Here is a 72,089-nt window from a genome sequence, read left to right as displayed (position 1 = left end):
GACCCTGAGTTTGCGGCCTCAAGTGGAATGGACACTGCGATGCCCTGACGCGAAATAAGGCTGGATATCCCTGCAGTGACTTGAATGCAGGCTCGTCTTCCATCTCCCAAGATGAAAGGATGTCTGAATCCCCTGTGGAGACCACAGAAAAAGACCTAGTTCCCCACCTCATCGCGACCGGAGGCCTCACATCCTTTGAAAACTCGAGAGGTACGCGGAGATCAGTGCCTCCAAAGGAGACGATGGATGCCTGACTCCTCGTGAAACTTGATAGGAGTCCCAGGATTCCTGTGGCACGTGGAAAGGGACCCTTGGTCTCCCGCCTCAGCTGGAGAGGCGTTCCAATTGCCCTGCCAAGCCTCGAGGAGAATCCCGAGTTGTCCCTCGCAACTACGCAAGAGTCCTGACGTGGCTGAACAAACAGGTGGGTGGAAGGGCCATCCCCGTCGTAACTCGAGAATATACCCCAGGTTCCCGCCGCAACTCGAGAAAAACCATGAGACTTCCCCCTCGATGCGAGATGAGGCCCAATTCCCCTGTACTGCGTGCAGAGCAATTCCGTCTTGCACATCACACATGAAAGGAGCCTTGATTTCCTTGATGGCACTCCAGAGAAACCCCAAGAACACTGTTTCAAGGATAGAGGGATCCTGAGGTCACTGTAGCAACACGAAAGAACTCTGTGGACCAAAAATCAACTCGAAAAGAGAGGTTAGTCCCTGGATTCGTCTCCAGAGGAATACCACCTTACCACAAGCACCTCAAGAGGAGGCTTCTCTCAGCTCTAGGTATGTGAGAGGGATCCTGAGTTTGCGGCCTCAAGTGGAATGGACACCGCGATGCCCTGACTCGAAATAAGGCCGGATATCCCTGCAGTGACTTGAATGCAGGCTCGTCTTGCATCTCCCAGGACGAAAGGATGTCTGAATCCCCTGTGGAAAGCACAGAGAAAGACTTAGTTCCCCACCTCATCGCGACCGATAGCCTCACATCCTTTGAAAACTCCAGAGGTACGCGGAGATCAGTGCCTCCAAAGGAGACGATGCCTGACTCCTCGTGAAACTTGATAGGAGTCCCAGGATTCCTGTGGCACTTGGAAAGGGACACTTGGTCTCCCGCCTCAGCTGGAGAGGCGTCCCAATTGCCCTGCCAAGCCTCGAGGAGAATCCAGAGTTGTCCCTCGCAACTAGGCAGGAGTTCTGACGTCGCTGAAGAAACACGTGGGTGGAAGGGCCATCCCCGTCGTAACTCGAGAATATACCCAAGGTTCCCGCCGCAACTCGAGAAAAACCATGAGACTTCCCCCTTGCCGCGAGATGAGGCCCGATTCCCCTGCACTGCGTGCAGAGCAATTCCGTCTTGCACATCACACATGAAAGGAGCCTTGATTTCCTTCATGGCACTCCAGAGAAACCCCAAGAACACTGTTTCAAGGCTAGAGGGATCCTGAGGTCACTGTAGCAACACGAAAGAACTCTGTGGACCAAAAATCAACTCGAAAAGAGAGGTTAGTCCCTGGCTTCGACTCCAGAGGAATATCACCTTACCACAAGCACCTCAAGAGAAGGCTTCTCTCAGCTCTAGGTATGTGAGAGGGACCCTGAGTTTGCGGCCTCAAGTGGAATGGACACCGTGATGCCCTGACTCAAAATAAGGCCGGATATCCCGGCAGTGACTTGAATGCAGGCTCGTCTTGCAGCTCCCAAGACGAAAGGATGTCTGAATCCCCTGTGGAGACCACAGAGAAACACCTAGTTCCCCACCTCATCGCGACCGGAGGCCTCACATCCTTTGAAAACTCCAGAGGTACGCGGAGATCAGTGCCTCCAAAGGAGACGATGCCTGACTCCTCGTGAAACTTGATAGGAGACCCAGGATTCCTGTGGCACGTGGAAAGGGACCCTTGGTCTCCCGCCTCAGCTGGAGAGGCGTCCCAATTGCCCTGCAAAGCCTCGAGGAGAATCCCGAGTTGTCCCTCGCAACTAGGCAGGAGTCCTGACGTCGCTGAAGAAACACGTGGGTGGAAGGGCCATCCCCGTCGTAACTCGAGAATATACCCCAGGTTCCCGCCGCAACTCGAGAAAAACCATGAGACTTCCCCCTCGCCGCGAGATGAGGCCCGATTCCCCTGCACTGCGTGCAGAGCAATTCCGTCTTGCACATCACACATGAAAGGAGCCTTGATTTCCTTCATGGCACTCCAGAGAAACCCCAAGAACACTGTTTCAAGGTTAGAGGGATCCTGAGGTCACTGTAGCAACACGAAAGAGCTCCGTGGACCAAGAATCAACACGAGATGAGAGGTTAGTCCCTGGCTTCGACTCCTGAGGAATACCAACTTACCACAAGCACCTCAAGAGGAGGCTTCTCTCAGCTCTAGGTATGTGAGAGGGACCCTGAGTTTGCGGCCTCAAGTGGAATGGACACTGCGATGCCCTGACGCGAAATAAGGCTGGATATCCCTGCAGTGACTTGAATGCAGGCTCGTCTTGCATCTCCCAAGATGAAAGGATGTCTGAATCCCCTGTGGAGACCACAGAAAAAGACCTAGTTCCCCACCTCATCGCGACCGGAGGCCTCACATCCTTTGAAAACTTGAGAGGTACGCGGAGATCAGTGCCTCCAAAGGAGACGATGGATGCCTGACTCCTCGTGAAACTTGATAGGAGTCCCAGGATTCCTGTGGCACGTGGAAAGGGAACCTTGGTCTCCCGCCTCAGCTGGAGAGGCATCCCAATTGCCTTGCCAAGCCTCAAGGAGAATCCCGAGTTGTGTCTCGCAACTAGGCAAGAGTCCTGACGTGGCTGAACACACACGTGGGTGGAAGGGCCATCCCCGTCGTAACTCGAGAATATACCCCAGGTTCCAGCCGCAACTCGAGAAAAACCATGAGACTTCCCCCTCGCCGCGAGATGAGGCCCGATTCCCCTGCACTGCGTGCAGAGCAATTCCGTGTTGCACATCACACATGAAAGGAGCCTTGATTTCCTTGATGGCATTCCAGAGAAACCCCAAGAACACTGTTTCAAGGCTAGAGGGATCCTGAGGTCACTGTAGCAACACGAAAGAGCTCCGTGGGCCAAAAATCAACTCGAGATGAGAGGTTAGCCCCTGGCTTCGACTCCAGAGGAATACCACCTTACCACAAGCACCTCAAGAGGAGGCTTCTCTCAGCTCTAGGTATGTGAGAGGGACCCTGAGTTTGCGGCTTCAAGTGGAATGGACACCGCGATGCCCTGACTCGAAATAAGGCCGGATATCCCTGCAGTGACTTGAATGCAGGCTCGTCTTGCATCTCCCAAGACGAAAGGGTGTCTGAATCCCCTGTGGAGACCACAGAGAAACACCTAGTTCCCCACCTCATCGCGACCGGAGGCCTCACATCCTTTGAAAACTCCAGAGGTACGCGGAGATCAGTGCCTCCAAAGGAGACGATGCCTGACTCCTCGTGAAACTTGATAGGAGTCCCAGGATTCTTGTGGCACGTGGAAAGGGACCCTTGGTCTCCCGCCTCAGCTGGAGAGGCGTTCCAATTGCCGTGCCAAGCCTCGAGGAGAATCCCGAGTTGTCCCTCGCAACTAGGCAGGAGTCCTGACGTGGCTGAACAAACACGTGGGTGGAAGGGCCATCCCCGTCGTAACTCGAGAATATACCCCAGGTTCCCGCCGCAACTCGAGAAAAACCATGAGACTTCCCCCTCGATGCGAGATGAGGCCCGATTCCCCTGTACTGCGAGCAGAGCAATTCCATCTTGCACATCACACATGAAAGGAGCCTTGATTTACTTGATGGCACTCCAGAGAAACCCCAAGAACACTGTTTCAAGGATAGAGGGATCCTGAGGTCACTGTAGCAACACGAAAGAACTCTGTGGACCAAAAATCAACTTGAAAAGAGAGGTTAGTCCCTGGATTCGTCTCCAGAGGAATACCACCTTACCACAAGCACCTCAAGAGGAGGCTTCTCTCAGCTCTAGGTATGTGAGAGGGACCCTGAGTTTGCGGCCTCAAGTGGAATGGACACCGCGATGCCCTGACTCCAAATAAGGCCGGATATCCCTGCAGTGACTTCAATGCAGGCTCGTCTTGCATCTCCCAGGACGAAAGGATGTCTGAATCCCCTGTGGAAAGCACAGAAAGACTTAGTTCCCCACCTCATCGCGACCGATAGCCTCACATCCTTTGAAAACCCCAGAGGTACGCGGAGATCAGTGCCTCCAAAGGAGACGATGCCTGACTCCTCGTGAAACTTGATAGGAGTCCCAGGATTCCTGTGGCACTTGGAAAGGGACACTTGGTCTCCCGCCTCAGCTGGAGAGGCGTCCCAATTGCCCTGCCAAGCCTCGAGGAGAATCCAGAGTTGTCCCTCGCAACTAGGCAGGAGTCCTGACGTCGCTGAAGAAACACGTGGGTGGAAGGGACATCCCCGTCGTAACTCGAGAATATACCCCAGGTTCCCGCCGCAACTCGAGAAAAACCATGAGACTTCCCCCTCGCCGCGAGATGAGGCCCGATTCCCCTGCACTGCGTGCAGAGCAATTCCGTTTTGCACATCACACATGAAAGGAGCCTTGATTTCCTTGATGGCACTCCAGAGAAACCCCAAGAACACTGTTTCAAGGCTAGAGGGATCCTGAGGTCACTGTAGCAACACGAAAGAGCTCCGTGGGCCAAAAATCAACTCGAGATGAGAGGTTAGTCCCTGGCTTCGACTCCAGAGGAATACCACCTTACCACAAGCACCTCAAGAGGAGGCTTCTCTCAGCTCTAGGTATGTGAGAGGGACCCTGAGTTTGCGGCCTCAAGTGGAATGGACACCGCGATGCCCTGACGCGAAATAAGGCTGGATATCCCTGCAGTGACTTGAATGCAGGCTCGTCTTGCATCTCCCAAGATGAAAGGATGTCTGAATCCCCTGTGGAGACCACAGAAAAAGACCTAGTTCCCCACCTCATCGCGACCGGAGGCCTCACATCCTTTGAAAACTCGAGAGGTACGCGGAGATCAGTGCCTCCAAAGGAGACGATGCCTGACTCCTCGTGAAACTTGATAGGAGTCCCAGGATTCCTGTGGCACGTGGAAAGGGAACCTTGGTCTCCAGCCTCAGATGGAGGGGCGTCCCAATTGCCTTGCCAAGCCTCGAGGAGAATCCCGAGTTGTGTCTCGCAACTAGGCAAGAGTCCTGACGTGGCTGAACACACACGTGGGTGGAAGGGCCATCCCCGTCGTAACTCGAGAATATACCCCAGGTTCCAGCCGCAACTCGAGAAAAACCATGAGACTTCCCACTCGCCGCGAGATGAGGCCCGATTCCCCTGCACTGCGTGCAGAGCAATTCCGTCTTGCACATCACACATGAAAGGAGCCTTGATTTCCTTGATGGCATTCCAGAGAAACCCCAAGAACACTGTTTCAAGGCTAGAGGGATCCTGAGGTCACTGTAGCAACACGAAAGAGCTCCGTGGGCCAAAAATCAACTCGAGATGAGAGGTTAGCCCCTGGCTCCGACTCCAGAGGAATACCACCTTCCACAAGCACCTCAAGAGGAGGCTTCTCTCAGCTCTAGGTATGTGAGAGGGACCCTGAGTTTGCGGCTTCAAGTGGAATGGACACCGCGATGCCCTGACTCGAAATAAGGCCGGATATCCCTGCAGTGACTTGAATGCAGGCTCGTCTTGCATCTCCCAAGACGAAAGGGTGTCTGAATCCCCTGTGGAGACCACAGAGAAACACCTAGTTCCCCACCTCATCGCGACCGCAGGCCTCACATCCTTTGAAAACTCCAGAGTTACGCGGAGATCAGTGCCTCCAAAGGAGACGATGCCTGACTCCTCGTGAAACTTGATAGGAGTCCCAGGATTCTTGTGGCACGTGGAAAGGGACCCTTGGTCTCCCGCCTCAGCTGGAGAGGCGTTCCAATTGCCGTGCCAACCCTCGAGGAGAATCCCGAGTTGTCCCTCGCAACTAGGCAGGAGTCCTGACGTGGCTGAAGAAACACGTGGGTGGAAGGGCCATCCCCGTCGTAACTCGAGAATATACCCCAGGTTCCCGCCGCAACTCGAGAAAAACCATGAGACTTCCCCCTCGATGCGAGATGAGGCCCGATTCCCCTGTACTGCGAGCAGAGCAATTCCGTCTTGCACATCACACATGAAAGGAGCCTTGATTTCCTTGATGGCACTCCAGAGAAACCCCAAGAACACTGTTTCAAGGATAGAGGGATCCTGAGGTCACTGTAGCAACACGAAAGAACTCTGTGGACCAAAAATCAACTTGAAAAGAGAGGTTAGTCCCTGGATTCGTCTCCAGAGGAATACCACCTTACCACAAGCACCTCAAGAGGAGGCTTCTCTCAGCTCTAGGTATGTGAGAGGGACCCTGAGTTTGCGGCCTCAAGTGGAATGGACACCGCGATGCCCTGACTCCAAATAAGGCCGGATATCCCTGCAGTGACTTCAATGCAGGCTCGTCTTGCATCTCCCAGGACGAAAGGATGTCTGAATCCCCTGTGGAAAGCACAGAAAGACTTAGTTCCCCACCTCATCGCGACCGATAGCCTCACATCCTTTGAAAACCCCAGAGGTACGCGGAGATCAGTGCCTCCAAAGGAGACGATGCCTGACTCCTCGTGAAACTTGATAGGAGTCCCAGGATTCCTGTGGCACTTGGAAAGGGACACTTGGTCTCCCGCCTCAGCTGGAGAGGCGTCCCAATTGCCCTGCCAAGCCTCGAGGAGAATCCAGAGTTGTCCCTCGCAACTAGGCAGGAGTCCTGACGTCGCTGAAGAAACACGTGGGTGGAAGGGCCATCCCCGTCGTAACTCGAGAATATACCCCAGGTTCCCGCCGCAACTCGAGAAAAACCATGAGACTTCCCCCTCGCCGCGAGATGAGGCCCGATTCCCCTGCACTGCGTGCAGAGCAATTCCGTTTTGCACATCACACATGAAAGGAGCCTTGATTTCCTTGATGGCACTCCAGAGAAACCCCAAGAACACTGTTTCAAGGCTAGAGGGATCCTGAGGTCACTGTAGCAACACTAAAGAGCTCCGTGGGCCAAAAATCAACTCGAGATGACAGGTTAGTCCCTGGCTTCGACTCCAGAGGAATACCACCTTACCACAAGCACCTCAAGAGGAGGCTTCTCTCAGCTCTAGGTATGTGAGAGGGACCCTGAGTTTGCGGCCTCAAGTGGAATGGACACCGCGATGCCCTGACGCGAAATAAGGCTGGATATCCCTGCAGTGACTTGAATGCAGGCTCGTCTTGCATCTCCCAAGATGAAAGGATGTCTGAATCCCCTGTGGAGACCACAGAAAAAGACCTAGTTCCCCACCTCATCGCGACCGGAGGCCTCACATCCTTTGAAAACTCGAGAGGTACGCGGAGATCAGTGCCTCCAAAGGAGACGATGCCTGACTCCTCGTGAAACTTGATAGGAGTCCCAGGATTCCTGTGGCACGTGGAAAGGGAACCTTGGTCTCCAGCCTCAGATGGAGGGGCGTCCCAATTGCCTTGCCAAGCCTCGAGGAGAATCCCGAGTTGTGTCTCGCAACTAGGCAAGAGTCCTGACGTGGCTGAACACACACGTGGGTGGAAGGGCCATCCCCGTCGTAACTCGAGAATATACCCCAGGTTCCAGCCGCAACTCGAGAAAAACCATGAGACTTCCCACTCGCCGCGAGATGAGGCCCGATTCCCCTGCACTGCGTGCAGAGCAATTCCGTCTTGCACATCACACATGAAAGGAGCCTTGATTTCCTTGATGGCATTCCAGAGAAACCCCAAGAACACTGTTTCAAGGCTAGAGGGATCCTGAGGTCACTGTAGCAACACAAAAGAGCTCCGTGGGCCAAAAATCAACTCGAGATGAGAGGTTAGCCCCTGGCTTCGACTCCAGAGGAATACCACCTTCCACAAGCACCTCAAGAGGAGGCTTCTCTCAGCTCTAGGTATGTGAGAGGGACCCTGAGTTTGCGGCTTCAAGTGGAATGGACACCGCGATGCCCTGACTCGAAATAAGGCCGGATATCCCTGCAGTGACTTGAATGCAGGCTCGTCTTGCATCTCCCAAGATGAAAGGGTGTCTGATTCCCCTGTGGAGACCACAGAGAAACCCCTAGTTCCCCACCTCATCGCGACCGCAGGCCTCACATCCTTTGAAAACTCCAGAGTTACGCGGAGATCAGTGCCTCCAAAGGAGACGATGCCTGACTCCTCGTGAAACTTGATAGGAGTCCCAGGATTCTTGTGGCACGTGGAAAGGGACCCTTGGTCTCCCGCCTCAGCTGGAGAGGCGTTCCAATTGCCGTGCCAAGCCTCGAGGAGAATCCCGAGTTGTCCCTCGCAACTAGGCAGGAGTCCTGACGTGGCTGAACAAACACGTGGGTGGAAGGGCCATCCCCGTCGTAACTCGAGAATATACCCCAGGTTCCCGCCGCAACTCGAGAAAAACCATGAGACTTCCCCCTCGCCGCGAGATGAGGCCCGATTCCCCTGTACTGCGAGCAGAGCAATTCCGTCTTGCACATCACACATGAAAGGAGCCTTGATTTCCTTGATGGCACTCCAGAGAAACCCCAAGAACACTGTTTCAAGGATAGAGGGATCCTGAGGTCACTGTAGCTACACGAAAGAACTCTGTGGACCAAAAATCAACTTGAAAAGAGAGGTTAGTCCCTGGATTCGTCTCCAGAGGAATACCACCTTACCACAAGCACCTCAAGAGTAGGCTTCTCTCAGCTCTAGGTATGTGAGAGGGACCCTGAGTTTGCGGCCTCAAGTGGAATGGACACCGCGATGCCCTGACTCCAAATAAGGCCGGATATCCCTGCAGTGACTTCAATGCAGGCTCGTCTTGCATCTCCCAGGACGAAAGGATGTCTGAATCCCCTGTGGAAAGCACAGAAAGACTTAGTTCCCCACCTCATCGCGACCGATAGCCTCACATCCTTTGAAAACCCCAGAGGTACGCGGAGATCAGTGCCTCCAAAGGAGACGATGCCTGACTCCTCGTGAAACTTGATAGGAGTCCCAGGATTCCTGTGGCACTTGGAAAGGGACACTTGGTCTCCCGCCTCAGCTGGAGAGGCGTCCCAATTGCCCTGCCAAGCCTCGAGGAGAATCCAGAGTTGTCCCTCGCAACTAGGCAGGAGTCCTGACGTCGCTGAAGAAACACGTGGGTGGAAGGGACATCCCCGTCGTAACTCGAGAATATACCCCAGGTTCCCGCCGCAACTCGAGAAAAACCATGAGACTTCCCCCTCGCCGCGAGATGAGGCCCGATTCCCCTGCACTGCGTGCAGAGCAATTCCGTTTTGCACATCACACATGAAAGGAGCCTTGATTTCCTTGATGGCACTCCAGAGAAACCCCAAGAACACTGTTTCAAGGCTAGAGGGATCCTGAGGTCACTGTAGCAACACGAAAGAGCTCCGTGGGCCAAAAATCAACTCGAGATGAGAGGTTAGTCCCTGGCTTCGACTCCAGAGGAATACCACCTTACCACAAGCACCTCAAGAGGAGGCTTCTCTCAGCTCTAGGTATGTGAGAGGGACCCTGAGTTTGCGGCCTCAAGTGGAATGGACACCGCGATGCCCTGACGCGAAATAAGGCTGGATATCCCTGCAGTGACTTGAATGCAGGCTCGTCTTGCATCTCCCAAGATGAAAGGATGTCTGAATCCCCTGTGGAGACCACAGAAAAAGACCTAGTTCCCCACCTCATCGCGACCGGAGGCCTCACATCCTTTGAAAACTCGAGAGGTACGCGGAGATCAGTGCCTCCAAAGGAGACGATGCCTGACTCCTCGTGAAACTTGATAGGAGTCCCAGGATTCCTGTGGCACGTGGAAAGGGAACCTTGGTCTCCAGCCTCAGCTGGAGAGGCGTCCCAATTGCGTTGCCAAGCCTCGAGGAGAATCCCGAGTTGTGTCTCGCAACTAGACAAGAGTCCTGACGTGGCTGAACACACACGTGGGTGGAAGGGCCATCCCCGTCGTAACTCGAGAATATACCCCAGGTTCCAGCCGCAACTCGAGAAAAACCATGAGACTTCCCCCTCGCCGCGAGATGAGGCCCGATTCCCCTGTAGTGCGTGCAGAGCAATTCCGTCTTGCACATCACACATGAAAGGAGCCTTGATTTCCTTGATGGCATTCCAGAGAAACCCCAAGAACACTGTTTCAAGGCTAGAGGGATCCTGAGGTCACTGTAGCAACACGAAAGAGCTCCGTGGGCCAAAAATCAACTCCAGATGAGAGGTTAGCCCCTGGCTTCGACTCCAGAGGAATACCACCTTACCACAAGCACCTCAAGAGGAGGCTTCTCTCAGCTCTAGGTATGTGAGAGGGACCCTGAGTTTGCGGCTTCAAGTGGAATGGACACCGCGATGCCCTGACTCGAAATAAGGCCGGATATCCCTGCAGTGACTTGAATGCAGGCTCGTCTTGCATCTCCCAAGACGAAAGGGTGTCTGAATCCCCTGTGGAGACCACAGAGAAACACCTAGTTCCCCACCTCATCGCGACCGGAGGCCTCACATCCTTTGAAAACTCCAGAGGTACGCGGAGATCAGTGCCTCCAAAGGAGACGATGCCTGACTCCTCGTGAAACTTGATAGGAGTCCCAGGATTCTTGTGGCACGTGGAAAGGGACCCTTGGTCTCCCGCCTCAGCTGGAGAGGCATTCCAATTGCCCTGCCAAGCCTCGAGGAGAATCCCGAATTTTCCCTCGCAACTAGGCAGGAGTCCTGACGTGGCTGAACAAACACGTGGGTGGAAGGGCCATCCCCGTCGTAACTCGAGAATATACCCCAGGTTCCCGCCGCAACTCGAGAAAAACCATGAGACTTCCCCCTCGATGCGAGATGAGGCCCGATTCCCCTGTACTGCGAGCAGAGCAATTCCGTCTTGCACATCACACATGAAAGGAGCCTTGATTTCCTTGATGGCACTTCAGAGAAGGCCAAGAAAACTGTTTCAAGGATAGAGGGATCCTGAGGTCACTGTAGCAACACCAAAGAACTCTGTGGACCAAAAATCAACTCGAAAAGAGAGGTTAGTCCCTGGATTCGTCTCCAGAGGAATACCACCTTACCACAAGCACCTCAAGAGGAGGCTTCTCTCAGCTCTAGGTATGTGAGAGGGACCCTGAGTTTGCGGCCTCAAGTGGAATGGACACCGCGATGCCCTGACTCGAAATAAGGCCGGATATCCCTGCAGTGACTTCAATGCAGGCTCGTCTTGCATCTCCCAGGACGAAAGGATGTCTGAATCCCCTGTGGAAAGCACAGAAAGACTTAGTTCCCCACCTCATCGCGACCGATAGCCACACATCCTTTGAAAACCCCAGAGGTATGCGGAGATCAGTGCCTCCAAAGGAGACGATGCCTGGCTCCTCGTGAAACTTGATAGGAGTCCCAGGATTCCTGTGGCACTTGGAAAGGGACACTTGGTCTCCCGCCTCAGCTGGAGAGGCGTCCCAATTGCCCTGCCAAGCCTCGAGGAGAATCCAGAGTTGTCCCTCGCAACTAGGCAGGAGTCCTGACGTCGCTGAAGAAACACGTGGGTGGAAGGGACATCCCCGTCGTAACTCGAGAATATACCCCAGGTTCCCGCCGCAACTCGAGAAAAACAATGAGACTTCCCCCTCGCCGCGAGATGAGGCCCGATTCCCCTGCACTGCGTGCAGAGCAATTCCGTGTTGCACATCACACATGAAAGGAGCCTTGATTTCCTTGATGGCACTCCAGAGAAACCCCAAGAACACTGTTTCAAGGCTAGAGGGATCCTGAGGTCACTGTAGCCTCACGAAAGAGCTCCGTGGGCCAACAATCAACTCGAGATGAGATGTTAGTCCCTGGCTTCGACTCCAGACGAATACCACCTTACCAAAAGCACCTCAAGAGGAGGCTTCTCTCAGCTCTAGGTATGTGAGAGGGACCCTGAGTTTGCGGCCTCAAGTGGAATGGACACCGCGATGCCCTGACGCGAAATAAGGCTGGATATCCCTGCAGTGACTTGAATGCAGGCTCGTCTTGCATCTCCCAAGATGAAAGGATGTCTGAATCCCCTGTGGAGACCACAGAGAAAGACCTAGTTCCCCACCTCATCGCGACCGGAGGCCTCAAATCCTTTGAAAACTCGAGAGGTACGCGGAGATCAGTGCCTCCAAAGGAGACGATGCCTGACTCCTCGTGAAACTTGATAGGAGTCCCAGGATTCCTGTGGCACGTGGAAAGGGAACGTTGGTCTCCAGCCTCAGCTGGAGAGGCGTCCCAATTGCCTTACCAAGCCTCGAGGAGAATCCCGAGTTGTGTCTCGCAACTAGGCAAGAGTCCTGACGTGGCTGAACACACACGTGGGTGGAAGGGCCATCCCCGTCGTAACTCGAGAATATACCCCAGGTTCCAGCCGCAACTCTAGAAAAACCATGAGACTTCCCCCTCGCCGCGAGATGAGGCCCGATTCCCCTGCACTGCGTGCAGAGCAATTCCGTCTTGCACATCACACATGAAAGGAGCCTTGATTTCCTTGATGGCACTCCAGAGAAACCCCAAGAACACTGTTTCAAGGCTAGAGGGATCCTGAGGTCACTGTAGCAACAAGAAAGAGCTCCGTGGACCCAAAATCAACTCGAGATGAGAGGTTAGTCCCTGGCTTCGACTCCAGAGGAATACCACCTTACCACAAGCACCTCAAGAGGAGGCTTCTCTCAGCTCTAGGTATGTGAGAGGGACCCTGAGTTTGCGGCTTCAAGTGGAATGGACACCGCGATGCCCTGACTCGAAATAAGGCCGGATATCCATGCAGTGACTTGAATGCAGGCTCGTCTTGCATCTCCCAAGACGAAAGGGTGTCTGAATCCCCTGTGGAGACCACAGAGAAACACCTAGTTCCCCACCTCATCGCGACCGGAGGCCTCACATCCTTTGAAAACTCCAGAGTTACGCGGAGATCAGTGCCTCCAAAGGTGACGATGCCTGACTCCTCGTGAAACTTGATAGGAGTCCCAGGATTCTTGTGGCACGTGGAAAGGGACCCTTGGTCTCCCGCCTCAGCTGGAGAGGCGTTCCAATTGCCGTGCCAAGCCTCGAGGAGAATCCCGAGTTGTCCCTCGCAACTAGGCAGGAGTCCTGACGTGGCTGAACAAACACTTGGGTGGAAGGGCCATTCCCGTCGTAACTCGAGAATATACCCCAGGTTCCCGCCGCAACTCGAGAAAAACCATGAGACTTCCCCCTCGATGCGAGATGAGCTCCGATTCCCCTGTACTGCGAGCAGAGCAATTCCGTCTTGCACATCACACATGAAAGGAGCCTTGATTTCCTTGATGGCACTCCAGAGAAACCCCAAGAACACTGTTTCAAGGCTAGAGGGATCCTGAGGTCACTGTAGCAACACGAAAGAACTCTGTGGACCAAAAATCAACTTGAAAAGAGAGGTTAGTCCCTGGATTCGTCTCCAGAGGAATACCACCTTACCACAAGCACCTCAAGAGGAGGCTTCTCTCAGCTCTAGGTATGTGAGAGGGACCCTGAGTTTGCGGCCTCAAGTGGAATGGACACCGCGATGCCCTGACTCCAAATAAGGCCGGATATCCCTGCAGTGACTTCAATGCAGGCTCGTCTTGCATCTCCCAGGACGAAAGGATGTCTGAATCCCCTGTGGAAAGCACAGAAAGACTTAGTTCCCCACCTCATCGAGACCGATAGCCTCACATCCTTTGAAAACCCCAGAGGTACGCGGAGATCAGTGCCTCCAAAGGAGACGATGCCTGACTCCTCGTGAAACTTGAGAGGAGTCCCAGGATTCCTGTGGCACTTGGAAAGGGACACTTGGTCTCCCGCCTCAGCTGGAGAGGCGTCCCAATTGCCCTGCCAAGCCTCGAGGAGAATCCAGAGTTGTCCCTCGCAACTAGGCAGGAGTCCTGATGTCGCTGAAGAAACACGTGGGTGGAAGGGACATCCCCGTCGTAACTCGAGAATATACCCCAGGTTCCCGCCGCAACTCGAGAAAAACAATGAGACTTCCCCCTCGCCGCGAGATGAGGCCCGATTCCCCTGCACTGCGTGCAGAGCAATTCCGTGTTGCACATCACACATGAAAGGAGCCTTGATTTCCTTGATGGCACTCCAGAGAAACCCCAAGAACACTGTTTCAAGGCTAGAGGGATCCTGAGGTCACGGTAGCCTCACGAAAGAGCTCCGTGGGCCAAAAATCAACTCGAGATGAGAGGTTAGTCCCTGGCTTCGACTCCAGAGGAATACCACCTTACCACAAGCACCTCAAGAGGAGGCTTCTCTCAGCTCTAGGTATGTGAGAGGGACCCTGAGTTTGCGGCCTCAAGTGGAATGGACACCGCGATGCCCTGACGCGAAATAAGGCTGGATATCCCTGCAGTGACTTGAATGCAGGCTCGTCTTGCATCTCCCAAGATGAAAGGATGTCTGAATGCCCTGTGGAGACCACAGAGAAACACCTAGTTCCCCACCTCATCGCGACCGGAGCCCTCAAATCCTTTGAAAACTCGAGAGGTACGCGGAGATCAGTGCCTCCAAAGGAGACGATGCCTGACTCCTCGTGAAACTTGATAGGAGTCCCAGGATTCCTGTGGCACGTGGAAAGGGAACGTTGGTCTCCAGCCTCAGCTGGAGAGGCGTCCCAATTGCCTTGCCAAGCCTCGAGGAGAATCCCGAGTTGTGTCTCGCAACTAGGCAAGAGTCCTGACGTGGCTGAACACACACGTGGGTGGAAGGGCCATCCCCGTCGTAACTCGAGAATATACCCCAGGTTCCAGCTGCAACTCTAGAAAAACCATGAGACTTCCCCCTCGCCGCGAGATGAGGCCCGATTCCCCTGCACTGCGTGCAGAGCAATTCCGTCTTGCACATCACACATGAAAGGAGCCTTGATTTCCTTGATGGCATTCCAGAGAAATCCCAAGAACACTGTTTCAAGGCTAGAGGGATCCTGAGGTCACTGTAGCAACACGAAAGAGCTCCGTGGGCCAAAAATCAACTCGAGATGAGAGGTTAGTCCCTGGCTTCGACTCCAGAGGAATACCACCTTACCACAAGCACCTCAAGAGGAGGCTTCTCTCAGCTCTAGGTATGTGAGAGGGATCCTGAGTTTGCGGCTTCAAGTGGAATGGACACCGCGATGCCCTGACTCGAAATAAGGCCGGATATCCATGCAGTGACTTGAATGCAGGCTCGTCTTGCATCTCCCAAGACGAAAGGGTGTCTGAATCCCCTGTGGAGACCACAGAGAAACACCTAGTTCCCCACCTCATCGCGACCGGAGGCCTCACATCCTTTGAAAACTCCAGAGTTACGCGGAGATCAGTGCCTCCAAAGGAGACGATGCCTGACTCCTCGTGAAACTTGATAGGAGTCCCAGGATTCCTGAGGCACGTGGAACGGGACCCTTGGTCTCCCGCCTCAGCTGGAGAGGCGTTCCAATTGCCGTGCCAAGCCTCGAGGAGAATCCCGAGTTGTCCCTCGCAACTAGGCAGGAGTCCTGACGTGGCTGAACAAACACGTGTGTGGAAGGGCCATCCCCGTCGTAACTCGAGAATATACCCCAGGTTCCCGCCGCAACTCGAGTAAAACCATGAGACTTCCCCCTCGATGCGAGATGAGGCCCGATTCCCCTGTACTGCGAGCAGAGCAATTCCGTCTTGCACACCACACATGAAAGGAGCCTTGATTTCCTTGATGGCACTACAGAGAAACCCCAAGAACACTGTTTCAAGGCTAGAGGGATCCTGAGGTCACTGTAGCAACACGAAAGAACTCTGTGGACCAAAAATCAACTTGAAAAGAGAGGTTAGTCCCTGGATTCGTCTCCAGAGGAATACCACCTTACCACAAGCACCTCAAGAGGAGGCTTCTCTCAGCTCTAGGTATGTGAGAGGGACCCTGAGTTTGCGGCCTCAAGTGGAATGGACACCGCGATGCCCTGACTCCAAATAAGGCCGGATATCCCTGCAGTGACTTCAATGCAGGCTCGTCTTGCATCTCCCAGGACGAAAGGATGTCTGAATCCCCTGTGGAAAGCACAGAAAGACTTAGTTCCCCACCTCATCGCGACCGATAGCCTCACATCCTTTGAAAACCCCAGAGGTACGCGGAGATCAGTGCCTCCAAAGGAGACGATGCCTGACTCCTCGTGAAACTTGATAGGAGTCCCAGGATTCCTGTGGCACTTGGAAAGGGACACTTGGTCTCCCGCCTCAGCTGGAGAGGCGTCCCAATTGCCCTGCCAAGCCTCGAGGAGAATCCAGAGTTGTCCCTCGCAACTAGGCAGGAGTCCTGACGTCGCTGAAGAAACACGTGGGTGGAAGGGCCATCCCCGTCGTAACTCGAGAATATACCCCAGGTTCCCGCCGCAACTCGAGAAAAACCATGAGACTTCCCCCTCGCCGCGAGATGAGGCCCGATTCCCCTGCACTGCGTGCAGAGCAATTCTGTGTTGCACATCACACATGAAAGGAGCCTTGATTTCCTTCATGGCACTCCAGAGAAACCCCAAGAACACTGTTTCAAGGTTAGAGGGATCCTGAGGTCACTGTAGCAACACGAAAGAGCTCCGTGGGCCAAAAATCAACTCGAGATGAGAGGTTAGTCCCTGGCTTCGACTCCAGAGGAATACCACCTTACCACAAGCACCTCAAGAGAAGGCTTCTCTCAGCTCTAGGTATGTGAGAGGGACCCTGAATTTGCGGCCTCAAATGGAAAGGACACCGCGATGCCCTGACTCGAAATAAGGCCGGATATCCCTGCAGTGACTTGAATGCAGGCTCGTCTTGCAGCTCCCAAGACGAAAGGATGTCTGAATCCCCTGTGGAGACCACAGAGAAACACCTAGTTCCCCACCTCATCGCGACCGGAGGCCTCACATCCTTTGAAAACTCCAGAGGTACGCGGAGATCAGTGCCTCCAAAGGAGACGATGCCTGACTCCTCGTGAAACTTGATAGGAGACCCAGGATTCCTGTGGCACGTGGAAAGGGACCCTTGGTCTCCCGCCTCAGATGGAGAGGCGTCCCAATTGCCCTGCAAAGCCTCGAGAAGAATCCCGAGTTGTCCCTCGCAACTAGGCAGGAGTCCTGACGTCGCTGAAGAAACACGTGGGTCGAAGGGCCATCCCCGTCGTAACTCGAGAATATACCCCAGGTTCCCGCCGCAACTCAAGAAAAACCATGAGACTTCCCCCTCGCCGCGAGATGAGGCCCGATTCCCCTGCACTGCGTGCAGAGCAATTCCGTCTTGCACATCACACATGAAAGGAGCCTTGATTTCCTTGATGGCATTCCAGAGAAACCCCAAGAACACTGTTTCAAGGCTAGAGGGATCCTGAGGTCACTGTAGCAACACGAAAGAGCTCCGTGGGCCAAAAATCAACTCGAGATGAGAGGTTAGTCCCTGGCTTCGACTCCAGAGGAATACCACCTTACCACAAGCACCTCAAGAGGAGGCTTCTCTCAGCTCTAGGTATGTGAGAGGGACCCTGAGTTTGCGGCCTCAAGTGGAATGGACACCGAGATGCCCTGACTCGAAATAAGGCCGGATATCCCTGCAGTGACTTGAATGCAGGCTCGTCTTGCATCTCCCAAGAAGAAAGGATGTCTGAATCCCCTGTGGAGACCACAGAGAAACATCTAGTTCCCCACCTCATTGCGACCGGAGGCCTCACATCCTTTGGAAACTCCAGAGGTACGTGGAGATCAGTGCCTCCAAAGGAGACGATGCCTGACTCCTCGTGAAAATTGATAGGAGTCCCAGAATTCTTGTGGCACGTGGAAAGGGACCCTTGGTCTCCCGCCTCAGCTGGAGAGGCGTTCCAATTGCCGTGCCAAGCCTCGAGGAGAATCCCGAGTTGTCCCTCGCAACTAGGCAGGAGTCCTGACATGGCTGAACAAACACGTGGGTGGAAGGGCCATCCCCGTCGTAACTCGAGAATATACCCCAGGTTCCCGCCGCAACTCGAGAAAAACCATGAGACTTCCCCCTCGATGCGAGATGAGGCCCGATTCCCCTGTACTGCGTGCAGAGCAATTCCGTCTTGCACATCACACATGAAAGGAGCCTTGATTTCCTTGATGGCACTCCAGAGAAACCCCAAGAACACTGTTTCAAGGCTAGAGGGATCCTGAGGTCACTGTAGCAACACGAAAGAACTCTGTGGACCACAAATCAACTCGAAAAGAGAGGTTAGTCCATGGATTCGTCTCCAGAGGAATACCACCTTACCACAAGCACCTCAAGAGGAGGCTTCTCTCAGCTCTAGGTATGTGAGAGGGACCCTGAGTTTGCGGCCTCAAGTGGAATGGACACCGCGATGCCCTGACTCGAAATAAGGCCGGATATCCCTGCAGTGACTTGAATGCAGGCTCGTCATGCATCTCCCAGGACGAAAGGATGTCTGAATCCCCTGTGGAAAGCACAGAGAAAGACTTAGTTCCCCACCTCATCGCGAACGATAGCCTCACATCCTTTGAAAACCCCAGAGGTACGCGGAGATCAGTGCCTCCAAAGGAGACGATGCCTGACTCCTCGTGAAACTTGATAGGAGTCCCAGGATTCCTGTGGCACTTGGAAAGGGACACTTGGTCTCCCGCCTCAGCTGGAGAGGCGTCCCAATTGCCCTGCCAAGCCTCGAGAAGAATCCAGAGTGGTCCCTCGCAACTAGGCAGGAGTCCTGACGTCGCTGAAGAAACACGTGGGTGGAAGGGCCATCCCCGTCGTAACTCGAGAATATACCCCAGGTTCCCGCCGAAACTCGAGAAAAACCATGAGACTTCCCCCTCGCCGCGAGATGAGGCCCGATTCCCCTGCACTGCGTGCAGAGCAATTCTGTGTTGCACATCACACATGAAAGGAGCCTTGATTTCCTTCATGGCACTCCAGAGAAACCCCAAGAACACTGTTTCAAGGCTAGAGGGATCCTGAGGTCACTGTAGCAACACGAAAGAGCTCCGTGGACCAAAAATCAACTCGAGATGAGAGGTTAGTCCCTGGCTTCGACTCCAGAGGAATACCACCTTACCACAAGCACCTCAAGAGGAGGCTTCTCTCAGCTCTAGGTATGTGAGAGGGACACTGAGTTTGCGGCCTCAAGTGGAATGGACACCGCGATGCCCTGACTCGAAATAAGGCCGGATATCCCTGCAGTGACTTGAATGCAGGCTCGTCTTGCAGCTCCCAAAACGAAAGGATGTCTGAATCCCCTGTGGAGACCACAGAGAAACACCTAGTTCTCCACCTCATCGCGACCGGAGGCCTCACATCCTTTGAAAACTCAAGAGGTACGCGGAGATCAGTGCCTCCAAAGGAGACGATGCCTGACTCCTCGTGAAACTTGATAGGAGACCCAGGATTCCTGTGGCACGTGGAAAGGGACACTTGGTCTCCCGTCTCAGCTGGAGAGGCGTCCCAATTGCCCTGCAAAGCCTCGAGGAGAATCCCGAGTTGTGCCTCGCAACTAGGCAGGAGTCCTGACGTCGCTGAAGAAACACGTGGGTGGAAGGGCCATCCCCGTCGTAACTCGAGAATATACCCCAGGTTCCCGCCGCAACTCGAGAAAAACCATGAGACTTCCCCCTCGATGCGAGATGAGGCCCGATTCCCCTGTACTGCGTGCAGAGCAATTCCGTGTTGCACATCACACATGAAAGGAGCCTTGATTTCCTTGATGGCACTCCAGAGAAACCCCAAGAACACTGTTTCAAGGCTAGAGGGATCCTGAGGTCACTGTAGCAACACGAAAGAACTCTGTGGACCACAAATCAACTCGAAAAGAGAGGTTAGTCCCTGGATTCGTCTCCAGAGGAATACCACCTTACCACAAGCACCTCAAGAGGAGGCTTCTCTCAGCTCTAGGTATGTGAGAGGGACCCTGAGTTTGTGGCCTCAAGTGGAATGGACACCGCGATGCCCTGACTCGAAATAAGGCCGGATATCCCTGCAGTGACTTGAATGCAGGCTCGTCATGCATCTCCCAGGACGAAAGGATGTCTGAATCCCCTGTGGAAAGCACAGAGAAAGACTTAGTTCCCCACCTCATCGCGACCGATAGCCTCACATCCTTTGAAAACCCCAGAGGTACGCGGAGATCAGTGCCTCCAAAGGAGACGAGGCCTGACTCCTCGTGAAACTTGATAGGAGTCCCAGGATTCCTGTGGCACTTGGAAAGGGACACTTGGTCTCCCGCCTCAGCTGGAGAGGCGTCCCAATTGCCCTGCCAAGCCTCGAGGAGAATCCAGAGTTGTCCCTCGCAACTAGGCAGGAGTCCTGACGTCGCTGAAGAAACACGTGGGTGGAAGGGCCATCCCCGTCGTAACTCGAGAATATACCCCAGGTTCCCGCCGCAACTCGAGAAAAACCATGAGACTTCCCCCTCGCCGCGAGATGAGGCCCGATTCCCCTGCACTGCGTGCAGAGCAATTCTGTGTTGCACATCACACATGAAAGGAGCCTTGATTTCCTTCATGGCACTCCAGAGAAACCCCAAGAACACTGTTTCAAGGCTAGAGGGATCCTGAGGTCACTGTAGCAACACGAAAGAGCTCCGTGGACCAAAAATCAACTCGAGATGAGAGGTTAGTCCCTGGCTTCGACTCCAGAGGAATACCACCTTACCACAAGCACCTCAAGAGAAGGATTCTCTCAGCTCTAGGTATGTGAGAGGGACCCTGAGTTTGCGGCCTCAAGTGGAATGGACACCGCGATGCCCTGACTCGAAATAAGGCCGGATATCCCTGCAGTGACTTGAATGCAGGCTCGTCTTGCAGCTCCCAAAACGAAAGGATGTCTGAATCCCCTGTGGAGACCACAGAAAACACCTAGTTCCCCACCTCATCGCGACCGGAGGCCTCACATCCTTTGAAAACTCCAGAGGTACGCGGAGATCAGTGCCTCCAAAGGAGACGATGCCTGACTCCTCGTGAAACTTGATAGGAGACCCAGGATTCCTGTGGCACGTGGAAAGGGACACTTGGTCTCCCGTCTCAGCTGGAGAGGCGTCCCAATTGCCCTGCAAAGCCTCGAGGAGAATCCCGAGTTGTCCCTCGCAACTAGGCAGGAGTCCTGACGTCGCTGAAGAAACACGTGGGTGGAAGGGCCATCCCCGTCGTAACTCGAGAATATACCCCAGGTTCCCGCCGCAACTCGAGAAAAACCATGAGACTTCCCCCTTGATGCGAGATGAGGCCCGATTCCCCTGTACTGCGTGCAGAGCAATTCCGTCTTGCACATCACACATGAAAGGAGCCTTGATTTCCTTGATGGCACTCCAGAGAAACCCCAAGAACACTGTTTCAAGGCTAGAGGGATCCTGAGGTCACTGTAGCAACACGAAAGAACTCTGTGGACCACAAATCAACTCGAAAAGAGAGGTTAGTCCCTGGATTCGTCTCCAGAGGAATACCACCTTACCACAAGCACCTCAAGAGGAGGCTTCTCTCAGCTCTAGGTATGTGAGAGGGACCCTGAGTTTGCGGCCTCAAGTGGAATGGACACCGCGATGCCCTGACTCGAAATAAGGCCGGATATCCCTGCAGTGACTTCAGTGCAGGCTCGTCTTGCATCTCCCAGGACAAAAGGATGTCTGAATCCCCTGTGGAAAGCACAGAGAAAGACTTAGTTCCCCACCTCATCGCGACCGATAGCCTCACATCCTTTGAAAACTCCAGAGGTACGCGGAGATCAGTGCCTCCAAAGGAGACGATGCCTGACTCCTCGTGAAACTTGATAGGAGTCCCAGGATTCCTGTGGCATTTGGAAAGGGACCCTTGGTCTCCCGCCTCAGCTGGAGAGGCGTCCCAATTGCCCTGTCAAGCCTCGATGAGAATCCAGAGTTGTCCCTCGCAACTAGGCAGGAGTCCTGACGTCGCTGAAGAAATACGTGGGTGGAAGGGCCATCCCCGTCGTAACTCGAGAATATACCCCAGGTTCCCGCCGCAACTCGAGAAAAACCATGAGACTTCCCCCTCGATGCGAGATGAGGCCCGATTCCCCTGTACTGCGAGCAGAGCAATTCCGTCTTGCACATCACACATGAAAGGAGCCTTGATTTCCTTGATGGCACTCCAGAGAAACCCCAAGAACACTGTTTCAAGGCTAGAGGGATCCTGAGGTCACTGTAGTAACACGAAAGAACTCTGTGGACCACAAATCAACTCGAAAAGAGAGGTTAGTCCCTGGATTCGTCTCCAGAGGAATACCACCTTACCACAAGCACCTCAAGAGGAGGCTTCTCTCAGCTCTAGGTATGTGAGAGGGACCCTGAGTTTGCGGCCTCAAGTGGAATGGACACCGCGATGCCCTGACTCCAAATAAGGCCGGATATCCCTGCAGTGACTTGAATGCAGGCTCGTCATGCATCTCCCAGGACGAAAGGATGTCTGAATCCCCTGTGGAAAGCATAGAGAAAGACTTAGTTCCCCACCTCATCGCGACCGATAGCCTCACATCCTTTGAAAACCCCAGAGGTACGCGGAGATCAGTGCCTCCAAAGGCGACGATGCCTGACTCCTCGTGAAACTTGATAGGAGTCCCAGGATTCCTGTGGCACTTGGAAAGGGACACTTGGTCTCCCGCCTCAGCTGGAGAGGCGTCCCAATTGCCCTGCCAAGCCTCGAGGAGAATCCAGAGTTGTCCCTCGCAACTAGGCAGGAGTCCTGACGTCACTGAAGAAACACGTGGGTGGAAGGGCCATCCCCGTCGTAACTCGAGAATATACCCCAGGTTCCCGCCGCAACTCGAGAAAAACCATGAGACTTCCCCCTCGCCGCGAGATGAGGCCCGATTCCCCTGCACTGCGTGCAGAGCAATTCTGTGTTGCACATCACACATGAAAGGAGCCTTGATTTCCTTGATGGCACTCCAGAGAAACCCCAAGAACACTGTTTCAAGGCTAGAGGGATCCTGAGGTCACTGTAGCAACACGAAAGAGCTCCGTGGACCAAAAATCAACTCGAGATGAGAGGTTAGTCCCTGGCTTCGACTCCAGAGGAATACCACCTTACCACAAGCACCTCAAGAGGAGGCTTCTCTCAGCTCTAGGTATGTGAGAGGGACCCTGAGTTTGCGGCCTCAAGTGGAATGGACACCGCGATGCCCTGACTCGAAATAAGGCCGGATATCCCTGCAGTGACTTGAATGCAGGCTCGTCTTGCAGCTCCCAAAACGAAAGGATGTCTGAATCCCCTGTGGAGACCACAGAGAAACACCTAGTTCCCCACCTCATCGCGACCGGAGGCCTCACATCCTTTGAAAACTCCAGAGGTATGCGGAGATCAGTGCCTCCAAAGGAGACGATGCCTGACTCCTCGTGAAACTTGATAGGAGACCCAGGATTCCTGTGGCACGTGGAAAGGGACACTTTGTCTCCCGTCTCAGCTGGAGAGGCGTCCCAATTGCCCTGCAAAGCCTCGAGGAGAATCCCGAGTTGTCCTTCGCAACTAGGCAGGAGTCCTGACGTCGCTGAAGAAACACGTGGGTGGAAGGGCCATCCCCGTCGTAACTCGAGAATATACCCCAGGTTCCCGCCGCAACTCGAGAAAAACCATGAGACTTCCCCCTCGATGCGAGATGAGGCCCGATTCCCCTGTACTGCGTGCAGAGCAATTCCGTCTTGCACATCACACATGAAAGGAGCCTTGATTTCCTTGATGGCACTCCAGAGAAACCCCAAGAACACTGTTTCAAGGCTAGAGGGATCCTGAGGTCACTGTAGCAACACGAAAGAACTCTGTGGACCACAAATCAACTCGAAAAGAGAGGTTAGTCCCTGGATTCGTCTCCAGAGGAATACCACCTTACCACAAGCACCTCAAGAGGAGGCTTCTCTCAGCTCTAGGTATGTGAGAGGGACCCTGAGTTTGCGGCCTCAAGTGGAATGGACACCGCGATGCCCTGACTCGAAATAAGGCCGGATATCCCTGCAGTGACTTCAGTGCAGGCTCGTCTTGCATCTCCCAGGACAAAAGGATGTCTGAATCCCCTGTGGAAAGCACAGAGAAAGACTTAGTTCCCCACCTCATCGCGACCGATAGCCTCACATCCTTTGAAAACTCCAGAGGTACGCGGAGATCAGTGCCTCCAAAGGAGACGATGCCTGACTCCTCGTGAAACTTGATAGGAGTCCCAGGATTCCTGTGGCATTTGGAAAGGGACCCTTGGTCTCCCGCCTCAGCTGGAGAGGCGTCCCAATTGCCCTGTCAAGCCTCGAGGAGAATCCAGAGTTGTCCCTCGCAACTAGGCAGGAGTCCTGACGTCGCTGAAGAAATACGTGGGTGGAAGGGCCATCCCCGTCGTAACTCGAGAATATACCCCAGGTTCCCGCCGCAACTCGAGAAAAACCATGAGACTTCCCCCTCGATGCGAGATGAGGCCCGATTCCCCTGTACTGCGAGCAGAGCAATTCCGTCTTGCACATCACACATGAAAGGAGCCTTGATTTCCTTGATGGCACTCCAGAGAAACCCCAAGAACACTGTTTCAAGGCTAGAGGGATCCTGAGGTCACTGTAGTAACACGAAAGAACTCTGTGGACCACAAATCAACTCGAAAAGAGAGGTTAGTCCCTGGATTCGTCTCCAGAGGAATACCACCTTACCACAAGCACCTCAAGAGGAGGCTTCTCTCAGCTCTAGGTATGTGAGAGGGACCCTGAGTTTGCGGCCTCAAGTGGAATGGACACCGCGATGCCCTGACTCCAAATAAGGCCGGATATCCCTGCAGTGACTTGAATGCAGGCTCGTCATGCATCTCCCAGGACGAAAGGATGTCTGAATCCCCTGTGGAAAGCATAGAGAAAGACTTAGTTCCCCACCTCATCGCGACCGATAGCCTCACATCCTTTGAAAACCCCAGAGGTACGCGGAGATCAGTGCCTCCAAAGGCGACGATGCCTGACTCCTCGTGAAACTTGATAGGAGTCCCAGGATTCCTGTGGCACTTGGAAAGGGACACTTGGTCTCCCGCCTCAGCTGGAGAGGCGTCCCAATTGCCCTGCCAAGCCTCGAGGAGAATCCAGAGTTGTCCCTCGCAACTAGGCAGGAGTCCTGACGTCACTGAAGAAACACGTGGGTGGAAGGGCCATCCCCGTCGTAACTCGAGAATATACCCCAGGTTCCCGCCGCAACTCGAGAAAAACCATGAGACTTCCCCCTCGCCGCGAGATGAGGCCCGATTCCCCTGCACTGCGTGCAGAGCAATTCTGTGTTGCACATCACACATGAAAGGAGCCTTGATTTCCTTGATGGCACTCCAGAGAAACCCCAAGAACACTGTTTCAAGGCTAGAGGGATCCTGAGGTCACTGTAGCAACACGAAAGAGCTCCGTGGACCAAAAATCAACTCGAGATGAGAGGTTAGTCCCTGGCTTCGACTCCAGAGGAATACCACCTTACCACAAGCACCTCAAGAGAAGGCTTCTCTCAGCTCTAGGTATGTGAGAGGGACCCTGAGTTTGCGGCCTCAAGTGGAATGGACACCGCGATGCCCTGACTCGAAATAAGGCCGGATATCCCTGCAGTGACTTGAATGCAGGCTCGTCTTGCAGCTCCCAAAACGAAAGGATGTCTGAATCCCCTGTGGAGACCACAGAGAAACACCTAGTTCCCCACCTCATCGCGACCGGAGGCCTCACATCCTTTGAAAACTCCAGAGGTACGCGGAGATCAGTGCCTCCAAAGGAGACGATGCCTGACTCCTCGTGAAACTTGATAGGAGACCCAGGATTCCTGTGGCACGTGGAAAGGGACACTTGGTCTCCCGTCTCAGCTGGAGAGGCGTCCCAATTGCCCTGCAAAGCCTCGAGGAGAATCCCGAGTTGTCCCTCGCAACTAGGCAGGAGTCCTGACGTCGCTGAAGAAACACGTGGGTGGAAGGGCCATCCCCGTCGTAACTCGAGAATATACCCCAGGTTCCCGCCGCAACTCGAGAAAAACCATGAGACTTCCCCCTCGATGCGAGATGAGGCCCGATTCCCCTGTACTGCGTGCAGAGCAATTCCGTCTTGCACATCACACATGAAAGGAGCCTTGATTTCCTTGATGGCACTCCAGAGAAACCCCAAGAACACTGTTTCAAGGCTAGAGGGATCCTGAGGTCACTGTAGCAACACGAAAGAACTCTGTGGACCACAAATCAACTCGAAAAGAGAGGTTAGTCCCTGGATTCGTCTCCAGAGGAATACCACCATACCACAAGCACCTCAAGAGGAGGCTTCTCTCAGCTCTAGGTATGTGAGAGGGACCCTGAGTTTGCGGCCTCAAGTGGAATGGACACCGCGATGCCCTGACTCGAAATAAGGCCGGATATCCCTGCAGTGACTTCAGTGCAGGCTCGTCTTGCATCTCCCAGGACGAAAGGATGTCTGAATCCCCTGTGGAAAGCACAGAGAAAGACTTAGTTCCCAACCTCATCGCGACCGATAGCCTCACATCCTTTGAAAACTCCAGAGGTACGCGGAGATCAGTGCCTCCAAAGGAGACGATGCCTGACTCCTCGTGAAACTTGATAGGAGTCCCAGGATTCCTGTGGCATTTGGAAAGGGACACTTGGTCTCCCGCCTCAGCTGGAGAGGCGTCCCAATTGCCCTGTCAAGCCTCGAGGAGAATCCAGAGTTGTCCCTCGCAACTAGGCAGGAGTCCTGACGTCGCTGAAGAAACACGTGGGTGGAAGGGCCATCCCCGTCGTAACTCGAGAATATACCCCAGGTTCCCGCCGCAACTCGAGAAAAACCATGAGACTTCCCCCTCGCCGCGAGATGAGGCCCAATTCCCCTGCACTGCGTGCAGAGCAATTCCGTGTTGCACATCACACATGAAAGGAGCCTTGATTTCCTTGATGGCACTCCAGAGAAACCCCAAGAACACTGTTTCAAGGCTAGAGGGATCCTGAGGTCACTGTAGCAACACCAAAGAGCTCCATGGGCCAAAAATCAACTCGAGATGAGAGGTTAGTCCCTGGCTTCGACTCCAGACGAATACCACCTTACCACAAGCACCTCAAGAGGAGGCTTCTCTCAGCTCTAGGTATGTGAGAGGGACCCTGAGTTTGCGGCCTCAAGTGGAATGGACACCGCGATGCTCTGACGCAAAATAAGGCTGGATATCCCTGCAGTGACTTGAATGCAGGCTCGTCTTGCTTCTCCCAAGATGAAAGGATGTCTGAATCCCCTGTGGAGACCACAGAGAAAGACCTAGTTCCCCACCTCATCGCGACCGGAGGCCTCACATCCTTTGAAAACTCCAGAGGTACGCGGAGATCAGTGCCTCCAAAGGAGACGATGCCTGACTCCTCGTGAAACTTGATAGGAGTCCCAGGATTCCTGTGGCACGTGGAAAGGGACCCTTGGTCTCCCGCCTCAGCTGGAGAGGCGTCCCAAATGCCTTGCCAAGCCTCGAGGAGAATCCCGAGTTGTCCCTCGCAACTAGGCAGGAGTCGTGACGTGGCTGAACAAACACGTGGGTGGAAGGGCCATCCCCGTCGTAACTCGAGAATATACCCCAGGTTCCCGCCGCAACTCGAGAAAAACCATGAGACTTCCCCCTCGATGCGAGATGAGGCCCGATTCCCCTGTACTGCGTGCAGAGCAATTCCGTCTTGCACATCACACATGAAAGGAGCCTTGATTTCCTTGATGGCACTCCAGAGAAACCCCAAGAACACTGTTTCAAGGCTAGAGGGATCCTGAGGTCACTGTAGCAACACGAAAGAACTCTGTGGACCAAAAATCAACTCGAAAAGAGAGGTTAGTCCCTGGTTTCGTCTCCTGAGGAATACCACCTTACCACAAGCACCTCAAGAGGAGGCTTCTCTCAGCTCTAGGTATGTGAGAGGGATCCTGAGTTTGCGGCCTCAAGTGGAATGGACACCGCGATGCCCTGACTCGAAATAAGGCCGGATATCCCTGCAGTGACTTCAATGCAGGCTCGTCTTGCATCTCCCAGGACGAAAGGATGTCTGAATCCCCTGTGGAAAGCACAGAGAAAGACTTAGTTCCCCACCTCATCGCGACCGATAGCCTCACATCCTTTGAAAACTCCAGAGGTACGCGGAGATCAGTGCCTCCAAAGGAGACGATGCCTGACTCCTCGTGAAACTTGATAGGAGTCCCAGGATTCCTGTGGCACTTGGAAAGGGACACTTGGTCTCCCGCCTCAGCTGGAGAGGCGTCCCAATTGCCCTGCCAAGCCTCGAGGAGAATCCAGAGTTGTCCCTCGCAACTAGGCAGGAGTCCTGACGTCGCTGAAGAAACACGTGGGTGGAAGGGCCATTACCGTCGTAACTCGAGAATATACCCCCGGTTCCCGCCGCAACTCGAGAAAAACCATGAGACTTCCCCCTCGTCGCGAGATGAGGCCCGATTCCCCTGCACTGCCTGCAGAGCAATTCTGTGTTGCACATCACACATGAAAGGAGCCTTGATTTCCTTCATGGCACTCCAGAGAAACCCCAAGAACACTGTTTCAAGGCTAGAGGGATCCTGAGGTCACTGTAGCAACACGAAAGAGCTCCGTGGACCAAAAATCAACTCGAGATGAGAGGTTAGTCCCTGGCTTCGACTCCAGAGGAATACCACCTTACCACAAGCACCTCAAGAGAAGGCTTCTCTCAGCTCTAGGTATATGAGAGGGACCCTGAGTTTGCGGCCTCAAGTGAAATGGACACCGCGATGCCCTGACTCGAAATAAGGCCGGATATCCCTGCAGTGACTTGAATGCAGGCTCGTCTTGCAGCTCCCAAGATGAAAGGATGTCTGAATCCCCTGTGGAGACCACAGAGAAACACCTAGTTCCCCACCTCATCGCGACCGGAGGCCTCACATCCTTTGAAAACCCCAGAGGTACGCGGAGATCAGTGCCTCCAAAGGAGACGATGCCGGACTCCTCGTGAAACTTGATAGGAGACCCAGGATTCCTGTGGCACGTGGAAAGGGACCCTTGGTCTCCCGTCTCAGCTGGAGAGGCGTCCCAATTGCCCTGCAAAGCCTCGAGGAGAATCCCGAGTTGTCCCTCGCAACTAGGCAGGAGTCCTGACGTCGCTGAAGAAACACGTGGGTGGAAGGGCCATCCCCGTCGTAACTCGAGAATATACCCCAGGTTCCCGCCGCAACTCGAGAAAAATCATGAGACTTCCCACTCGCCGCGAGATGAGGCCCGATTCCCCTGCACTGCGTGCAGAGCAATTCCGTGTTGCACATCACACATGAAAGGAGCCTTGATTTCCTTGATGGCACTCCAGAGAAACCCCAAGAACACTGTTTCAAAGCTAGAGGGATCCTGAGGTCACTGTAGCAACACGAAAGAGCTCCGTGGACCAAGAATCAACACGAGATGAGAGGTTAGTCCCTGGTTTCGACTCCTGAGGAATACCACCTTACCACAAGCACCTCAAGAGGAGGCTTCTCTCAGCTCTAGGTATGTGAGAGGGACCCTGAGTTTGCGGCCTCAAGTGGAATGGACACCGCGATGCCCTGACTCGAAATAAGGCCGGATATCCCTACAGTGACTTGAATGCAGGCTCGTCCTGCATTTCCCAAGAGGAAAGGATGTCTGAATCCCCTGTGGAGACCACAGAGAAAGACCTAGTTCCCCACCTCATCGCGACAGGAGGCCTCAAATCCTTTGAAAACTCCAGAGGTACGCGGAGATCAGTGCCTCCAAAGGAGACGATGCCTGACTCCTCGTGAAACTTGATAGCAGTCCCAGGATTCTTGTGGCACGTGGAAAGGGACCCTTGGTCTCCCGTCTCAGCTGGAGAGGCGTCCCAATTGCCCTGCAAAGCCTCGAGGAGAATCCCGAATTGTCCCTCGCAACTAGGCAGGAGTCCTGACGTCGCTGAAGAAACACGTGTGTGGAAGGCCCATCCCCGTCTTAACTCGAGAATATACCCCAGGTTCCCGCCGCAACTCGAGAAAAACCATGAGACTTCCCCGTCGCCTCGAGATGAGGCCCGATTCCCATGCACTGCGTGCAGAGCAATTCCGTGTTGCACATCACACATGAAAGGAGCCTTGATTTCCTTGATGGCACTCCAGAGAAACCCCAAGAACACTGTTTCAAGGCTAGAGGGATCCAGAGGTCACTTTGCAACACGAAAGAGCTCCGTGGACCAAGAGTCAACACGAGATGGGAGGTTAGTCCCTGGCTTCGACTCCTGAGGAATACCTCCTTACCACAAGCACCTCAAGAGGAGGCTTCTCTCAGCTCTAGGTATGTGAGTGGAATCCTGAGTTTGCGGCCTCAAGTGGAATGGACACCGCGATGCCCTGACTCGAAATAAGGCCGAATATCCCTGCAGTGACTTGAATGCAGGCTCGTCTTGCATCTCCCAAGAAGAAAGGATGTCTGAATCCCCTGTGGAGACCACAGAGAAACACCTAGTTCCCCACCTCATCGCGACCGGAGGCCTCACATCCTTTGAAAACTCCAGAGGTACGCGGAGATCAGTGCCTCCAAAGGAGACGATGCCTGACTCCTCGTGAAACTTGATAGGAGTCCCAGGATTCTTGTGGCACGTGGAAAGGGACCCTTGGTCTCCCGCCTCAGCTGGAGAGGCGTTCCAATTGCCCTGCGAAGCCTCGAGGAGAATCCCGAGTTGTCCCTCGCAACTAGGCAGGAGTCCTGACGTGGCTGAACAAACACGTGGGTGGAAGGGCCATCCCCGTCGTAACTCGAGAATATACCCCAGGTTCCCACCGCAACTCGAGAAAAACCATGAGACTTCCCCCTCGATGCGAGATGAGGCCCGATTCCCCTGTACTGCGTGCAGAGCAATTCCGTCTTGCACATCACACATGAAAGGAGCCTTGATTTCCTTGATGGCACTCCAGAGAAACCCCAAGAACACTGTTTCAAGGCTAGAGGAATCCTGAGGTCACTGTAGCAACACGAAAGAACTCTGTGGACCAAAAATCAACTCAAAAAGAGAGGTTAGTCCCTGGATTCGTCTCCAGAGGAATACCACCTTACCACAAGCACCTCAAGAGGAGGCTTCTCTCAGCTCTAGGTATGTGAGAGGGACCCTGAGTTTGCGGCCTCAAGTGGAATGGGCACCGCGATGCCCTGACTCGAAATAAGGCCGGATAACCCTGCAGTGACTTCAATGCAGGCTCGTCTTGCATCTCCCAGGACGAAAGGATGTCTGAATCCCCTGTGTAAAGCACAGAGAAAGACTTAGTTCCCCACCTCATCGCGACCGATAGCCTCACATCCTTTGAAAACTCCAGAGGTACGCGGAGATCAGTGCCTCCAAAGGAGACGATGCCTGACTCCTCGTGAAACTTGATAGGAGTCCCAGGATTCCTGTGGCACGTGGAAAGGGACCCTTGGTCTCCCGCCTCAGCTGCAGAGGCGTCCCAATTGCCCTGCAAAGCCTCGAGGAGAATCCCGAGTTGTCCCTCGCAACTAGGCAGGAGTCCTGACATGGCTGAATACACACGTGGGTGGAAGGGCCATCCCCGTCGTAACTCGAGAATATACCCCAGGTTCCCTCCGCAACTCGAGAAAAACCATGAGACTTCCCCCTCGCCGCGAGATGAGGCCCGATTCCCCTGCACTGCGTGCAGAGCATTTCCGTGTTGCACATCACACATGAAAGGAGCCTTGATTTCTTTGATGGCACTCCAGAGAAACCCCAAGAACACTGTTTCAAGGCTAGAGGGATCCTGAGGTCACTGTAGCAACACGAAAGAGCTCCGTGGACCAAGAATCAACACGAGATGAGAGGTTAGTCCCTGGCTTCGACTCCTGAGGATTACCACCTTACCACAAGCACCTCAAGAGGAGGCTTCTTTCAGCTCTAGGTATGTGAGAGGGATCCTGAGTTTGCGGCCTCAAGTGGAATGGACACCGCGATGCCCTGACTCGAAATAAGGCCGGATATCCCTGCAGTGACTTGAATGCAGGCTCGTCTTGCATCTCCCAAGAAGAAAGGATGTCTGAATCCCCTGTGGAGACCACAGAGAAAGACCTAGTTCCCCACCTCATCGCGACAGGAGGCCTCATATCCTTTGAAAACTCCAGAGGTACGCGGAGATCAGTGCCTCCAAAGGAGACGATGCCTGACTCCTCGTGAAACTTGATAGGAGTCCCAGGATTCCTGTGGCATTTGGAAAGGGACACTTGGTCTCCCGCCTCAGCTGGAGAGGCGTCCCAATTGCCCTGTCAAGCCTCGAGGAGAATCCAGAGTTGTGTCTCGCAACTAGGCAGGAGTCCTGACGTCGCTGAAGAAACACGTGGGTGGAAGGGCCATCCCCGTCGTAACTCGAGAATATACCCCAGGTTCCCGCCGCAACTCGAGAAAAACCATGAGACTTCCCCCTCGCCGCGAGATGAGGCCCAATTCCCCTGCACTGCGTGCAGAGCAATTCCGTATTGCACATCACACATGAAAGGAGCCTTGATTTCCTTGATGGCACTCCAGAGAAACCCCAAGAACACTGTTTTAAGGCTAGAGGGATCCTGAGGTCACTGCAGCGACACGAAAGAGCTCCAAGGGCCAAAAATCAACTCGAGATGAGAGGTTAGTCCCTGGCTTCGACTCCAGACGAATACCACCTTACCACAAGCACCTCAAGAGGAGGCTTCTCTCAGCTCTAGGTATGTGAGAGGGACCCTGAGTTTGCGGCCTCAAGTGGAATGGACACCGCGATGCCCTGACTCGAAATAAGGCTGGATATCCCTGCAGTGACTTGAATGCAGGCTCGTCTTGCATCTCCCAAGATGAAAGGATGTCTGAATCCCCTGTGGAGACCACAGAGAAAGACCTAGTTCCCCACCTCATCGCGACCGGAGGCCTCACATCCTTTGAAAACTCCAGAGGTATGCGGAGATCAGTGCCTCCAAAGGAGACGATGCCTGACTCCTCGTGAAACTTGATAGGAGTCCCAGGATTCCTGTGGCACGTGGAAAGGGACCCTTGGTCTCCCGCCTCAGCTGGAGAGGCGTCCCAAATGCCTTGCCAAGCCTCGAGGAGAATCCCGAGTTGTGTCTCGCAACTAGGCAAGAGTCCTGACGTGGCTTAACACACACGTGTGTGGAAGGGCCATCCCCGTCGTAACTCGAGAATATACCCCAGGTTCCCGCCGCAACTCGAGAAAAACCATGAGACTTCCCCCTCGCCGCGAGATGAGGCCCGATTCCCCTGCACTGCGTGCAGAGCAATTCTGTGTTGCACATCACACATGAAAGGAGCCTTGATTTCCTTCATGGCACTCCAGAGAAACCCCAAGAACACTGTTTCAAGGCTAGAGGGATCCTGAGGTCACTGTAGCAACACGAAAGAGCTCCGTGGACCAAAAATCAACTCGAGATGAGAGGTTAGTCCCTGGCTTCGACTCCAGAGGAATACCACCTTACCACAAGCACCTCAAGAGGAGGCTTCTCTCAGCTCTAGGTATGTGAGAGGGACCCTGAGTTTGCGGCCTCAAGTGGAATGGACACCGCGATGCCCTGACTCGAAATAAGGCCGGATATCCCTGCAGTGACTGGAATGCAGGCTCGTCTTGCATCTCCCAAGACGAAAGGGTGTCTGAATCCCCTGTGGAGACCACAGAGAAAGACCTAGTTCCCCACCTCATCGCGACCGGAGGCCTCAAATCCTTTGAAAACTCCAGAGGTATGCGGAGATCAGTGCCTCCAAAGGAGACGATGCCTGACTCCTCGTGAAACTTGATAGGAGACCCAGGATTCCTGTGGCACGTTGAAAGGGACCCTTGGTCTCCCGTCTCAGCTGCAGAGGCGTCCCAATTGCCCTGCAAAGCCTCGAGGAGAATCCCGAGTTGTCCCTCGCAACTAGGCAGGAGTCCTGACGTGGCTGAACACACACGTGGGTGGAAGCGCCATCCCCGTCGTAACTCGAGAATATACCCCAGGTTCCCGCCGCAACTCGAGAAAAACCATGAGACTTCCCCCTCGATGCGAGATGAGGCCCGATTCCCCTGTACTGCGTGCAGAGCAATTCCGTCTTGCACATCACACATGAAAGGAGCCTTGATTTCCTTGATGGCACTCCAGAGAAACCCCAAGAACACTGTTTCAAGGATAGAGGGATCCTGAGGTCACTGTAGCAACACGAAAGAACTCTGTGGACCAAAAATCAACTCGAAAAGAGAGGTTAGTCCCTGGTTTCGTCTCCTGAGGAATACCACCTTACCACAAGCACCTCAAGAGGAGGCTTCTCTCAGCTCTAGGTATGTGAGAGGGATCCTGAGTTTGCGGCCTCAAGTGGAATGGACACCGCGATGCCCTGACTCGAAATAAGGCCGGATATCCCTGCAGTGACTTGAATGCAGGCTCGTCTTGCATCTCCCAGGACGAAAGGATGTCTGAATCCCCTGTGGAAAGCACAGAGAAAGACTTAGTTCCCCACCTCATCGCGACCGATAGCCTCACATCCTTTGAAAACCCCAGAGGTACGCGGAGATCAGTGCTTCCAAAGGAGACGATGCCTGACTCCTCGTGAAACTTGATAGGAGTCCCAGGATTCCTGTGGCACTTGGAAAGGGACACTTGGTCTCCCGCCTCAGCTGGAGAGGCGTCCCAATTGCCCTGCCAAGCCTCGAGGAGAATCCAGAGTTGTCCCTCGCAACTAGGCAGGAGTCCTGACGTCGCTGAAGAAACACGTGGGTGGAAGGGCCATCCCCGTCGTAACTCGAGAATATACCCCAGGTTCCCGCCGCAACTCGAGAAAAACCATGAGACTTCCCCCTCGCCGCGAGATGAGGCCCGATTCCCCTGCACTGCCTGCAGAGCAATTCTGTGTTGCACATCACACATGAAAGGAGCCTTGATTTCCTTCATGGCACTCCAGAGAAACCCCAAGAACACTGTTTCAAGGCTAGAGGGATTCTGAGGTCACTGTAGCAACACGAAAGAGCTCCGTGGACCAAAAATCAACTCGAGATGAGAGGTTAGTCCCTGGCTTCGACTCCAGAGGAATACCACCTTACCACAAGCACCTCAAGAGAAGGCTTCTCTCAGCTCTAGGTATATGAGAGGTACCCTGAGTTTGCGGCCTCAAGTGGAATGGACACCGCGATGCCCTGACTCGAAATAAGGCCGGATATCCCTGCAGTGACTTGAATGCAGGCTCGTCTTGCATCTCCCAAGATGAAAGGATGTCTGAATCCCCTGTGGAGACCACAGAGAAACACCTAGTTCCCCACCTCATCGCGACCGGAGGCCTCACATCCTTTGAAAACCCCAGAGGTACGCGGAGATCAGTGCCTCCAAAGGAGACGATGCCGGACTCCTCGTGAAACTTGATAGGAGTCCCAGGATTCCTGTGGCACGTGGAAAGGGACCCTTGGTCTCCCGTCTCAGCTGGAGAGGCGTCCCAATTGCCCTGCAAAGCCTCGAGGAGAATCCCGAGTTGTCCCTCGCAACTAGGCAGGAGTCCTGACGTCGCTGAAGAAACACGTGGGTGGAAGGGCCATCCCCGTCGTAACTCGAGAATATACCCCAGGTTCCCGCCGCAACTCGAGAAAAATCATGAGACTTCCCACTCGCCGCGAGATGAGGCCCGATTCCCCTGCACTGCGTGCAGAGCAATTCCGTGTTGCACATCACACATGAAAGGAGCCTTGATTTCCTTGATGGCACTCCAGAGAAACCCCAAGAACACTGTTTCAAAGCTAGAGGGATCCTGAGGTCACTGTAGCAACACGAAAGAGCTCCGTGGACCAAGAATCAACACGAGATGAGAGGTTAGTCCCTGGAATCGTCTCCAGAGAAATACCACCTTACCACAAGCACCTCAAGAGGAGGCTTCTCTCAGCTCTAGGTATGTGAGAGGGACCCTGAGTTTGCGGCCTCAAGTGGAATGGACACCGCGATGCCCTGACGCGAGATAAGGCTGGATATCCCTGCAGTGACTTGAATGCAGGCTCGTCTTGCATCTCCCAAGATGAAAGAATGTCTGAATCCCCTGTGGAGACCACAGAGAAAGAACTAGTTCCCCACCTCATCGCGACCGGAGGCCTCACATCCTTTGAAAACTCCAGAGGTAGGCGGAGATCAGTGCCTCCAAAGGAGACGATGCCTGACTCCTCGTGAAACTTGATAGGAGTCCCAGGATTCCTGTGGCACGTGGAAAGGGACCCTTGGTCTCCCGCCTCAGCTGGAGAGGCGTTCCAATTGCCCTGCCAAGCCTCGAGGAGAATCCCGAGTTGTCCCTCACAACTAGGCAGGAGTCCTGACGTGGCTGAACAAACACGTGGGTGGAAGGGCCATCCCCGTCATAACTCGAGAATATACCCCAGGTTCCCGCCGCAACTCGAGAAAAACCATGAGACTTCCCCCTCGATGCGAGATGAGGCCCGATTCCTCTGTACTGCGTGCAGAGCAATTCCGTGTTGCACATCACACATGAAAGGAGCCTTGATTTCCTTGATGGCACTCCAGAGAAACCCCAAGAACACTGTTTCAAGGCTAGAGGGATCCTGAGGTCACTGTAGCAACATGAAAGAACTCTGTGGACCAAAAATCAACTCGAAAAGAGAGGTTAGTCCCTGAATTCGTCTCCAGAGGAATACCACCTTACCACAAGCACCTCAAGAGGAGGCTTCTCTCAGCTCTAGGTATGTGAGAGGGACCCTGAGTTTGAGGCCTCAAGTGGAATGGACACCGCGATGCCCTGACTCGAAATAAGGCCGGATATCCCTGCAGTGACTTCAACGCAGGCTCGTCTTGCATCTCCCAAGACGAAAGGATGTCTGAATCCCCTGTAGAAAGCACAGAGAAAGACTTAGTTCCCCACCTCATCGCGACAGGAGGCCTCAAAATCTTTGAAAACTCCAGAGGTATGCGGAGATCAGTGCCTCCAAAGGAGACGATGCCTGACTCCTCGTGAAACTTGATAGGAGACCCAGGATTCCTGTGGCACGTGGTAAGGGACCCTTGTTCTCCCGCCTCAGCTGGAGAGGCGTCCCAATTGCCCTGCAAAGCCTCGGGGAGAATCCCGAGTTGTCCCTCGCTACTAGGCAGGAGTCCTGACATGGCTGAACACACACGTGTGTGGAAGGGCCATCCCCGTCGTAACTCGAGAACATACCCCAGGTTCCCGCCGCAACTCGAGAAAAACCGTGAGACTTCCCCCTCGCCGCGAGATGAGGCCCGATTCCCCTGCACTGCGTGCAGAGCAATTCCGTGTTGCACATCACACATGAAAGGAGCCTTGATTTCCTTGATGGCACTCCAGAGAAACCCCAAGAACACTCTTTCAAGGCTAGAGGGATCCTGAGGTCACTGTAGCAACACGAAAGAGCTCCGTGGACCAAAAATCAACACGAGATGAGAGGTTAGTCCCTGGCTTCGACTCCTGAGGAATACCACCATACCACAAGCACCTCAAGAGGAGGCTTCTCTCAGCTCTAGGTATGTGAGAGGAACCCTGAGTTTGCGGCCTCAAGTGGAATGGACACCGCGATGCCCTGACTCGAAATAAGGCCGGATATCCCTGCAGTGACTTGAATGCAGGCTCGTCTTGCATCTCCCAAGAAGAAAGGATGTCTGAATCCCCTGTGGAGACCACAGAGAAACAACTAGTTTCCCACCTCATCGCGACCGGAGGCCTCACATCCTTTGAAAACTCCAGAGGTACGCGGAGATCAGTGCCTCCAAAGGAGACGATGCCTGACTCCTCGTGAAACTTGATAGGAGTCCCAGGATTCCTGTGGCATTTGGAAAGGGACACTTGGTCTCCCGCCTCAGCTGGAGAGGCGTCCCAATTGCCCTGTCAAGCCTCGAGGAGAATCCAGAGTTGTGTCTCGCAACTAGGCAGGAGTCCTGACGTCGCTGAAGAAACACGTGGGTGGAAGGGCCATCCCCGTCGTAACTCGAGAATATACCCCAGGTTCCCGCCGCAACTCGAGAAAAACCATGAGACTTCCCCCTCGCCGCGAGATGAGGCCCAATTCCCCTGCACTGCGTGCAGAGCAATTCCGTATTGCACATCACACATGAAAGGAGCCTTGATTTCCTTGATGGCACTCCAGAGAAACCCCAAGAACACTGTTTCAAGGCTAGAGGGATCCTGAGGTCACTGCAGCGACACGAAAGAGCTCCAAGGGCCAAAAATCAACTCGAGATGAGAGGTTAGTCCCTGGCTTCGACTCCAGACGAATACCACCTTACCACAAGCACCTCAAGAGGAGGCTTCTCTCAGCTCTAGGTATGTGAGAGGGACCCTGAGTTTGCGGCCTCAAGTGGAATGGACACCGCGATGCCCTGACTCGAAATAAGGCTGGATATCCCTGCAGTGACTTGAATGCAGGCTCGTCTTGCATCTCCCAAGATGAAAGGATGTCTGAATCCCCTGTGGAGACCACAGAGAAAGACCTAGTTCCCCACCTCATCGCGACCGGAGGCCTCACATCCTTTGAAAACTCCAGAGGTACGCGGAGATCAGTGCCTCCAAAGGAGACGATGCCTGACTCCTCGTGAAACTTGATAGGAGTCCCAGGATTCCTGTGGCACGTGGAAAGGGACCCTTGGTCTCCCGCCTCAGCTGGAGAGGCGTCCCAAATGCCTTGCCAAGCCTCGAGGAGAATCCCGAGTTGTGTCTCGCAACTAGGCAAGAGTCCTGACGTGGCTTAACACACACGTGTGTGGAAGGGCCATCCCCGTCGTAACTCGAGAATATACCCCAGGTTCCCGCCGCAACTCGAGAAAAACCATGAGACTTCCCCCTCGCCGCGAGATGAGGCCCGATTCCCCTGCACTGCGTGCAGAGCAATTCTGTGTTGCACATCACACATGAAAGGAGCCTTGATTTCCTTCATGGCACTCCAGAGAAACCCCAAGAACACTGTTTCAAGGCTAGAGGGATCCTGAGGTCACTGTAGCAACACGAAAGAGCTCCGTGGACCAAAAATCAACTCGAGATGAGAGGTTAGTCCCTGGCTTCGACTCCAGAGGAATACCACCTTACCACAAGCACCTCAAGAGGAGGCTTCTCTCAGCTCTAGGTATGTGAGAGGGACCCTGAGTTTGCGGCCTCAAGTGGAATGGACACCGCGATGCCCTGACTCGAAATAAGGCCGGATATCCCTGCAGTGACTGGAATGCAGGCTCGTCTTGCATCTCCCAAGACGAAAGGGTGTCTGAATCCCATGTGGAGACCACAGAGAAAGACCTAGTTCCCCACCTCATCGCGACCGGAGGCCTCAAATCCTTTGAAAACTCCAGAGGTATGCGGAGATCAGTGCCTCCAAAGGAGACGATGCCTGACTCCTCGTGAAACTTGATAGGAGACCCAGGATTCCTGTGGCACGTTGAAAGGGACCCTTGGTCTCCCGTCTCAGCTGCAGAGGCGTCCCAATTGCCCTGCAAAGCCTCGAGGAGAATCCCGAGTTGTCCCTCGCAACTAGGCAGGAGTCCTGACGTGGCTGAACACACACGTGGGTGGAAGCGCCATCCCCGTCGTAACTCGAGAATATACCCCAGGTTCCCGCCGCAACTCGAGAAAAACCATGAGACTTCCCCCTCGATGCGAGATGAGGCCCGATTCCCCTGTACTGCGTGCAGAGCAATTCCGTCTTGCACATCACACATGAAAGGAGCCTTGATTTCCTTGATGGCACTCCAGAGAAACCCCAAGAACACTGTTTCAAGGATAGAGGGATCCTGAGGTCACTGTAGCAACACGAAAGAACTCTGTGGACCAAAAATCAACTCGAAAAGAGAGGTTAGTCCCTGGTTTCGTCTCCTGAGGAATACCACCTTACCACAAGCACCTCAAGAGGAGGCTTCTCTCAGCTCTAGGTATGTGAGAGGGATCCTGAGTTTGCGGCCTCAAGTGGAATGGACACCGCGATGCCCTGACTCGAAATAAGGCCGGATATCCCTGCAGTGACTTGAATGCAGGCTCGTCTTGCATCTCCCAGGACGAAAGGATGTCTGAATCCCCTGTGGAAAGCACAGAGAAAGACTTAGTTCCCCACCTCATCGCGACCGATAGCCTCACATCCTTTGAAAACCCCAGAGGTACGCGGAGATCAGTGCTTCCAAAGGAGACGATGCCTGACTCCTCGTGAAACTTGATAGGAGTCCCAGGATTCCTGTGGCACTTGGAAAGGGACACTTGGTCTCCCGCCTCAGCTGGAGAGGCGTCCCAATTGCCCTGCCAAGCCTCGAGGAGAATCCAGAGTTGTCCCTCGCAACTAGGCAGGAGTCCTGACGTCGCTGAAGAAACACGTGGGTGGAAGGGCCATCCCCGTCGTAACTCGAGAATATACCCCAGGTTCCCGCCGCAACTCGAGAAAAACCATGAGACTTCCCCCTCGCCGCGAGATGAGGCCCGATTCCCCTGCACTGCCTGCAGAGCAATTCTGTGTTGCACATCACACATGAAAGGAGCCTTGATTTCCTTCATGGCACTCCAGAGAAACCACAAGAACACTGTTTCAAGGCTAGAGGGATTCTGAGGTCACTGTAGCAACACGAAAGAGCTCCGTGGACCAAAAATCAACTCGAGATGAGAGGTTAGTCCCTGGCTTCGACTCCAGAGGAATACCACCTTACCACAAGCACCTCAAGAGAAGGCTTCTCTCAGCTCTAGGTATATGAGAGGGACCCTGAGTTTGCGGCCTCAAGTGGAATGGACACCGCGATGCCCTGACTCGAAATAAGGCCGGATATCCCTGCAGTGACTTGAATGCAGGCTCGTCTTGCATCTCCCAAGATGAAAGGATGTCTGAATCCCCTGTGGAGACCACAGAGAAACACCTAGTTCCCCACCTCATCGCGACCGGAGGCCTCACATCCTTTGAAAACCCCAGAGGTACGCGGAGATCAGTGCCTCCAAAGGAGACGATGCCGGACTCCTCGTGAAACTTGATAGGAGTCCCAGGATTCCTGTGGCACGTGGAAAGGGACCCTTGGTCTCCCGTCTCAGCTGGAGAGGCGTCCCAATTGCCCTGCAAAGCCTCGAGGAGAATCCCGAGTTGTCCCTCGCAACTAGGCAGGAGTCCTGACGTCGCTGAAGAAACACGTGGGTGGAAGGGCCATCCCCGTCGTAACTCGAGAATATACCCCAGGTTCCCGCCGCAACTCGAGAAAAATCATGAGACTTCCCACTCGCCGCGAGATGAGGCCCGATTCCCCTGCACTGCGTGCAGAGCAATTCCGTGTTGCACATCACACATGAAAGGAGCCTTGATTTCCTTGATGGCACTCCAGAGAAACCCCAAGAACACTGTTTCAAAGCTAGAGGGATCCTGAGGTCACTGTAGCAACACGAAAGAGCTCCGTGGACCAAGAATCAACACGAGATGAGAGGTTAGTCCCTGGAATCGTCTCCAGAGAAATACCACCTTACCACAAGCACCTCAAGAGGAGGCTTCTCTCAGCTCTAGGTATGTGAGAGGGACCCTGAGTTTGCGGCCTCAAGTGGAATGGACACCGCGATGCCCTGACGCGAGATAAGGCTGGATATCCCTGCAGTGACTTGAATGCAGGCTCGTCTTGCATCTCCCAAGATGAAAGAATGTCTGAATCCCCTGTGGAGACCACAGAGAAAGAACTAGTTCCCCACCTCATCGCGACCGGAGGCCTCACATCCTTTGAAAACTCCAGAGGTAGGCGGAGATCAGTGCCTCCAAAGGAGACGATGCCTGACTCCTCGTGAAACTTGATAGGAGTCCCAGGATTCCTGTGGCACGTGGAAAGGGACCCTTGGTCTCCCGCCTCAGCTGGAGAGGCGTTCCAATTGCCCTGCCAAGCCTCGAGGAGAATCCCGAGTTGTCCCTCACAACTAGGCAGGAGTCCTGACGTGGCTGAACAAACACGTGGGTGGAAGGGCCATCCCCGTCATAACTCGAGAATATACCCCAGGTTCCCGCCGCAACTCGAGAAAAACCATGAGACTTCCCCCTCGATGCGAGATGAGGCCCGATTCCTCTGTACTGCGTGCAGAGCAATTCCGTGTTGCACATCACACATGAAAGGAGCCTTGATTTCCTTGATGGCACTCCAGAGAAACCCCAAGAACACTGTTTCAAGGCTAGAGGGATCCTGAGGTCACTGTAGCAACATGAAAGAACTCTGTGGACCAAAAATCAACTCGAAAAGAGAGGTTAGTCCCTGGATTCGTCTCCAGAGGAATACCACCTTACCACAAGCACCTCAAGAGGAGGCTTCTCTCAGCTCTAGGTATGTGAGAGGGACCCTGAGTTTGAGGCCTCAAGTGGAATGGACACCGCGATGCCCTGACTCGAAATAAGGCCGGATATCCCTGCAGTGACTTCAACGCAGGCTCGTCTTGCATCTCCCAAGACGAAAGGATGTCTGAATCCCCTGTAGAAAGCACAGAGAAAGACTTAGTTCCCCACCTCATCGCGACAGGAGGCCTCAAAATCTTTGAAAACTCCAGAGGTATGCGGAGATCAGTGCCTCCAAAGGAGACAATGCCTGACTCCTCGTGAAACTTGATAGGAGACCCAGGATACCTGTGGCACGTGGTAAGGGACCCTTGTTCTCCCGCCTCAGCTGGAGAGGCGTCCCAATTGCCCTGCAAAGCCTCGGGGAGAATCCCGAGTTGTCCCTCGCTACTAGGCAGGAGTCCTGACATGGCTGAACACACACGTGTGTGGAAGGGCCATCCCCGTCGTAACTCGAGAACATACCCCAGGTTCCCGCCGCAACTCGAGAAAAACCGTGAGACTTCCCCCTCGCCGAGAGATGAGGCCCGATTCCCCTGCACTGCGTGCAGAGCAATTCCGTGTTGCACATCACACATGAAAGGAGCCTTGATTTCCTTGATGGCACTCCAGAGAAACCCCAAGAACACTGTATCAAGGATAGAGGGATCCTGAGGTCACTGTAGCAACACGAAAGAACTCTGTGGACCAAAAATCAACTCGAAAAGAGAGGTTAGTCCCTGGATTCGTCTCCAGAGGAATACCACCTTACCACAAGCACCTCAAGAGGAGGCTTCTCTCAGCTCTAGGTATGTGAGAGGGACCCTGAGTTTGCGGCCTCAAGTGGAATGGACACGGCGATGCCCTGACTCGAAATAAGGCCGGATATCCCTGCAGTGACTTCAATGCAGGCTCGTCTTGCATCTCCCAGGACGAAAGGATGTCTGAATCCCCTGTGGAAAGCACAGAGAAAGACTTAGTTCCCCACCTCATCGCGACCGGAGGCCTCACATCCTTTGAAAACTCCAGAGGTACGCGGAGATCAGTGCCTCCAAAGGAGACGATGCCTGACTCCTCGTGAAACTTGATAGGAGTCCCAGGATTCCTGTGGCACTTGGAAAGGGACACTTGGTCTCCCGCCTCAGCTGGAGAGGCGTCCCAATTGCCCTGCCAAGCCTCGAGGAGAATCCCGAGTTGTCCCTCGCAACTAGGCAGGAGTCCTGACGTGGCTGAACAAACACGTGGGTGGAAGGGCCATCCCCGTCGTAACTCGAGAATATACCCCAGGTTCCCGCCGCAACTCGAGAAAAACCATGAGACTTCCCCTTCGCCGCGAGATGAGGCCCGATTCCCCTGCACTGCGTGCAGAGCAATTCCGTGTTGCACATCACACATGAAAGGAGCCTTGATTTCCTTCATGGCACTCCAGAGAAACCCCAAGAACACTGTTTCAAGGCTAGAGGGATCCTCAGGTCACTGTAACAACACGAAAGTGCTCCGTGGGCCAAAAATCAACTCGAGATGAGAGGTTAGACCCTGGCTTCGACTCCAGAGGAATACCACCTTACCAGAAGCACCTCAAGAGGAGGCTTCTCTCAGCTCTAGGTATGTGAGAGGGACCCTGAGTTTGCGGCCTCAAGTGGAATGGACACCGTGATGCCCTGACGCGAAATAAGGCTGGATATCCCTGCAGTGACTTGAATGCAGGCTCGTCTTGCATCTCCCAAGATGAAAGGATGTCTGAATCCCCTGTGGAGACCACAGAGAAAGACTTAGTTCCCCACCTCATCGCGACCGGAGGCCTCACATCCTTTGAAAACTCCAGAGGTACGCGAAGATCAGTGCCTCCAAAGGAGACGATGCCTGACTCCTCGTGAAACTTGATAGGAGTCCCAGGATTCCTGTGGCACGTGGCAAGGGACCCTTGGTCTCCCGCCTCAGCTGGAGAGGCGTCCCAATTGCCTTGCCAAGCCTCGAGGAGAATCCCGAATTGTGTCTCGCAACTAGGCAAGAGTCCTGACGTGGCTGAACAAACACGTGTGTGGAAGGGCCATCCCCGTCGTAACTCGAGAATATACCCCAGGTTCCCGCCGCAACTCGAGAAAAACCATGAGACTTTCCCCTCGCCGCGAGATGAGGCCCGATTCCCCTGCACTGCATGCAGAGCAATTCTGTGTTGCACATCACACATGATAGGAGCCTTGATTTCCTTCATGGCACTCCAGAGAAACCCAAAGATCACTGTTTCAAGGCTAGAGGGATCCTGAGGTCACTGTAGCAACACGAAAGAACTCTGTGGACCAAAAATCAACTCGAGATGAGAGGTTAGTCCCTGGCTTCGACTCCAGAGGAATACCACCTTACCAGAAGCACCTCAAGAGGAGGCTTCTCTCATCTCTAGGTATGTGAGAGGGATCCTGAGTTTGCGGCCTCAAGTGGAATGGACACCGCGATGGCCTGACTCGAAATAAGGCCCGATATCCCTGCAGTGACTGGAATGCAGGCTCGTCTTGCATCTCCCAAGACGAAAGGGTGTCTGAATCCCCTGTGGAGACCACAGAGAAAGACTTAGTTCCCCACCTCATCGCGACAGGAGGCCTCAAAATCTTTGAAAACTCCAGAGGTATGCGGAGATCAGTGCCTCCAACGGAGACGATGCCTGACTCCTCGTGAAACTTGATAGGAGACCCAGGATTCCTGTGGCACGTGGTAAGGGACCCTTGTTCTCCCGCCTCAGCTGGAGAGGCGTCCCAATTGCCCTGCAAAGCCTCGGGGAGAATCCCGAGTTGTCCCTCGCTACTAGGCAGGAGTCCTGACATGGCTGAACACACACGTGTGTGGAAGGGCCATCCCCGTCGTAACTCGAGAACATACCCCAGGTTCCCGCCGCAACTCGAGAAAAACCGTGAGACTTCCCCCTCGCCGCGAGATGAGGCCCGATTCCCCTGCACTGCGTGCAGAGCAATTCCGTGTTGCACATCACACATGAAAGGAGCCTTGATTTCCTTGATGGCACTCCAGAGAAACCCCAAGAACACTCTTTCAAGGCTAGAGGGATCCTGAGGTCACTGTAGCAACACGAAAGAGCTCCGTGGACCAAAAATCAACACGAGATGAGAGGTTAGTCCCTGGCTTCGACTCCTGAGGAATACCACCATACCACAAGCACCTCAAGAGGAGGCTTCTCTCAGCTCTAGGTATGTGAGAGGGACCCTGAGTTTGCGGCCTCAAGTGGAATGGACACCGCGATGCCCTGACTCGAAATAAGGCCGGATATCCCTGCAGTGACTTGAATGCAGGCTCGTCTTGCATCTCCCAAGAAGAAAGGATGTCTGAATCCCCTGTGGAGACCACAGAGAAACACCTAGTTTCCCACCTCATCGCGACCGGAGGCCTCACATCCTTTGAAAACTCCAGAGGTACGCGGAGATCAGTGCCTCCAAAGGAGACGATGCCTGACTCCTCGTGAAACTTGATAGGAGTCCCAGGATTCTTGTGGCACGTGGAAAGGGACCCTTGGTCTCCCGCCTCAGCTGGAGAGGCGACCCAATTGCCCTGCCAAGCCTCGAGGAGAATCCAGAGTTGTCCCTCGCAACTAGGCAGGAGTCCTGACGTGGCTGAACAAACACGTGGATGGAAGGGCCATCCCCGTCGTAACTCGAGAATATACCCCAGGTTCCCGCCGCAACTCGAGAAAAACCATGAGACTTCCCCGTCGCCGCGAGATGAGGCCCGATTCCCCTGCACTGCGTGCAGAGCAATTCCGTCTTGCACATCACACATGAAAGGAGCCTTGATTTCCTTGATGGCACTCCAGAGAAACCCCAAGAACACTGTTTCAAGGCTAGAGGGATCCTGAGGTCACTGTAGCAACACGAAAGAGCTCCGTGAGCCAAAAATCAACTCGAGATGAGAGGTTAGTCCCTGGCCTCGACTCCAGAGGAATACCACCTTACCACAAGCACCTCAAGAGGAGGCTTCTCTCAGCTCTAGGTATGTGAGAGGGACCCTGAGTTTGCGGCCTCAAGTGGAATGGACACCGCGATGCCCTGACGCGAAATAAGGCCGGATATTCCTGCAGTGACTTGAATGCAGGCTCGTCTTGCATCTCCCAAGATGAAAGGATGTCTGAATCCCCTGTGGAGACCACAGAGAAAGACCTAGTTCCCCACCTCATCGCGACCGGAGGCCTCACATCCTTTGAAAACTCCAGAGGTATGCGGAGATCAGTGCCTCCAAAGGAGACGATGCCTGACTCCTCGTGAAACTTGATAGGAGTCCCAGGATTCCTGTGGCACGTGGAAAGGGACCCTTGGTCTCCCGCCTCAGCTGGAGAGGCGTCCCAATTGCCTTGCCAAGCCTCGAGGAGAATTCCGAATTGTGTCTCGCAACTAGGCAAGAGTCCTGACGTGGCTGAACAAACACGTGTGTGGAAGGGCCATCCCCGTCGTAACTCGAGAATATATCCCAGGTTCCCGCCGCAACTCGAGAAAAACCATGAGACTTCCCTCTCGCCGCGAGATGAGGCCCGATTCCCCTGCACTGCGTGCAGAGCAATTCCGTGTTGCACATCACACATGAAAGGAGCCTTGATTTCCTTCAAGGCACACCAGAGAAACCCCAAGAACACTGTTTCAAGGCTAGAGGGATCCTGAGGTCACTGTAGCAACACGAAAGAGCTCCGTGGACCAAAAATCAACTCGAGATGAGAGGTTAGTCCCTGGCTTCGACTCCAGAGGAATACCACCTTACCACAAGCACCTCAAGAGGAGGCTTCTCTCAGCTCTAGGTATGTGAGAGGGATCCTGAGTTTGCGGCCTCAAGTGGAATGGACACCGCGATGCCCTGACTCGAAATAAGGCCGGATATCCCTGCAGTGACTTGAATGCAGGCTCGTCTTGCATCTCCCAAGAAGAAAGGATGTCTGAATCCCCTGTGGAGACCACAGAGATAGACCTAGTTCCCCACCTCATCGCGACCGGAGGCCTCACATCCTTTGAAAACTCCAGAGGTACGCGGAGATCAGTGCCTTCAAAGGAGACGATGCCTGACTCCTCGTGAAACTTGATAGGAGTCCCAGGATTCTTGTGGCACGTGGAAAGGGACCCTTGGTCTCCCGCCTCAGCTGGAGAGGCGTTCCAATTGCCCTGCCAAGCCTCGAGGAGAATCCCGAGTTGTCCCTCGCAACTAGGCAGTGGTCCTGACGTGGCTGAACAAACACGTGGGTGGAAGGGCCATCCCCGTTGTAACTCGAGAATATACCCCAGGTTCCCGCCGCAACTCGAGAAAAACCATGAGACTTCCCCCTCGCCGAGAGATGAGGCCCGATTCCCCTGCACTGCGTGCAGAGCAATTCCGTGTTGCACATCACACATGAAAGGAGCCTTGATTTCCTTGATGGCACTCCAGAGAAACCCCAAGAACACTGTATCAAGGATAGAGGGATCCTGAGGTCACTGTAGCAACACGAAAGAACTCTGTGGACCAAAAATCAACTCGAAAAGAGAGGTTAGTCCCTGGATTCGTCTCCAGAGGAATACCACCTTACCACAAGCACCTCAAGAGGAGGCTTCTCTCAGCTCTAGGTATGTGAGAGGGACCCTGAGTTTGCGGCCTCAAGTGGAATGGACACGGCGATGCCCTGACTCGAAATAAGGCCGGATATCCCTGCAGTGACTTCAATGCAGGCTCGTCTTGCATCTCCCAGGACGAAAGGATGTCTGAATCCCCTGTGGAAAGCACAGAGAAAGACTTAGTTCCCCACCTCATCGCGACCGGAGGCCTCACATCCTTTGAAAACTCCAGAGGTACGCGGAGATCAGTGCCTCCAAAGGAGACGATGCCTGACTCCTCGTGAAACTTGATAGGAGTCCCAGGATTCCTGTGGCACTTGGAAAGGGACACTTGGTCTCCCGCCTCAGCTGGAGAGGCGTCCCAATTGCCCTGCCAAGCCTCGAGGAGAATCCCGAGTTGTCCCTCGCAACTAGGCAGGAGTCCTGACGTGGCTGAACAAACACGTGGGTGGAAGGGCCATCCCCGTCGTAACTCGAGAATATACCCCAGGTTCCCGCCGCAACTCGAGAAAAACCATGAGACTTCCCCTTCGCCGCGAGATGAGGCCCGATTCCCCTGCACTGCGTGCAGAGCAATTCCGTGTTGCACATCACACATGAAAGGAGCCTTGATTTCCTTCATGGCACTCCAGAGAAATCCCAAGAACACTGTTTCAAGGCTAGAGGGATCCTCAGGTCACTGTAACAACACGAAAGTGCTCAGTGGGCCAAAAATCAACTCGAGATGAGAGGTTAGACCCTGGCTTCGACTCCAGAGGAATACCACCTTACCAGAAGCACCTCAAGAGGAGGCTTCTCTCAGCTCTAGGTATGTGAGAGGGACCCTGAGTTTGCGGCCTCAAGTGGAATGGACACCGTGATGCCCTGACGCGAAATAAGGCTGGATATCCCTGCAGTGACTTGAATGCAGGCTCGTCTTGCATCTCCCAAGATGAAAGGATGTCTGAATCCCCTGTGGAGGCCACAGAGAAAGACCTAGTTCCCCACCTCATCGCGACCGGAGGCCTCACATCCTTTGAAAACTCCAGAGGTACGCGGAGATCAGTGCCTCCAAAGGAGACGATGCCTGACTCCTCGTGAAACTTGATAGGAGTCCCAGGATTCCTGTGGCACGTGGCAAGGGACCCTTGGTCTCCCGCCTCAGCTGGAGAGGCGTCCCAATTGCCTTGCCAAGCCTCGAGGAGAATCCCGAATTGTGTCTCGCAACTAGGCAAGAGTCCTGACGTGGCTGAACAAACACGTGTGTGGAAGGGCCATCCCCGTCGTAACTCGAGAATATACCCCAGGTTCCCGCCGCAACTCGAGAAAAACCATGAGACTTTCCCCTCGCCGCGAGATGAGGCCCGATTCCCCTGCACTGCATGCAGAGCAATTCTGTGTTGCACATCACACATGATAGGAGCCTTGATTTCCTTCATGGCACTCCAGAGAAACCCAAAGATCACTGTTTCAAGGCTAGAGGGATCCTGAGGTCACTGTAGCAACACGAAAGAACTCTGTGGACCAAAAATCAACTCGAGATGAGAGGTTAGTCCCTGGCTTCGACTCCAGAGGAATACCACCTTACCAGAAGCACCTCAAGAGGAGGCTTCTCTCAGCTCTAGGTATGTGAGAGGGATCCTGAGTTTGCGGCCTCAAATGGAATGGACACCGCGATGGCCTGACTCGAAATAAGGCCCGATATCCCTGCAGTGACTGGAATGCAGGCTCGTCTTGCATCTCCCAAGACGAAAGGGTGTCTGAATCCCCTGTGGAGACCACAGAGAAAGACCTAGTTCCCCACCTCATCGCGACAGGAGGCCTCAAAATCTTTGAAAACTCCAGAGGTATGCGGAGATCAGTGCCTCCAAAGGAGACGATGCCTGACTCCTCGTGAAACTTGATAGGAGACCCAGGATTCCTGTGGCACATGGTAAGGGACCCTTGTTCTCCCGCCTCAGCTGGAGAGGCGTCCCAATTGCCCTGCAAAGCCTCGGGGAGAATCCCGAGTTGTCCCTCGCTACTAGGCAGGAGTCCTGACATGGCTGAACACACACGTGTGTGGAAGGGCCATCCCCGTCGTAACTCGAGAACATACCCCAGGTTCCCGCCGCAACTCGAGAAAAACCGTGAGACTTCCCCCTCGCCGCGAGATGAGGCCCGATTCCCCTGCACTGCGTGCAGAGCAATTCCGTGTTGCACATCACACATGAAAGGAGCCTTGATTTCCTTGATGGCACTCCAGAGAAACCCCAAGAACACTCTTTCAAGGCTAGAGGGATCCTGAGGTCACTGTAGCAACACGAAAGAGCTCCGTGGACCAAAAATCAACACGAGATGAGAGGTTAGTCCCTGGCTTCGACTCCTGAGGAATACCACCATACCACAAGCACCTCAAGAGGAGGCTTCTCTCAGCTCTAGGTATGTGAGAGGGACCCTGAGTTTGCGGCCTCAAGTGGAATGGACACCGCGATGCCCTGACTCGAAATAAGGCCGGATATCCCTGCAGTGACTTGAATGCAGGCTCGTCTTGCATCTCCCAAGAAGAAAGGATGTCTGAATCCCCTGTGGAGACCACAGAGAAACACCTAGTTTCCCACCTCATCGCGACCGGAGGCCTCACATCCTTTGAAAACTCCAGAGGTACGCGGAGATCAGTGCCTCCAAAGGAGACGATGCCTGACTCCTCGTGAAACTTGATAGGAGTCCCAGGATTCTTGTGGCACGTGGAAAGGGACCCTTGGTCTCCCGCCTCAGCTGGAGAGGCGACCCAATTGCCCTGCCAAGCCTCGAGGAGAATCCAGAGTTGTCCCTCGCAACTAGGCAGGAGTCCTGACGTGGCTGAACAAACACGTGGGTGGAAGGGCCATCCCCGTCGTAACTCGAGAATATACCCCAGGTTCCCGCCGCAACTCGAGAAAAACCATGAGACTTCCCCCTCGATGCGAGATGAGGCCCGATTCCCCTGTACTGCGTGCAGAGCTATTTCGTCTTGCACATCACACATGAAAGGAGCCTTGATTTACTTGATGGCACTCCAGAGAAACCCCAAGAACAATGTTTCAAGGATAGAGGGATCTTGAGGTCACTGTAGCAACACGAAAGAACTCTGTGGACCAAAAATCAACTCGAAAAGAGAGGTTAGTCCCTGGATTCGTCTCCAGAGGAATACCACCTTACCACAAGCACCTCAAGAGGAGGCTTCTCTCAGCTCTAGGTATGTGAGAGGGACCCTGAGTTTGCGGCCTCAAGTGGAATGGACACCGCGATGCCCTGACTCGAAATAAGGCCGGATATCCCTGCAGTGACTTCAATGCAGGCTCGTCTTGCATCTCCCAGGACGAAAGGATGTCTAAATCCCCTGTGGAGACCACAGAGAAAGACCTAGTTCCCCACCTCATCGCGACAGGAGGCCTCAAATCCTTTGAAAACTCCAGAGGTACGCGGAGATCAGTGCCTCCAAAGGAGACGATGCCTGACTCCTCGTGAAACTTGATAGGAGTCCCAGGATTCCTGTGGCACGTGGAAAGGGACCCTTGGTCTCCCGCCTCAGCTGGAGAGGCGTCCCAATTGCCTTGCCAAGCCTCGAGGAGAATCTCGAGTTGTGTCTCGCAACTAGGCAAGAGTCCTGACGTGGCTGAACAAACACGTGTGTGGAAGGGCCATCCCCGTCGTAATTCGAGAATATACCCCAGGTTCCCGCCGCAACTCGAGAAAAACCATGAGACTTCCCCCTCGCCGCGAGATGAGGCCCGATTCCCCTGCACTGCGTGCAGAGCAATTCTGTGTTGCACATCACACATGAAAGGAGCGTTGATTTCCTTGATGGCACTCCAGAGAAACCCCAAGAACACTGTTTCAAGGCTAGAGGGATCCTGAGGTCACTGTAGCAACAGGAAAGAGCTCCGTGGACCAAAATCAACTCGAGATGAGAGGTTAGTCCCTGGCTTCGACTCCAGAGGAATACCACCTTACCACAAGCACCTCAAGAGGAGACTTCTCTCAGCTCTAGGTATGTGAGAGGGACCCTGAGTTTGGGGCCTCAAGTGGAATGGACACCGCCATGCCCTGACTCGAAATAAGGCCGGATATCCCTGCAGTGACTGGAATGCAGGCTCGTCTTGCATCTCCCAAGACGAAAGGGTGTCTGAATCCCCTGTGGAGACCACAGAGAAAGACCTAGTTCCCCACCTCATCGCGACAGGAGGCCTCAAATCCTTTGAAAACTCCAGAGGTACGCGGAGATCAGTGCCTCCAAAGGAGACGATGCCTGACTCCTCGTGAAACTTGATAGGAGTCCCAGGATTCCTGTGGCACTTGGAAAGGGACACTTGGTCTCCCGCCTCAGCTGGAGAGGCGTCCCAATTGCCCTGCCAAGCCTCGAGGAGAATCCAGAGTTGTCCCTCGCAACTAGGCAGGAGTCCTGACGTGGCTGAACAAACACGTGGGTGGAAGGGCCATCCCCGTCGTAACTCGAGAATATACCCCAGGTTCCCGCCGCAACTCAAGAAAAACCATGAGACTTCCCCCTCGATGCGAGATGAGGCCCGATTCCCCTGTACTGCTTGCAGAGCAATTCCGTCTTGCACATCACACATGAAAGGAGCCTTGATTTCCTTGATGGCACTCCAGAGAAACCCCAAGAACACTGTTTCAAGGATAGAGGGATCCTGAGGTCACTGTAGCAACACGAAAGAACTCTGTGGACCAAAAATCAACTCGAAAAGAGAGGTTAGTCCCTGGATTCGTCTCCAGAGGAATACCACCTTACCACAAGCACCTCAAGAGGAGGCTTCTCTCAGCTCTAGGTATGTGAGAGGGACCCTGAGTTTGCGGCCTCAAGTGGAATGGACACCGCGATGCCCTGACTCGAAATAAGGCCGGATGTCCCTTCAGTGACTTCAATGCAGGCTCGTCTTGCATCTCCCAGGACGAAAGGATGTCTGAATCCCCTGTGGAAAGCACAGAGAAAGACTTAGTTCCCCACCTCATCGCGACCGATAGCCTCACATCCTTTGAAAACTCCAGAGGTACGCGGAGAATAGTGCCTCCAAAGGAGACGAGGCCTGACTCCTCGTGAAACTTGATAGGAGTCCCAGGATTCCTGTGGCACGTGGAAAGGGACCCTTGGTCTCCCGCCTCAGCTGGAGAGGCGTCCCAATTGCCCTGCCAAGCCTCGAGGAGAATCCAGAGTTGTCCCTCGCAACTAGGCAGGAGTCCTGACGTCGCTGAAGAAACACGTGGGTGGAAGGGCCATCCCCGTCGTAACTCGAGAATATACCCCAGGTTCCCGCCGCAACTCGAGAAAAACCATGAGACTTCCCCCTCGCCGCGAGATGAGGCCCGATTCCCCTGCACTGCGTGCAGAGCAATTCCGTGTTGCACATCACACATGAAAGGAGCCCTGATTTCCTTGATTGCACTCCAGAGAATCCCCAAGAACACTGTTTCAGGGCTAGAGGGATCCTCAGGTCACTGTAGCAACACGAAAGAGCTCCGTGGGCCAAAAATCAACTCGAGATGAGAGGTTAGTCCCTGGCTTCGACTCCAGAGGAATACCACCTTACCACAAGCACCTCAAGAGGAGGCTTCTCTCAGCTCTAGGTATGTGAGAGGGATCCTGAGTTTGCGGCCTCAAGTGGAATGGACACCGCGATGCCCTGACTCGAAATAAGGCCGGATATCCCTGCAGTGACTGGAATGCAGGCTCGTCTTGCATCTCCCAAGACGAAAGGGTGTCTGAATCCCCTGTGGAGACCACAGAGAAAGACCTAGTTCCCCACCTCATCGCGACAGGAGGCCTCAAAATCTTTGAAAACTCCAGAGGTATGCGGAGATCAGTGCCTCCAAAGGAGACGATGCCTGACTCCTCGTGAAAATTGATAGGAGACCCAGGATTCCTGTGGCACGTGGAAAGGGACCCTTGGTCTCCCGCCTCAGCTGGAGAGGCGTCCCAATTGCCCTGCAAAGCCTCGAGGAGAATCCCGAGGTGTCCCTCGCAACTAGGCAGGAGTCCTGACATGGCTGAACACACACGTGTGTGGAAGGGCCATCCCCGTCGTAACTCGAGAATATACCCCAGGTTCCCGCCGCAACTCGAGAAAAACCATGAGACTTCCCCCTCGCCGCGAGATGAGGCCCGATTCCCCTGCACTGCGTGCAGAGCAATTCCGTGTTGCACATCACACATGAAAGGAGCCTTGATTTCCTTGATGGCACTCCAGAGAAACCCCAAGAACACTGTTTCAAGGCTAGAGGAATCCTGAGGTCACTGTAGCAACACGAAAGAGCTCCGTGGACCAAGAATCAACACGAGATGAGAGGTTAGTCCCTGGCTTCGACTCCTGAGGAATACCACCTTATGACAAGCACCTCAAGAGGAGGCTTCTCTCAGCTTTAGGTATGTGAGAGGGATCCTGAGTTTGCGGCCTCAAGTGGAATGGACACCGCGATGGCCTGACTCGAAATAAGGCCCGATATCCCTGCAGTGACTGGAATGCAGGCTCGTCTTGCATCTCCCAAGACGAAAGGGTGTCTGAATCCCCTGTGGAGACCACAGAGAAACACCTAGTTTCCCACCTCATCGCGACCGGAGGCCTCACATCCTTTGAAAACTCCAGAGGTACGCGGAGATCAGTGCCTCCAAAGGAGACGATGCCTGACTCCTCGTGAAACTTGATAGGAGTCCCAGGATTCTTGTGGCACGTGGAAAGGGACCCTTGGTCTCCCGCCTCAGCTGGAGAGGCGACCCAATTGCCCTGCCAAGCCTCGAGGAGAATCCAGAGTTGTCCCTCGCAACTAGGCAGGAGTCCTGACGTGGCTGAACAAACACGTGGGTGGAAGGGCCATCCCCGTCGTAACTCGAGAATATACCCCAGGTTCCCGCCGCAACTCGAGAAAAACCATGAGACTTCCCCCTCGATGCGAGATGAGGCCCGATTCCCCTGTACTGCGTGCAGAGCTATTCCGTCTTGCACATCACACATGAAAGGAGCCTTGATTTCCTTGATGGCACTCCAGAGAAACCCCAAGAACAATGTTTCAAGGATAGAGGGATCTTGAGGTCACTGTAGCAACACGAAAGAACTCTGTGGACCAAAAATCAACTCGAAAAGAGAGGTTAGTCCCTGGATTCGTCTCCAGAGGAATACCACCTTACCACAAGCACCTCAAGAGGAGGCTTCTCTCAGCTCTAGGTATGTGAGAGGGACCCTGAGTTTGCGGCCTCAAGTGGAATGGACACCGCGATGCCCTGACTCGAAATAAGGCCGGATATCCCTGCAGTGACTTCAATGCAGGCTCGTCTTGCATCTCCCAGGACGAAAGGATGTCTAAATCCCCTGTGGAGACCACAGAGAAAGACCTAGTTCCCCACCTCATCGCGACAGGAGGCCTCAAATCCTTTGAAAACTCCAGAGGTACGCGGAGATCAGTGCCTCCAAAGGAGACGATGCCTGACTCCTCGTGAAACTTGATAGGAGTCCCAGGATTCCTGTGGCACGTGGAAAGGGACCCTTGGTCTCCCGCCTCAGCTGGAGAGGCGTCCCAATTGCCTTGCCAAGCCTCGAGGAGAATCTCGAGTTGTGTCTCGCAACTAGGCAAGAGTCCTGACCTGGCTGAACAAACACGTGGGTGGAAGGGCCATCCCCGTCGTAACTCGAGAATATACCCCAGGTTCCCGCCGCAACTCGAGAAAAACCATGAGACTTCCCCCTCGCCGCGAGATGAGGCCCGATTCCCCTGCACTGCATGCAGAGCAATTCTGTGTTGCACATCACACATGAAAGGAGCGTTGATTTCCTTGATGGCACTCTAGAGAAACCCCAAGAACACTGTTTCAAGGCTAGAGGGATCCTGAGGTCACTGTAGCAACACGAAAGAGCTCCGTGGACCAAAATCAACTCGAGATGAGAGGTTAGTCCCTGGCTTCGACTCCAGAGGTATACCACCTTACCACAAGCACCTCAAGAGGAGGCTTCTCTCAGCTCTAGGTATGTGAGAGGAACCCTGAGTTTGCGGCCTCAAGTGGAATGGACACCGCGATGCCCTGACTCGAAATAAGGCCGGATATCCCTGCAGTGACTGGAATGCAGGCTCGTCTTGCATCTCCCAAGACGAAAGGGTGTCTGAATCCCCTGTGGAGACCACAGAGAAAGACCTAGTTCCCCACCTCATCGCGACAGGAGGCCTCAAATCCTTTGAAAACTCCAGAGGTATGCGGAGATCAGTGCCTCCAAAGGAGACGATGCCTGACTCCTCGTGAAACTTGATAGGAGACCCAGGATTCCTGTGGCACGTAAAAAGGGACGCTTGGTCTCCCGTCTCAGTGGGAGAGGCGTCCCAATTGCCCTGCAAAGCCTCGAGGAGAATCCCGAGTTGTCCCTCGCAACTAGGCAGGAGTCCTGACGTCGCTGAAGAAACACGTGGGTGGAAGGGCCATCCCCGTCGTAACTCGAGAATATACCCCAGGTTCCCGCCGCAACTCGAGAAAAACCATGAGACTTCCCCCTCGATGTGAGATGAGGCCCGATTCCCCTGCACTGCGTGCAGAGCAATTCCGTGTTGCACATCACACATGAAAGGAGCCTTGATTTCCTTGATGGCACTCCAGAGAAACCCCAAGAACACTGTTTCAAGGCTAGAGGGATCCTGAGGTCACTGTAGCAACACGAAAGAGCTCCGTGGACCAAGAATCAACACGAGATGAGAGGTTAGTCCCTGGCTTCGACTCCTGAGGAATACCACCTTACCACAAGCACCTCAAGAGGAGGCTTCTCTCAGCTCTAGGTATGTGAGAGGGATCCTGAGTTTGCGGCCTCAAGTGGAATGGACACCGCGATGCCCTGACTCGAAATAAGGCCGGATATCCCTGCAGTGACTGGAATGCAGGCTCGTCTTGCATCTCCGAAGAAGAAAGGATGTCTGAATCCCCTGTGGAGACCACAGAGAAAGACCTAGTTCCCCACCTCATCGCGACCGGAGGCCTCACATCCTTTGAAAACTCCAGAGGTACGCGGAGATCAGTGCCTCCAAAGGAGACGATGCCTGACTCCTCGTGAAACTTGATAGGAGTCCCAGGATTCTTGTGGCACGTGGAAAGGGTCCCTTGGTCTCCCGCCTCAGCTGGAGAGGTGTTCCAATTGCCCTGCCAAGCCTCGAGGAGAATCCCGAGTTGTCCCTCGCAACTAGGCAGGAGTCCTGACGTGGCTGAACAAACACGTGGGTGGAAGGGCCATCCCCGTCGTAACTCGAGAATATACCCCAGGTTCCCGCCGCAACTCGAGAAAAACCATGAGACTTCCCCCTCGATGCGAGATGAGGCCCGATTCCCCTGTACTGCGTGCAGAGCAATTCCGTCTTGCACATCACACATGAAAGGAGCCTTGATTTCCTTGATGGCACTCCAGAGAAACCCCAAGAACACTGTTTCAAGGCTAGAGGGATCCTGAGGTCACTGTAGCAACACGAAAGAACTTTGTGGACCAAAAATCAACTCGAAAAGTGAGGTTAGTCCCTGGATTCGTCTCCAGAGGAATACCACCTTACCACAAGCACCTCAAGAGGAGGCTTCTCTCAGCTCTAGGTATGTGAGAGGGACCCTGAGTTTGCGGCCTCAAGTGGAATGGACACCGCGATGCCCTGACTCGAAATAAGGCCGGATATCCCTGCAGTGACTTCAATGCAGGCTCGTCTTGCATCTCCCAGGACGAAAGGATGTCTGAATACCCTGTGGAAAGCACAGAGAAAGACTTAGTTCCCCACCTCATCGCGACCGATAGCCTCACATCCTTTGAAAATTCCAGAGGTACGCGGAGATCAGTGCCTCCAAAGGAGACGATGCCTGACTCCTAGTGAAAATTGATAGGAGTCCCAGGATTCCTGTGGCACTTGGAAAGGGACACTTGGTCTCCCGCCTCAGCTGGAGAGGCGTCCCAATTGCCCTGCCAAGCCTCGAGGAGAATCCAGAGTTGTCCATCGCAACTAGGCAGGAGTCCTGACGTGGCTGAACAAACACGTGGGTAGAAGGGCCATCCCCGTCGTAACTCGAGAATATACCCCAGGTTCTCGCCGCAACTCGAGAAAAACCATGAGACTTCCCCCTCGCCGTGAGATGAGGCCCGATTCCCCTGCACTGCGTGCAGAGCAATTCCGTGTTGCACATCACACATGAAAGGAGCCTTGATTTCCTTGTTGGCACTCCAGAGAAACCCCAAGAACACTGTTTCAAGGCTAGAGGGATCCTGAGGTCACTGTAGCAACACGATAGAGCTCCGTGGGCCAAAATTCAACTCGAGATGAGAAGTTAGTCCCTGGCTTCGACTCCAGAGGAATACCACCTTACCACAAGCCCCTCAAGAGGAGGCTTCTCTCAGCTCTAGGTATGTGAGAGGGACCCTGAATGTGCGGCCTCAAGTGGAATGGACACCGCGATGCCCTGACGCGAAATAAGGCTGGATATCCCTGCAGTGACTTGAATACAGGCTCGTCTTGCATCTCCCAAGATGAAAGGATGTCTGAATCCCCTGTGGAGACCACAGAGAAAGACCTAGTTCCCCACCTCATCCCGACCGGAGGCCTCACATCCTTTGAAAACTCCAGAGGTACGCGGAGATCAGTGCCTCCAAAGGAGACGATGCCTGAGTCCTCGTGAAACTTGATAGGAGTCCCAGGATTCCTGTGGCACGTGGAAAGGGACCCTTGGTCTCCCGCCTCAGCTGGAGAGGCGTCCCAATTGCCTTGCCAAGCCTCGAGGAGAATCCCGGGTTGTGTCTCGCAACTAGGCAAGAGTCCTGACGTGGCTGAACAAACACGTGTGTGGAAGGGCCATCCCCGTCGTAACTCGAGAATATACCCCAGGTTCCCGCCGCAACTCGAGAAAAACCATGAGACTTCCCCCTCGCCGCGAGATGAGGCCCGATTCCCCTGCACTGCGTGCAGAGCAATTCCGTCTTGCACATCACACATGAAAGGAGCCTTGATTTCCTTCATGGCACTCCAGAGAAACCCCAAGAACACTGTTTCAAGGCTAGAGGGATCCTTAGGTCACTGTAGCAACACGAAAGAGCTCCGTGGACCAAAAATCAACTCGAGATGAGAGGTTAGTCCCTGGCTTCGACTCCAGAGGAATACCACCTTACCACAAGCACCTCAAGAGGAGGCTTCTCTCAGCTCTAGGTATGTGAGAGGGACCCTGAGTTTGCGGCCTCAAGTGGAATGGACACCGCGATGCCCTGACTCGAAATAAGGCCGGATATATCTGCAGTGACTTCAATGCAGGCTCGTCTTGCATCTCCCAGGACGAAAGGATGTCTGAATCCCCTGTGGAAAGCACAGAGAAAGACTTAGTTCCCCACCTCATCGCGACCGATAGCCTCACATCCTTTGAAAACTCCAGAGGTACGCGGAGATCAGTGCCTCCAAAGGAGACGATGCCTGACTCCTCGTGAAACTTGATAGGAGTCCCAGTATTCCTGTGGCACTTGGAAAGGGACACTTGGTCTCCCGCCTCAGCTGGAGAGGCGTCCCAATTGCCCTGCCAAGCCTTGAGGAGAATCCAGAGTTGTCCCTCGCAACTAGGCAGGAGTCCTGACGTCGCTGAAGAAATACGTGGGTGGAAGGGCCATCCCCGTCGTAACTCGAGAATATACCCCAGGTTCCCGCCGCAACTCGAGAAAAACCATGAGACTTCCCCCTCGCCGCGAGATGAGGCCCGATTCCCCTGCACTGCGTGCAGAGCAATTCCGTGTTGCACATCACACATGAAAGGAGCCTTGATTTCCTTGATGGCACTCCAGAGAAACCCCAAGAACACTGTTTCAAGGCTAGAGGGATCCTTAGGTCACTGTAGTAACACGAAAGAGCTCCGTGGACCAAAAATCAACTCGAGATGAGAGGTTAGTCCCTGGCTTCGACTCCAGAGGAATACCACCTTACCACAAGCACCTCAAGAGGAGGCTTCTCTCAGCTCTAGGTATGTGAGAGGGACCCTGAGTTTGCAGCCTCAAGTGGAATGGACACCGCGATGCCCTGACTCGAAATAAGGCCGGATATCCCTGCAGTGACTGGAATGCAGGCTCGTCTTGCATCTCCCAAGACGAAAGGGTGTCTGAATCCCCTGTGGAGACCACAGAGAAAGACCTAGTTCCCCACCTCATCGCGACAGGAGGCCTCAAAATCTTTGAAAACTCCAGAGGTATGCGGAGATCAGTGCCTCCAAAGGAGACGATGCCTGACTCCTCGTGAAACTTGATAGGAGACCCAGGATTTCTGTGGCACGTGGAAAGGGACCCTTGGTCTCCCGCCTCAGCTGGAGAGGCGTTCCAATTGCCCTGCAAAGCCTCGAGGAGAATCCCGAGGTGTCCCTCGCAACTAGGCAGGAGTCCTGACATGGCTGAACACACACGTGTGTGGAAGGGCCATCCCCGTCGTAACTCGAGAATATACCCCAGGTTCCCGCCGCAACTCGAGAAAAACCATGAGACTTCCCCCTCGCCGCGAGATGAGGCCCGATTCCCCTGCACTGCGTGCAGAGCAATTCCGTGTTGCACATCACACATGAAAGGAGCCTTGATTTCCTTGATGGCACTCCAGAGAAACCCCAAGAACACTGTTTCAAGGCTAGAGGGATCCTGAGGTCACTGTAGCAACACGAAAGAGCTCCGTGGACCAAGAATCAACACGAGATGAGAGGTTAGTCCCTGGCTTCGACTCCTGAGGAATACCACCTTACCACAAGCACCTCAAGAGGAGGCTTCTCTCAGCTCTAGGTATGTGAGAGGGATCCTGAGTTTGCGGCCTCAAGTGGAATGGACACCGCGATGCCCTGACTCGAAATAAGGCCGGATATCCCTGCAGTGACTTGAATGCAGGCTCGTCTTGCATCTCCCAAGAAGAAAGGATGTCTGAATCCCCTGTGGAGACCACAGAGAAAGACCTAGTTCCCCACCTCATCGCGACCGGAGGCCTCACATCCTTTGAAAACTCCAGAGGTACGCGGAGATCAGTGCCTCCAACGGAGACGATGCCTGACTCCTCGTGAAACTAGATAGGAGTCCCAGGATTCTTGTGGCACGTGGAAAGGGTTCCTTGGTCTCCCGCCTCAGCTGGAGAGGCGTTCCAATTGCCCTGCCAAGCCTCGAGGAGAATCCCGAGTTGTCCCTCGCAACTAGGCAGGAGTCCTGACGTGGCTGAACAAACACGTGGGTGGAAGGGCCATCCCCGTCGTAACTCGAGAATATACCCCAGGTTCCCGCCGCAACTCGAGAAAAACCATGAGACTTCCCCCTCGATGCGAGATGAGGCCCGATTCCCCTGTACTGCGTGCAGAGCAATTCCGTCTTGCACATCACACATGAAAGGAGCCTTGATTTCCTTGATGGCACTCCAGAGAAACCCCAAGAACACTGTTTCAAGGCTAGAGGGATCCTGAGGTCACTGTAGCAACACGAAAGAACTCTGTGGACCAAAAATCAACTCGAAAAGAGAGGTTAGTCCCTGGATTCGTCTCCAGAGGAATACCACCTTACCACAAGCACCTCAAGAGGAGGCTTCTCTCAGCTCTAGGTATGTGAGAGGGACCCTGAGTTTGCGGCCTCAAGTGGAATGGACACCGCGATGCCCTGACTCGAAATAAGGCCGGATATCCCTGCAGTGACTTCAATGCAGGCTCGTCTTGCATCTCCCAGGACGAAAGGATGTCTGAATACCCTGTGGAAAGCACAGAGAAAGACTTAGTTCCCCACCTCATCGCGACCGATAGCCTCACATCCTTTGAAAATTCCAGAGGTACGCGGAGATCAGTGCCTCCAAAGGAGACGATGCCTGACTCCTCGTGAAACTTGATAGGAGTCCCAGGATTCCTGTGGCACTTGGAAAGGGACACTTGGTCTCCCGCCTCAGCTGGAGAGGCGTCCCAATTGCCCTGCCAAGCCTCGAGGAGAATCCAGAGTTGTCCATCGCAACTAGGCAGGAGTCCTGACGTGGCTGAACAAACACGTGGGTAGAAGGGCCATCCCCGTCGTAACTCGAGAATATACCCCAGGTTCCCGCCGCAACTCGAGAAAAACCATGAGACTTCCCCCTCGCCGCGAGATGAGGCCCGATTCCCCTGCACTGCGTGCAGAGCAATTCCGTGTTGCACATCACACATGAAAGGAGCCTTGATTTCCTTGTTGGCACTCCAGAGAAACCCCAAGAACACTGTTTCAAGGCTAGAGGGATCCTGAGGTCACTGTAGCAACACGAAAGAGCTCCGTGGGCCAAAATTCAACTCGAGATGAGAAGTTAGTCCCTGGCTTCGACTCCAGAGGAATACCACCTTACCACAAGCCCCTCAAGAGGAGGGTTCTCTCAGCTCTAGGTATGTGAGAGGGACCCTGAATGTGCGGCCTCAAGTGGAATGGACACCGCGATGCCCTGACGCGAAATAAGGCTGGATATCCCTGCAGTGACTTGAATGCAGGCTCGTCTTGCATCTCCCAAGATGAAAGGATGTCTGAATCCCCTGTGGAGACCACAGAGAAAGAACTAGTTCCCCACCTCATCGCGACCGGAGGCCTCACATCCTTTGAAAACTCCAGAGGTACGCGGAGATCAGTGCCTCCAAAGGAGACGATGCCTGACTCCTCGTGAAACTTGATAGGAGTCCCAGGATTCCTGTGGCACGTGGAAAGGGACCCTTGGTCTCCCGCCTCAGCTGGAGAGGCGTTCCAATTGCCCTGCCAAGCCTCGAGGAGAATCCCGAGTTGTCCCTCGCAACTAGGCAGGAGTCCTGACGTGGCTGAACAAACACGTGGGTGGAAGGGCCATCCCCGTCGTAACTCGAGAATATACCCCAGGTTCCCGCCGCAACTCGAGAAAAACCATGAGACTTCCCCCTCGATGCGAGATGAGGCCCGATTCCCCTATACTGCGTGCAGAGCAATTCCGTCTTGCACATCACACATGAAAGGAACCTTGATTTCCTTGATGGCACTCCAGAGAAACCCCAAGAACACTGTTTCAAGGCTAGAGGGATCCTGAGGTCACTGTAGCAACACGAAAGAACTCTGTGGACCAAAAATCAACTCGAAAAGAGAGGTTAGTCCCTGGATTCGTCTCCAGAGGAATACCACCTTACCACAAGCACCTCAAGAGGAGGCTTCTCTCAGCTCTAGGTATGTGAGAGGGACCCTGAGTTTGCGGCCTCAAGTGGAATGGACACCGCGATGCCCTGACTCGAAATAAGGCCGGATATATCTGCAGTGACTTCAATGCAGGCTCGTCTTGCATCTCCCAGGACGAAAGGATGTCTGAATCCCCTGTGGAGACCACAGAGAAACACCTAGTTCCCCACCTCATCGCGACCGATAGCCTCACATCCTTTGAAAACTCCAGAGGTACGCGGAGATCAGTGCCTCCAAAGGAGACGATGCCTGACTCCTCGTGAAACTTGATAGGAGTCCCAGGATTCCTGTGGCACTTGGAAAGGGACACTTGGTCTCCCGCCTCAGCTGGAGAGGCGTCCCAATTGCCCTGCCAAGCCTCGAGGAGAATCCAGAGTTGTCCCTCGCAACTAGGCAGGAGTCCTGACGTCGCTGAAGAAATACGTGGGTGGAAGGGATATCCCCGTCGTAACTCGAGAATATACCCCAGGTTCCCGCCGCAACTCGAGAAAAACCATGAGACTTCCCCCTCGCCGCGAGATGAGGCCCGATTCCCCTGCACTGCGTGCAGAGCAATTCCGTGTTGCACATCACACATGAAAGGAGCCTTGATTTCCTTGATGGCACTCCAGAGAAACCCCAAGAACACTGTTTCAAGGCTAGAGGGATCCTGAGGTCACTGTAGCAACACGAAAGAGCTCCGTGAGCCAAAAATCAACTCGAGATGAGAGGTTAGTCCCTGGCCTCGACTCCAGAGGAATACCACCTTACCACAAGCACCTCAAGAGGAGGCTTCTCTCAGCTCTAGGTATGTGAGAGGGACCCTGAGTTTGCGGCCTCAAGTGGAATGGACACCGCGATGCCCTGACTCGAAATAAGGCCGGATATCCCTGCAGTGACTTGAATGCAGGCTCGTCTTGCATCTCCCAAGATGAAAGGATGTCTGAATCCCCTGTGGAGACCACAGAGAAAGACCTAGTTCCCCACCTCATCGCGACCGGAGGCCTCACATCCTTTGAAAACTCCAGAGGTATGCGGAGATCAGTGCCTCCAAAGGAGACGATGCCTGACTCCTCGTGAAACTTGATAAGAGTCCCAGGATTCCTGTGGCACGTAGAAAGGGACCCTTGGTCTCCCGCCTCAGCTGGAGAGGCGTCCCCATTGCCTTGCCAAGCCTCGAGGAGAATCCCGAGTTGTGTCTCGCAACTAGGCAAGAGTCCTGACGTGGCTGAACAAACACGTGTGTGGAAGGGCCATCCCCGTCGTAACTCGAGAATATACCCCAGGTTCCCGCCGCAACTCGAGAAAAACCATGAGACTTCCCCCTCGCCGCGAGATGAGGCCCGATTCCCCTGCACTGCGTGCAGAGCAATTCTGTGTTGCACATCACACATGAAAGGAGCCTCGATTTCCTTCAAGGCACTCCAGAGAAACCCCAAGAACACTGTTTCAAGGCTAGAGGGATCCTGAGGTCACTGTAGCAACACGAAAGAGCTCCGTGGACCAAAAATCAACTCGAGATGAGAGGTTAGTCCCTGGCTTCGACTCCAGAGGAATACCACCTTACCACAAGCACCTCAAGAGGAGGCTTCTCTCAGCTCTAGGTATGTGAGAGGGATCCTGAGTTTGCGGCCTCAAGTGGAATGGACACCGCGATGCCCTGACTCGAAATAAGGCCGGATATCCCTGCAGTGACTTGAATGCAGGCTCGTCTTGCATCTCCCAAGAAGAAAGGATGTCTGAATCCCCTGTGGAGACCACAGAGATAGACCTAGTTCCCCACCTCATCGCGACCGGAGGCCTCACATCCTTTGAAAACTCCAGAGGTACGCGGAGATCAGTGCCTCCAAAGGAGACGATGCCTGACTCCTCGTGAAACTTGATAGGAGTCCCAGGATTCTTGTGGCACGTGGAAAGGGACCCTTGGTCTCCCGCCTCAGCTGGAGAGGCGTTCCAATTGCCCTGCCAAGCCTCGAGGAGAATCCCGAGTTGTCCCTCGCAACTAGGCAGGAGTCCTGACGTGGCTGAACAAACACGTGGGTGGAAGGGCCATCCCCGTCGTAACTCGAGAATATACCCCAGGTTCCCGCCGCAACTCGAGAAAAACCATGAGACTTCCCCCTCGATGCGAGATGAGGCCCGATTCCCCTGTACTGCGTGCAGAGCAATTCCGTCTTGCACATCACACATGAAAGGAGCCTTGATTTCCTTGATAGCACTCCAGAGAAACCCCAAGAACACTGTTTCAAGGATAGAGGGATCCTGAGGTCACTGTAGCAACACGAAAGAACTCTGTGGACCAAAAATCAACTCGAAAAGAGAGGTTAGTCCCTGGATTCGTCTCCAGAGGAATACCACCTTACCACAAGCACCTCAAGAGGAGGCTTCTCTCAGCTCTAGGTATGTGAGAGGGACCCTGAGTTTGCGGCCTCAAGTGGAATGGACACCGCGATGCCCTGACTCGAAATAAGGCCGGATATCCCTGCAGTGACTTCAATGCAGGCTCGTCTTGCATCTCCCAGGACGAAAGGATGTCTGAATCCCCTGTGGAAAGCACAGAGAAAGACTTAGTTCCCCACCTCATCGCGACCGATAGCCTCACATCCTTTGAAAATTCCAGAGGTACGCGGAGATCAGTGCCTCCAAAGGAGACGATGCCTGACTCCTCGTGACACTTGATAGGAGTCCCAGGATTCCTGTGGCACTGGAAAGGGACACTTGGTCTCCCGCCTCAGCTGGAGAGGCGTCCCAATTGCCCTGCCAAGCCTCGAGGAGAATCCAGAGTTGTCCCTCGCAACTAGGCAGGAGTCCTGACATCGCTGAAGAAACACGTGGGTGGAAGGGCCATCCCCGTCGTAACTCGAGAATATACCCCAGGTTCCCGCCGCAACTCGAGAAAAACCATGAGACTTCCCCCTCGCCGCGAGATGAGGCCCGATTCCCCTGCACTGCGTGCAGAGCAATTCCGTGTTGCACATCACACATGAAAGGAGCCTTGATTTCCTTGATGGCACTCCAGAGAAACCCCAAGAACACTGTTTCAAGGCTAGAGGGATCCTGAGGTCACTGTAGCAACACGAAAGACCTCCGTGGGCCAAAAATCAACTCGAGATGAGAGGTTAGTCCCTGGCTTCGACTCCAGAGGAATACCACCTTACCACAAGCACCTCAAGAGGAGGCTTCTCTCAGCTCTAGGTATTTGAGAGGGACCCTGAGTTTGCGGCCTCAAGTGGAATTGACACCGCGATGCCCTGACGCGAAATAAGGCTGGATATCCCTGCAGTGACTTGAATGCAGGCTCGTCTTGCATCTCCCAAGAACAAAGGATGTCTGAATCCCCTGTGGAGACCACAGAGAAACACCTAGTTCCACAGCTCATTGCGACCGGAGTCCTCACATCCTTTGAAAACTCCAGAGGTACGCGGAGATCAGTGCCTCCAAAGGAGACTATGCCTGACTCCTCGTGAAACTTGATAGGAGTCCCAGGATTCCTGTGGCACGTGGAAAGGGACACTTGGTCTCCCGCGTCAGCTGGAGAGGCGTCCCAATTGCCCTGCAAAGCCTCGAGGAGAATCCCGAGTTGTCCCTCGCAACTAGGCAGGAGTCCTGACGTCGCTGAAGAAACACGTGGGTGGAAGGGCCATCCCCGTCGTAACTCGAGAATATACCCCAGGTTCCCGCCGCAACTCGAGAAAAACCATGAGACTTCCCCCTCAATGCGAGATGAGGCCCGATTCCCCTATACTGCGTGCAGAGCAATTCCGTCTTGCACATCACACATGAAAGGAACCTTGATTTCCTTGATGGCACTCCAGAGAAACCCCAAGAACACTGTTTCAAGGCTAGAGGGATCCTGAGGTCACTGTAGCAACACGAAAGAACTCTGTGGACCAAAAATCAACTCGAAAAGAGAGGTTAGTCCCTGGATTCGTCTCCAGAGGAATACCACCTTACCACAAGCACCTCAAGAGGAGGCTTCTCTCAGCTCTAGGTATGTGAGAGGGACCCTGAGTTTGCGGCCTCAAGTGGAATGGACACCGCGATGCCCTGACTCGAAATAAGGCCGGATATATCTGCAGTGACTTCAATGCAGGCTCGTCTTGCATCTCCCAGGACGAAAGGATGTCTGAATCCCCTGTGGAGACCACAGAGAAACACCTAGTTCCCCACCTCATCGCGACCGATAGCCTCACATCCTTTGAAAACTCCAGAGGTACGCGGAGATCAGTGCCTCCAAAGGAGACGATGCCTGACTCCTCGTGAAACTTGATAGGAGTCCCAGGATTCCTGTGGCACTTGGAAAGGGACACTTGGTCTCCCGCCTCAGCTGGAGAGGCGTCCCAATTGCCCTGCCAAGCCTCGAGGAGAATCCAGAGTTGTCCCTCGCAACTAGGCAGGAGTCCTGACGTCGCTGAAGAAATACGTGGGTGGAAGGGATATCCCCGTCGTAACTCGAGAATATACCCCAGGTTCCCGCCGCAACTCGAGAAAAACCATGAGACTTCCCCCTCGCCGCGAGATGAGGCCCGATTCCCCTGCACTGCGTGCAGAGCAATTCCGTGTTGCACATCACACATGAAAGGAGCCTTGATTTCCTTGATGGCACTCCAGAGAAACCCCAAGAACACTGTTTCAAGGCTAGAGGGATCCTGAGGTCACTGTAGCAACACGAAAGAGCTCCGTGAGCCAAAAATCAACTCGAGATGAGAGGTTAGTCCCTGGCCTCGACTCCAGAGGAATACCACCTTACCACAAGCACCTCAAGAGGAGGCTTCTCTCAGCTCTAGGTATGTGAGAGGGACCCTGAGTTTGCGGCCTCAAGTGGAATGGACACCGCGATGCCCTGACTCGAAATAAGGCCGGATATCCCTGCAGTGACTTGAATGCAGGCTCGTCTTGCATCTCCCAAGATGAAAGGATGTCTGAATCCCCTGTGGAGACCACAGAGAAAGACCTAGTTCCCCACCTCATCGCGACCGGAGGCCTCACATCCTTTGAAAACTCCAGAGGTATGCGGAGATCAGTGCCTCCAAAGGAGACGATGCCTGACTCCTCGTGAAACTTGATAAGAGTCCCAGGATTCCTGTGGCACGTAGAAAGGGACCCTTGGTCTCCCGCCTCAGCTGGAGAGGCGTCCCCATTGCCTTGCCAAGCCTCGAGGAGAATCCCGAGTTGTGTCTCGCAACTAGGCAAGAGTCCTGACGTGGCTGAACAAACACGTGTGTGGAAGGGCCATCCCCGTCGTAACTCGAGAATATACCCCAGGTTCCCGCCGCAACTCGAGAAAAACCATGAGACTTCCCCCTCGCCGCGAGATGAGGCCCGATTCCCCTGCACTGCGTGCAGAGCAATTCTGTGTTGCACATCACACATGAAAGGAGCCTCGATTTCCTTCAAGGCACTCCAGAGAAACCCCAAGAACACTGTTTCAAGGCTAGAGGGATCCTGAGGTCACTGTAGCAACACGAAAGAGCTCAGTGGACCAAAAATCAACTCGAGATGAGAGGTTAGTCCCTGGCTTCGACTCCAGAGGAATACCACCTTACCACAAGCACCTCAAGAGGAGGCTTCTCTCAGCTCTAGGTATGTGAGAGGGATCCTGAGTTTGCGGCCTCAAGTGGAATGGACACCGCGATGCCCTGACTCGAAATAAGGCCGGATATCCCTGCAGTGACTTGAATGCAGGCTCGTCTTGCATCTCCCAAGAAGAAAGGATGTCTGAATCCCCTGTGGAGACCACAGAGATAGACCTAGTTCCCCACCTCATCGCGACCGGAGGCCTCACATCCTTTGAAAACTCCAGAGGTACGCGGAGATCAGTGCCTCCAAAGGAGACGATGCCTGACTCCTCGTGAAACTTGATAGGAGTCCCAGGATTCTTGTGGCACGTGGAAAGGGACCCTTGGTCTCCCGCCTCAGCTGGAGAGGCGTTCCAATTGCCCTGCCAAGCCTCGAGGAGAATCCCGAGTTGTCCCTCGCAACTAGGCAGGAGTCCTGACGTGGCTGAAGAAACACGTGGGTGGAAGGGCCATCCCCGTCGTAACTCGAGAATATACCCCAGGTTCCCGCCGCAACTCGAGAAAAACCATGAGACTTCCCCCTCGATGCGAGATGAGGCCCGATTCCCCTGTACTGCGTGCAGAGCAATTCCGTCTTGCACATCACACATGAAAGGAGCCTTGATTTCCTTGATAGCACTCCAGAGAAACCCCAAGAACACTGTTTCAAGGATAGAGGGATCCTGAGGTCACTGTAGCAACACGAAAGAACTCTGTGGACCAAAAATCAACTCGAAAAGAGAGGTTAGTCCCTGGATTCGTCTCCAGAGGAATACCACCTTACCACAAGCACCTCAAGAGGAGGCTTCTCTCAGCTCTAGGTATGTGAGAGGGACCCTGAGTTTGCGGCCTCAAGTGGAATGGACACCGCGATGCCCTGACTCGAAATAAGGCCGGATATCCCTGCAGTGACTTCAATGCAGGCTCGTCTTGCATCTCCCAGGACGAAAGGATGTCTGAATCCCCTGTGGAAAGCACAGAGAAAGACTTAGTTCCCCACCTCATCGCGACCGATAGCCTCACATCCTTTGAAAATTCCAGAGGTACGCGGAGATCAGTGCCTCCAAAGGAGACGATGCCTGACTCCTCGTGACACTTGATAGGAGTCCCAGGATTCCTGTGGCACTGGAAAGGGACACTTGGTCTCCCGCCTCAGCTGGAGAGGCGTCCCAATTGCCCTGCCAAGCCTCGAGGAGAATCCAGAGTTGTCCCTCGCAACTAGGCAGGAGTCCTGACATCGCTGAAGAAACACGTGGGTGGAAGGGCCATCCCCGTCGTAACTCGAGAATATACCCCAGGTTCCCGCCGCAACTCGAGAAAAACCATGAGACTTCCCCCTCGCCGCGAGATGAGGCCCGATTCCCCTGCACTGCGTGCAGAGCAATTCCGTGTTGCACATCACACATGAAAGGAGCCTTGATTTCCTTGATGGCACTCCAGAGAAACCCCAAGAACACTGTTTCAAGGCTAGAGGGATCCTGAGGTCACTGTAGCAACACGAAAGACCTCCGTGGGCCAAAAATCAACTCGAGATGAGAGGTTAGTCCCTGGCTTCGACTCCAGAGGAATACCACCTTACCACAAGCACCTCAAGAGGAGGCTTCTCTCAGCTCTAGGTATTTGAGAGGGACCCTGAGTTTGCGGCCTCAAGTGGAATTGACACCGCGATGCCCTGACGCGAAATAAGGCTGGATATCCCTGCAGTGACTTGAATGCAGGCTCGTCTTGCATCTCCCAAGAAGAAAGGATGTCTGAATCCCCTGTGGAGACCACAGAGAAAGACCTAGTTCCCCACCTCATCGCGACCGGAGGCCTCACATCCTTTGAAAACTCCAGAGGTACGCGGAGATCAGTGCCACCAAAGAAGACGATGCCTGAGTCCTCGTGAAAATTGATAGGAGTCCCAGGATTCCTGTGGCACGTGGAAAGGGACCCTTGGTCTCCCGCCTCAGCTGGAGAGGCGTCCCAATTGCCCTGCAAAGCCTCGAGGAGAATCCCGAGTTGTCCCTCGCAACTAGGCAGGAGTCCTGACGTCGCTGAAGAAACACGTGTGTGGAAGGGCCATCCCCGTCGTAACTCGAGAATATACCCCAGGTTCCCGCCGCAACTCGAGAAAAACCATGAGACTTCCCCCTCGCCGCGAGATGAGGCCCGATTCCCCTGCACTGCGTGCAGAGCAATTCCGTGTTGCACATCACACATGAAAGGAGCCTTGATTTCCTTGATGGCACTCCAGAGAAACCCCAAGAACACTGTTTCAAGGCTAGAGGGATCCTGAGGTCACTGTAGCAACACGAAAGAGCTCCGTGGACCAAGAATCAACACGACATGAGAGGTTAGTCCCTGGCTTCGACTCCTGAGGAATACCACCTTACCACAAGCACTTCAAGAGGAGGCTTCTCTCAGCTCTAGGTATGTGAGAGGGATCCTGAGTTTGCGGCCTCAAGTGGAATGGACACCGCGATGCCCTGACTCGAAATAAGGCCGGATATCCCTGCAGTGACTTGAATGCAGGCTCGTCTTGCATCTCCCAAGAATAAAGGATGTCTGAATCCCCTCTGGAGACCACAGAGAAAGACCTAGTTCCCCACCTCATCGCGACCGGAGGCCTCACATCCTTTGAAAACTCCAGAGGTACGCGGAGATCAGTGCCTTCAAAGGAGACGATGCCTGACTCCTCGTGAAACTTGATAGGAGTCCCAGGATTCTTGTGGCACGTGGAAAGGGACCCTTGGTCTCCCGCCTCAGCCGGAGAGGCGTTCCAATTGCCCTGCCAAGCCTCGAGGAGAATCCCGAGTTGTCCCTCGCAACTAGGCAGGAGTCCTGACGTGGCTGAACAAACACGTGTGTGGAACGGCCATCCCCATCGTAACTCGAGAATATACCCCAGGTTCCCGCCGCAACTCGAGAAAAACCATGAGACTTCCCCCTCGCCGCGAGATGAGGCCCGATTCCCCTGCACTGCGTGCAGAGCAATTCTGTGTTGCACATCACACATGAAAGGAGCCTTGATTTCCTTGATGGCACTCCAGAGAAACCCCAAGAACACTGTTTCAAGGCTTGAGGGATCCTGAGGTCACTGTAGCAACACGAAAGAGCTCCGTGGACCAAAAATCAACTCGAAATGAGAGGTTAGTCCCTGGCTTCGACTCCAGAGGAATACCACCTTACCACAAGCACCTCAAGAGGAGGCTTCTCTCAGCTCTAGGTATGTGAGAGGGATCCTGAGTTTGCGGCCTCAAGTGGAATGGACACCGCGATGCCCTGACTCGAAATAAGGCCGGATATCCCTGCAGTGACTTGAATGCAGGCTCGTCTTGCATCTCCCAAGAAGAAAGGATGTCTGAATCCCCTGTGGAGACCACAGAGAAAGACCTAGTTCCCCACCTCATCGCGACTGGAGGCCTCACATCCTTTGAAAACTCCAGAGGTACGCGGAGATCAGTGCCTCCAAAGGAGACGATGCCTGACTCCTCGTGAAACTTGATAGGAGTCCCAGGATTCTTGTGGCACGTGGAAAGGGACCCTTGGTCTCCCGCTTCAGCTGGAGAGACGTTCCAATTGCCCTGCCAAGCCTCGAGGAGAATCCCGAGTTGTCCCTCGCAACTAGGCAGGAGTCCTGACGTGGCTGAACAAACACGTGGGTGGAAGGGCCATCCCCGTCGTAACTCGAGAATATACC

Source organism: Cervus elaphus, chromosome 32 (genome assembly GCF_910594005.1).
Source record: "Cervus elaphus chromosome 32, mCerEla1.1, whole genome shotgun sequence".
NCBI lineage: Eukaryota > Metazoa > Chordata > Mammalia > Artiodactyla > Cervidae > Cervus > Cervus elaphus.
The sequence above is the reverse complement of the archived record's forward strand: the minus strand, read 5'-3'. Positions refer to the sequence as shown.